Here is a 71,904-nt window from a genome sequence, read left to right as displayed (position 1 = left end):
GAGGGGCAGGGAGCATTGCGTGGAAAAGACACTTATTCTTGATGGGCAGCAGCAGCAGAATGAGGTCTGGATTTTCCCTGATCATTTTGGATTTCCAAAGAGCCTGAAAGTTGGACTTCCCTGGTGGTCCAATGGTTAAGACTCTGTGCCTCCAATGCAGGGGGCACAGGTTCTATCCCTGGTCAGGGAACTAAGATTCCACATGCCATCTGGTGTGGTCAAAAAAGAAAAACATTTAAAAAGTCAATTTAAAAAAAGAGATCCTGAAAGTTCCTGTGGACCCATTCCAAATGTCATGGATAGGTTTTGGTTCATCTGGCTGGCTGGCTGGGCTCATTGGTTTGGGGGGTTAATTAACCAGTGAGCAAACATTATTGAGAGCTTGCTTACTGGGGGACCCCAGAACAAGCCTAGGAGAAGATACCCTGTGGATTCTACGTAGAGACCTCAAGGTTAACGAACCCCTGCAACAATTAGAGGGTGATGTGACCATAATGATCTGTGCAGCTCAGACTGCCACACCTTCCCAGCACCATCTGCCTCCAGATTCCATTCAGAGGTTTCACCACCCCTGCTGCTGGGGTGGATGCCACCCAGCAGAAGAGGATGAGGGGCTTCTCCTGGTTACAGGGTTGTAAGGGGAGAAACAGGGAGCAGCAAGACCATGTTCCAGTCTTAGTGGGCAGCCGCTTGAAGAAGAAACAAATCTAAAGAGAAAAACACACCAGGGAGCGCCAGGCAGGGAGAGATGGACCGATGCAGTCTAAGTCCCTTGTTGACCAGGGTGCCCTAGGGCTACTGGCTCTAGCTTGAAACTTTCATCTTTAGTTATGATGGGGTTCAGGACACGCTACCCCAAACTATGGCATCTTGAATATTTTAAGCTGAAGAAGTCTGAGAAAACAGCAGAGCACAAAGGCTACTCTGACCCCATCCCTACTCCTTCTTCCCAGAAACAAGTCATAAAATCCTCATGTCAGAGGCGCCCTCTGACTACCTGGAGGAAAGGAGCATCCTTATCTCCAAAGACAAAGGGACACCAAGAAACATCCTAATAAACAGGCCTTGCTTAGTTTCCTCTTTTTTGCTACGTTGTCTCATACTCCTTAACCTGTCCTCTTCCTCAATGACTGCCCACTTTTCATCATAACTAGCATAAAATACTCAGGTCTGACTATTTCTTCGGGTATTCATTTTATGAAAGCTCCCACGTCATGTAAAATTTCTATTAAACAAATCTGTACGGGGATTTGTCTTGTGGTCCAGTGGCTGAGTCCACCTTGCAATACAGGGGATATGGGTTCGATCCCTGGTCAGGGAAGAATATGCATGCCTGAGGCACAGCAAAGCCCACGTGCTGCAACTAGTGAGTCCATGAACCGCAAGGTCCCACATGACTCAAGGAAGATCCCGCGTGACTCAAGGAAGATCCCGCGTGACTCAAGGAAGATCCCGCGTGTGGCAACCAAGACCTGATGCAGCCAAAGAAATTAAAACAACGACAAACCTGTGTTCTTTTCTGCTGTTACTCTGTCTCTGTCGGTTTAATTTGCAGACCCATCCTGGGACCTAAGGGGGACCCCTCCTGTAGAGCCTACAGTCTCATGAGCCAAAACACCCCCCAGCTCTTTTCCCTTTAAGCCAATGCAGGGGCCAGGCCCCCACCCTGTGCGGTCAAAGGAGCCCCAGGAATGAATGAACATCCAGCACTTGTGTAGTGAGGGCTGGAGTGATTCCAGGCTGCAGCCCTGAAGGATGGGGAGGAGGTAGGCATGAGCAGGGACAGTGGCCAGAAAGGCAGGAGGAGGGATCTCTCCGAGGGTGACTGTGGATCACCCAGCTGGGCAGAGCGTGTGAGTGAACCCTCGCTGGGCCCAGCTGGGCAGAGCGTGTGAGTGAACCCTCGCTCCAGGGGTCCCTGAGAGGGGAGCCTGGGTTTCTGCTGGTGGATGCGGGACCCCAACTGGCCAGCCTGGCCTCAGAGCCCGGCAGGAGGCCAGCAGCTGTCTGACTGGCCTCCGGCACACTTCCTCCACATGGTAATCCCTTCCCATTTTACAATGTGGAGCTGGGGCTACACACTCAGATTATACCATGACTAACCAGCAGTGTCATCTTAGAGCTGGCTTCATTTCACATTCAGAGTTTGCCTCTTCCCCTCCAACCCTTCCATTCTTTCTACTTCCTTCTAACCCTCAGCTTTTCTTATTTCCCATTTTTTAAATGTCTGAAAACGTGCTTACCATTGACTCCTTTGCCCTGAGGAAGGGGTTGGGTGATAGGGAAAGAACCCTAAATCATGACTTTTTAGAATAAGTTTTGGACACCCCAGCCAGCAGCTTCCGAATTTCAAACCAGGCAAAGGCAAGGTTCTGGATAGTCTCATGGTAACCCTGATTTACATCCCAGAAGGAGCTTTCTGGATCACCAACTGGATTCTGGGTGGTGTTCATGGAGCAATGTTTGCATCAAAGACCTGTTTGCCAGCCACCTCTGGGATCTGCTGGGGCCTGAGATGGCCCTCCACCTCCTCCCTGCCCCACCCAACCTCTGACTCTTCCTGACCTTGCTCCTTCCTGCTGCACCAAGGTGGGGCCCTGCCACCTCCCCATTGCAGCCCTCTGTGACTCAGTGGAAGCCGGTGACCACTTCCCCCCACTCCACCCACACTCACATTCCAATGGCCAGCTCACTCACTTCTTGGCATCCGACCGACACGCACAGGCCTCTGCCTAGAGTAAATAGTCCTCTCTATGGGATGATTTACGACCAGGGCCTTGCCTGTATGGGAAGGGATCATGTGTATCTTAGCCTCCAAGTGCATGCCTTTCTCTGTGCAGCTAATAGCTGGCCTCTGTGAATCTTCCTTTTGACTCCTGACTGACCTGGAGTATTTTGTTTAAGGGAACTACAGACATTTTTCAGTGCTGTACCTAGTGCAATGCTGGCTCAACACATGTTTAAAGAAAAGAGTCTTTAAAAAGAGAAATTAATAAATGGAGAGTAATTTAGGGGGCCCTTAGTCTTCCCCAGAACCTGACAGATCCCACCACCTCCATAAGGACTTATTCTGGCCACGTTAAAGGTAAAGATGGAGATACCTGGGCTGACACCCCAGCTTTGCCACTCTGGGATCTCAGGCACATTCTAAGACCCACCTAAGCCTCATTCCTCACCTGGCTACTGGAGGTGATAGTTCCATATTTCATCAGTTCCAAGAAGTGTTGTTTCTCACCTTTAAGACTCTGAAGCCAGGACATGTCTTCCAATTCACACAATATAGGAAATTGCATCGCTTTTGCTGCAATGCCCCTTCCTACAGGAGGAACCCAGGGGTGGTCCTGTGACTTGTTCTGGCCAATGGAGTGTGAAAGGTGGTGATATGTGTCACTTATGGGCTGAAGCTTTAAAAGGTTCACCTCAACAGCTAGCAAAGTCCCAGATGGAGACTATTCTGTGGGCCTAGATCTCACAGTGAAGGTGATGTGGAGCTAAGCTGTAGTTGATGGGCATTTAAGAAGAGAGAAGCATAAATCTTTCTTCCTGAACTTTCAGATTCTGTATTTATATATATGTACGTGTATGTGCGTGTATATATATATATATATATATAACTTAAACTACTCCACAGGGCCATTTGAAATTGTCTTTAGCAACAATTTATCATGCAAAAATTAGTCACAGCACCCATAAGAACAAAATAAAGCAAGACAACTACTCAGATGGCTCAATGATTTACTATGTTGGGGGCTATTTCTAGTGTTGAGCCACCTTTAATACTAAGGATTATCAAAGTTTTTAATCATCATGTCCTGCGCCTCTGTTGGAGTCTATGTTTTGATAGCACAATCTAGCATATTCTGTGTTGTGTCTCCTAGTTAGCTGACAGGGTTTTCTTTCTTTCTTTCTTAGTGGTCCATAATGGGGCAGCCCACAGCTGATGGTGGTGTGGATTCAAGGGGACCCAGTAGTGCCTCTCACAGGCTGAGTGAGTGAATCCGTGTGAGCCACTTAGCACAAGTGGTGTCCTACACTGAGTGTTCTATTCGTGCCGATCGCCATATTTCCAGCCCTCTAGGAATACGACAGTGTGTGCTAGAAGTCTGGTAGAGTGACCTGATGACACAGAAAGCTCACAGCCCCCTCAGATCCCTTGTGGAATGAGAAAGGGTATAAATAAATTCAGGTTAACAAGAATGTGGCTTGGGTACTTGCTGGTGGGGGCTCTTTGAGGGTGTAGGTGTTTGGGTAGGTAATGAAGAATGTTAACTTTCTGCTCATGAATTAACAGTTTATTGCCTGGGATGGGAGAAGATGGGAGAAATTTTTCAAGTGTGCGAGTTTTCGGTGCAACAGAATGAAGAAACACCATATTCTTTTAGAAAATCTAAGAATCTTGACTTTTTGCAGAATTAGGAATGGCTCACAGATCCGGACTGAAGAAACCAGTAGTGTAGTGTGCCGCATTAGTCCCTCAGTCATGTCCGACTCTTTGCGACATCACTGTAGCCCACCGGGCTCCTCTATCCATGGGATTCTTCAAGCCAGAATACTGGAGTGGATTGCCATTCCCTTCTCCAGGAGATCTTCCTGACCCAGGTGTCAAACCTGGGTCTCCTGCATTGCAGGCAGATTCTTTACTGACAGTCACCAGGGAAGCCCCAAAGAAACCAGACTGCCAGCTAATTTTGCGTTTCATAATATACCCAGATGATTTGGAATAGCTCTCTCCAGGAATTTTATAGCCAGCCCCTGCAGACCCAAAGCTGCGAGAGTGTTCCACGTGCTGGGCTGGGCTGAAGTGCAGTTGTAAGGGCTACTAGCTCTGTCTCTGATGTGTCATAGCCTCTGTCCTGCTGTCAGCATTCCCCCAACACTGCTGCAGCTCATGTTACTGGCCTGCCACCTCCTTCACTCAGAAGGATGATGAAAGGCATTTATCCTGAAGTATTAGTGATGTAAGCATTACTTCCTCAGGAGCATTTGTACTTTAAAAGCGAACCTAGAAAAAGTGGAAAAGAAAACTACAGGACTAGTATGTAAGGCTGTGTTAGGGGTCTGTTAATTCCCAGAAATAGAAACTCAGTAAAGTTGGCTTAAGTTAAAAAAGAAAAGGACTTACTGGAAAACTGGAATTCATATGAAACCTGGTTGCAGGTAGTCTAGTGTGACCTTAAGGAACGGAAAGTTCTCAGGCAACTCTTCCCTCCAGCTTTTTCAAAATTACATCCCCCAACTCTTCTTCACTCTTCAGGGTGTCCTGGTTTCTCATCTCTCCTGACCACGTCTATCTCAGTCTTTTCTCTCAGCAGGGAGCTCAGTCATCAGCTTGCTCATGGCCCTACCTTCAGTTCAGTTCAGTCGCTCAGTTGTGTCCAACTCATTGCAACCCCATGAATTGCAGCATGCCAGGCCTCCCTGTCCATCACCAACTCCCAGAGTTCACTCAGACTCACGTCCATCGAGTCAGTGATGCCATCCAGCCATCTCATCCTCAGTCGTCCCCTTCCCCTCCTGCCCCCAATCCCTCCCAGCATCAGAGTCTTTTCCAATGAGTCAACTCTTCACATGAGGTGGCCAAAGTTTCAGCTTGAGTTTCAGCTTTAGCATCATTCCTTCCAAAGTAAATCCCAGGGCTGATCTCCTTCAGAATGGACTGGTTGGATCTCCTTGCAGTCCAAGGGACTCTCTAGAGTCTTCTCCAACACCACAGTTCAAAAGCATCAATTCTTCGTCGCTCAGCCTTCTTCACAGTCCAATTCTCACATCCACACATGACCACTGGAAAAACCATAGCATTGACTAGATGGACCTTAGTCAGCAAAGTAATATCTCTGCTTTTGAATATGCTATCTAGGTTGGTCATAACTTTTCTTCCAACCTTGGCTGCCCTGAAATGACGGCTTCAGTGAGATTTTCTTTTTCGCTTTGTTTTGTTTACTTTAAAAATTTTTGGTCACACCACACAGCTTGCAGGATTTTAGTTCCCCAACCAGGGATTGAAACTGGGCCCTTAGCAGTGAAAGTATGGAGTCCTAACCACCATAGAGTTTGCAGAGAGGTGGTATCTTAGAAGTGGTAGTAGAGACATTGCCAGAGGCACTTGTCATCCTTGTCATCCCACATGAGCATGTGGGAGGCCTATTCAGTTAATGTGTTTTGTAGGTGTGGATGTCCATTCCCTCATACACTTGAAGCCAGAGTTGGTCTACATATCTGTCTGCCCCTTCTCTCCTTCACTTCATGATGTCTCCCACGGTGCTGAAGTGTGTTCTCTTTTTTCCCACCACAATCACTCCTTATGTGTAATAAGTTTCACACCTGAGAACCTTTTCTAAAATGCAAAGCAAGCCCACCTCTTTGCTGTGTAAATCCTTTCCAGGCTTTCTGACCCAGGCAGGGAGACTCCCTCCCCCTGGCACCATGTCCTTATTTTCAGTTTTGCCTTTTGCTGCCTCCCTTGCTCCAGATCTAACCTCCAAGAAGCTTCTGCTCCCTGATATGCCCTGTCCACTCTTTGCCTACTTAGAAAACTTCTACTTTCCCTCCAAAGCCACCTCCTCTGTGAAGCCTTCCTTGATTATCAACAGGCACGGGCCTTTTTTCTTTCATTTATGTTGCTGTGATGCTTTGTTTACCCATCTCTGCCAGCAGGTCTGTCTATCAGAGTTGGAACTCTTTCAAGACACGGACTGGGCTTTATTCTTGTCTGTGCAAAGCCCAGAGTCTGGCATCAACTAGATTTTCAGTGTAAGGTATTTGCAAGGCAGTGAAGCATAATGGTTCACTAGTGCTATCCTACCTGGGTTCAAAGCCAGGTTCTACTATCTACTATGAGTTAGCAACTTCATGCCTTAGTTTCCCTACCTGTAAAAAGGGACTAATGATACTTCCAATTTTATACATGTGTGCTGAAATTTAAATGAGGGAACATATGCAGAGTGTTTGTTACTTACTATATGTGAGTTATTATTATCTTCATTATTTCTGAATAAGGTGTTCAGCAGGAGAGAGTTCACAGATCCTTGCACCAGCTCAAGATTTTGATTAGTAAAGACTATCACCTGGAGACATGCAAGTCAATTTACTTAAAAATATTCTGTGACAATGGCACATAGGCATGTCATCTTCCTAGTTACAAAATGCCATCTATTTCCTTGAAGGATCTTGCCTATTTCCTCAACTCTTGTCCTTTTGTAGGGAGCACATTTAGTAACCTAAACAGAGTGATGGAAGAAGCATGGCTGGAAAGGGTTAATCCCAGAGCCTTGGAAGGAACTGTGCTCTGGGGAAAGAGAGGTTTCTAAGGATAGTAGAGAATAATGCTTTCCTGCAACCATCTGAGACACTGGGAGGCATCTCCGTGGTGATGTAGAGTGTAGGTCCAGTTTGCATTTATGTGGGGCTTTGTATTTCTTCAGTTCTGGTGAGGTTCAGTTGAGCTATATTGTGGAGAAAAGAGGCACAGAGAAGGGTTAATGCTTTGGTCAGCCGGGGTGGTATGGCCAGTTATTGGAAAGGTGGGGACTAGACCCCTGATTCATTCAATAGCAAGTATCTGTGAAGCCCGCTCTGTGCCAGGCCCAATTTTAGGTGTGGAGGACTCAGCAGAAAGCAAGGCAAACTGGGTCTCTGACGATTCTGCCTACATCAGTAAAGCATTTATTTGGCTGCAAACAAGAGAAAATCCAGCCAATAGTGACTTACGCTAAAGTGCATAATTCCAGTCTGATGGGCTTGCTTTTCCATATATCTTTTCACCCTAGCTTGTCAACTAATATGCTAAGTTGCTTCAGTCCTGTCTAACTCTTGGCAATCCTATGAACTGTAGCCTGCCAGGCTCATCTCTCCGAGGGATTCTCCAGGCAAGAATATTGGAGTGGGTTGCCATGCCCTCCTCCAGGTATCTTCCTGACCCAGGGATAGAACCGTGTTTCATGTCTCCTGCATTGGCAAGCGCATTCTTTACCACTGGCGCCATCTGGGAAGCCCTTGTCAACTAACACAGTCATATAATTCCTCTTGGAAATGCTTGAAAATTATACGCACTCACAGAGTTTATTGCTACCTACAGCAGCAGATTGCAAAAATGGCCACGACTGTTCTCTCCTCCCTATGCTTACTGCTTTGCAAGCAGGCTTTGCAGCCTCTCCCAGAAAGAGCTGCAGGCTGTTTCTCCACTCCTTGAATTCACGCTGCCCCAGTGACTTGCTTGACCCAGAAGAATGCGGTGGGTGTTATTTGTACAGTTCTGAGCCTAGGCCATGAAAGAGCGTGCCTGCTTCTTCTCTCTGTGGAACTCAAGTGAATGGGCCAGGCTAGACTGCCAGAGAATGATAGTCCACGTGGAGCAGAGAGGGCTGCCCCAGCTGAGGCCACTGCGGACCAGTGGGCCCCCAGCCAATGGGGCAGCAGACAGCAGAGCATGAGTGAGCACAGCCTAAGATGCCCAAATGCAGAGCCATGCGCTAAATAACTCCTGTTGTTTTAAGTCATCAGTTAAATAGAAAGAGCTAACTGATAGGCTTACTGTGTGCCAGACACTGGCTGTGTACTTTATGTAATTATCCTATTTCTTTAAACTTTATCCATACCTATCAGCGTGTAGAATACATGTTCTGGGAAGAAATAGCCCCCAGCCAGCCCCTCAGTTTGCTTCTGTCTGAAATTCGGATTGAATTTTGGTGTAGTCGTTGGCTCCAAGGAGCTCTCAGGCTCTGACAAGAAGATCAGAGTATTCTGTGACACTGCTTAGTCTCCTGTGTGGGGGGTTACAGAAGTGGCACTCCAGTTGGCATCCACTCACCTTCTCATTCTGCCAGCAGCTCCGTGGAGGCTTCTGTCTGTTTTCAAGCATATGTAGTTCCTAGATGTCGGGGACCAAGAGAGGATCAGACAGTCCTAGGGAAACCAAAGGGAGAAAGCAAGCTACTCAGTTCTTTCTATTCAGAGAGAAGTGGGAGTCGATGGATGGTGGTAGCTTAAAGCTCTTGGCAGGATGACAGTCACCAAAGCAGTGGCCACGGTAAGTGCCAATGTAGGGCACAGCCTCAGGCCAAGAAGCAGGGTGTGGTCTGAGGCTGGTAAATGTTCCTGCTGGGGTGGCCCCACTCCGGTGCGCAAAACCTCACTCTGGATATTACTGTGGGATTCAAGGCACGACTTATCACAGTCCTTTGGGGTGACAGACATTTATTTAAAGTCAAGGTGTCTGCCAAAAGATAATAGCTTTAAATGTAAAATTACAAATCATTATGGGTAATGCGATGCAAATTGCTCGAGAAGCATTGGCAGTGTTTTACTTTCATTTTTGCTTTTCTTTCATTGCCAGCCTTGTCTAAGGTTGCTGCTAGGGATATTCACACACAGTTTATCCTTCAGCTATGGCCTGATAGTGTCCTCTGGAGGAGATGTGCATGGAGGCCAAGGGGACCATGAAACAGTCCCTTTGCTCACGCAAACGGATTATTTCTAAGAAGCCCAGACTTGACTTTTCCAACATTGGTTTCTTCATTTACCCTCTAGGCAGTGCCTGGACATGTTTAGTTTCCACTGGGAATTGGAGGTCAATTTTAATAGTTAATCCAAAAGGCATCCTTCATTAAATGCTGTGACGGCTTTTAAATAACCAGTTGCTAGATTTGTTTCTTCTTTACCACCTCTGGTCTCTGCTGGAGGAAGACTTATAAGCACTCTGGTCCTTAAAAGGTTCAGACTTGAGTTTTGTACACTTGTTTTCCCAAGTGATGTGGATAAATTGAAAAGCGGGCATTTCTCATCTGCTTTTCTTTTTGGCTAGGGGAGGGCGAGATGGCTGGATTTAAGGCCTGTCTCTAAGCCATAAAACCAGGAAAGAAAGGAAGAAGCAACAGAAAAATTAGTAACTGTTAAAACATGTTTTATAGCAAAATATCTTTCAAGGAAAGGGGTTCAAATGGGCTGACGGTTTGGTCGCTGACAGAAGCCTTACCAAACATATTTCCCCAAACAGTAGATGTCTCCAAGGGGCAACTGCCGAGAGGGTTTTCGACCAAGGTTTCCAGGGTCTTAGGCTGAGAACAATCTCCTTGCAAGGCTGTGTGGGGCTTGCTTCATCTTCCTCTTTTCTTCAGCTCCCCTGTGGCCACCTGTTTCCGAGGAGCTCGGTTCTCATAATGACAAGGAAACCTACAGGCTGAAAATAGAGCGGATTTCCCAGAATCTCAGGTACCAAGAGCGGAGAGGCGTGGGGACTTCTTGGACATTAGCTCACATCAGCTGATGAAATGCCGCTGTCATGCCTTCAGCTCCAGCCAGCTCCCGGTGACAGGGAAGGAAGCCAGTTTCACTGGGAAATACTGCAGAGATTTTCACCATGTTTTCAAGGGAAGAGACGAGCTTCTGCACACTGGAAATAGGGGCCAGACTCAAATGAACCTGTGGCTGGGATGGCTTTTTCTAATGGAAGCGCTCAATCAGTTCCTAACTCTGGGAACTGTATTAGATCCCTAGCCCCATAACTCTCAGGTGGATGCCTGTGACCCCAGCACTTGTCATCTGTGAACAAAGTCTGTCAGCCAGGCATCTCCTCCCTGAGACCACAGGCTTCTCTGAGTTAGTAAGAAACTTATCATTTCAAAACTGAACATGTCTGGATGGTCCTTAGCCTATTTCCTTATGCACAGCCTACAGGCAAAGTGTCCTCAGTTAACACTGCTCACAGCAATCTGTGTTAGAGCATTCCCCAGCCTCTTTTCTCAGAGTTCTGACCCCAAAAAATAATATAATAACAAACACAAGACTTCCCTGGTGGTCCAGTGGTTAAGAATCTGCCCGCCAATGCAGGGGACATTGGTTTGATTCCTGGTCCAGGAAGATCCCACATGCTATGGGGCAACTAAACCCTTGCGCTATCTAGAGCCTGAGCTTTGGAACAAAGAGTAGCCCCCACTCTCTGCAACTAGAGAAAGCCTGTGTACAGCAACGAAGACCCAGGGCAACTGAGTTTTAAAAAAAGGCAAACATGTATTTGTTCTCTGTTGCCATGTAATGAATTACCTCCAAACTTAACTGCTTCAAACAATAACCATTTATTGCCTCACAGTTTCTTTGGGTCAGAAATTCTCTTTAACTTGGCAGTTCCAGTTCAAGGTCTCTTACAGTAGGGTTTTAGTCACAATGTCAGCAGAGGATCCTGTCATCTGAAGGCGTGACTGCGGCTGGACGATCCACTTCCAGGCCAGCTAGCTTCCTTACCTGCCTGGCAACTTGGTGCTGCTGTTGGCAGGATGGCTCAACTCCTAAACTACGTGAAGGCATTACTCTGATTAAATTTTTAAAATACATAGTAAACTGAGTAAATAGATATTCATTAGGAGGGACCTAAGGGGCTTCCCTGGTAGCTCAGACAGTAAAGAGTCCGCCTCCAGTGCAGGAGACCTGGGTTCCATCCCTGAGTCGGTGCCTACTGCTGTGATTATGCCTGCTCTGCTTTATGCTGCCCCTGGTCTCTCCTACTAAGCTGCGTGTGCCTCGGGATCAGGAACCTGGGTATCAGTATCTCCAGTGCCCCTTCCCCTGACCCCAGGTCGCTGCCCTGCTCTTCTTGCTCTGCTACCCAGGAGTTTACCCACCATGACCCACACAGAGGGTGTTCAACACAAAGAAAGTCAATCGAATGGGAAGACACTGACTCAGAGGAGACTCTCAACCCATGTTCAATGAGAATGAGCAGAAACACAGATCTCCATCATCCCAATTTGATCCTCCAAAGGAACTGGGGCGCCGAGAGTGGTGGGTGGGAATGAGGGAACAGGAGCAGAGACCTCAATGATTTCTTTTCTAAGCTGAATCAGGGGTTTCACTCTGCCTGGAGTCTCAGGCAAGAGTGAGCAGGTTTGAAGGTGGCTGGCCACCCTCAAACATGGTCCTGAGGCCTGACTGATGGCCCAGCACAATAGAGAAATTGATCCCTGCCAGGGCTGCAGGAGGCACAGGGTGAAATAAAGCTTTCTCCTTTAAGAAGGAAAATGTGTTTTCCCACTCGGGCTACTCCCTGGTGGTGCATCCTGCTCAGGCGTTGACAGGAAGGGGGGAGGAAGGAAAAGAGGAAGGAGGGCATTTCCTCTCCTAGGCTGGGTTGCCAAAGCAACTGGTCTAAGATTCCTCTTCTCTGTGGGTCTCCCAGACAGTGTGGCCCTGCTACTAGTCCAGAAGGCTAGCAGCACTTTCTCGTGTGGCACTCCCACTCGAGAATGTACTTCCTCCAGGGTCTGTTTCCATGTCTCCACCACTGCTTGCCCACTTGCTCCAGGACAAACCCTCTCCTCCCTGCTCCCCACTCCAGCCAGGCTGGTTTGTCTTTCAAGACCTGAGTAAGTCAGGATTCCTTTGACTGCCCAGGAAGGCAACCCACTTCACACTGGCTTAAACTAGAAAAAGAATGTAGAACGTCTGGGCTTAGAATTACCATATGACCCATCCAATTCCACTCTTATGTCATGTATATATTCCCAAAGACTTGAAAACAGGCATGCAAACAAATACTTACACATGAATGTCCACAGCACCATTATTCTACTCGAAGGTAGAGGCAACTCAAATGTCCACCAGAATAGACAAAATGTGGTATATTCCTTACAGTGGAATACTATTCGGCCTGAAAAATAAATGAAGTATTTAAACATTCTACAATATGGGTAAAGCTTGAAAACATCATACTAAGTGAAAGAAACCGGACGCAAGAGGTCACATGTTGTGTGATTGTACTTATCTGAAACTTCTTGAGAGAAAGAAGGAATAGGAAGTGATGGCTAGATGGGGACAGGGTTTCCTTTTGTGATGATGTAAATGTCTTCGAAACTGGATAGAGGCAATGGTTGCCCAACATGGTGAACATACACAATGCCACTGAAGCACACACTTTAGTATAGTTAATGGTTAATTTTATGTTATGTGAAATTTACCTGAATTAAAAAAATGAAATCTAATGACAATTTGAGCGGGAGTTGGGACTTCTTTGTTGTAAACAGAATGCCCAAGATGGACCCTGATGGCTTCAGACATGTCTAGGTTTCGGGGCTCTGCAAAGCTATCAGGGTTTTGTCTCCATCTCTCAGCTCCGCATTCATCTGGGCAGCCCTCACAGGATGGGAGGAGAGGACCACTGCCAGCTCTGGTGTCACGTGGTGTTCAGTGAGCAAGAAAGACTTCTTCCTGGCTGGAACCATCATTCTCACCAGGGTATGAAGACCTCTGACTAATCTGGCTCCAGTCATCTGGTCACCCCTGTGGCCAACCCAGGATGGGGGTCTTGGAGAAGGCAGAGGTCGGCGCCACCCAAAGCTCATCCATAGGCTGAATGGGCTACTGTGGAGAAGGTGATTTCCCCAGGGAAAGGATGCTGAGTAGCAAAAGTAATTTTTATAGAGCCTTCACTGGCTCTCTTACCATCTTCCCTGGAAGACCCTTCCTCACCGACCCCCGCACCACCCCCCCTAACCCTGTGCCACGGCTCAGCTCCTTCCCAAAGCCTCTCTGTCTGCTTGACCCACTGGGACCTCCCTTGCCAGCAGTACTACACTCAAGAGCAGAATCCAGCCCTGTAGGTGGTGGTTTTAATTTGTTCAGTCTTTACAGAGAGCAACATGGCACTGTGCACTAAAATTTGAATGTCCTTTTCTTTTGATCCTGCAGTCATACAGGAATACATCCTAAGGAAAATTTCAGCTAGAGTGCAAAGATGTATATGCATATGGATAGCCTCTGGGTAATTATTGACAATAGTGAACCTAGAATAACATAAACGATCATCAACGGGAGATGGATTAAGTAAATTATGGTGAAGATGAATGGATAGCCATGCAGCTGTTTAAAGGATAAAGAAAAAAATCTCCATGTATTGACTTGACCATGAAATTTAATTTTTTAAAGCAGTGTTATTTATTTATTCAGTTTTGGCTGGGCTGAGTCCTTGTTGCTGCTTGGGCTTTTCTCTAGTTGCGCCAAGCAGGGGCTATTCTTTAATTGCGGTGTGCAGGCTTTCATTGCAGTGGCTTCTCTTGTTGAAGCTCCCAGGCGCTAGAGTACAGGCTTAATAGTTGTGGATGCACAGGCTTAGGTGCTCCTCGGCATGTGGGATCTTCCCAGATCAGGAATTGAACCCACATCTCCTGCATCAGCAGGCAGATTCTTTACCACTGAGCCAATAGGGAAGCCCTGAAATTTAATTTTTAAAAAAGGATATAAAAAGGAAATATACTGAGACTCCATGTTTTAAAAACATAACCCTTGTAAATGAGCAGGGAGACCATAATTTCAGTCTCTGTATGGACTTAATGGCCCAAATTAATAAAAAATAAATTCCATTATTTAATTACATCTCTAGAAGAACATTAAAGGAGTTCCAGAAAAACAACCACATCAGTCCATCTCTGCAGCCCCGTCTTCCAAGCCCAATTCTCTACACCCCGTCGCTTCTCCTGAGCTTCTAACGTGCTACAAACTGAACTCTCTACTGAACTCTAGTTCAGAAGGCTTTTCCCTACCCTGGACCTCATCCCATCTCACTGCATTCCTTTATTATGTAGATCAGTTTAGCTTTTCTCAGCAAGTGATCATTCTTCCTCTCTGTGGAAGAGTGAAGTGAAGAGAAACCAAACAGGCAAGTTTAGAATTTTCTTCAGCGGGCAGGGGTAAGAAGAAGACGACACTCTGATGTTAATAATTATATCTCATGTGAAAACATGGATCTGCATGCACAGAAAATAGTGTGGGAAAAATACACAATAATGATATCAGGGCTATCAGTGGGTAGTGGGATTAATAGGTGATTTTCTGCTGTTTATACTTTTTGTCTGAATTTCTTTTTATAGAGCATGCTCTAGTTTTAAATTCAGAAAGCTTTTTTTTTTTTTTAAAGGAGCCTTGTGCCGTGGCATGTGTCTTTCTATTCTTTTTTTTTTTCAAGATCCAGCAAAGGATAAAGAAAATTAAGACCCCCCCCAATCCATCCTCAACAAATGATAACGTCTCTTTTTCTGTTTAATTTTGGAACTTTTAAAAAGTAACCCTCCTTTCACATATCAGGAGAAATATGAGTAAAAGAACATTCCTTAGTAGGTTTATAAACGTTATCCATAACATGCTAGCGTGCAGATGCATTTAAAATAAAGCAGCCTGGGGACTTCTCTGGCTGTCCAAAGGTTAAGACACCACCTTCTGATGCAGAGGGTGCAAGTTTGATCCCTGTTTGAAAAGCTAAGATCCCACAAGCCTCCTGGCCAAAAGACCAAAACGTAAAACAGAAGCAACATTATAACAAATTCAATAAAGATTTTAATAATGGTCCACGTGAAAAAACAAAATCTTGGGAAAAAAAAATTTAAAGCAGGCTGATGGGAATTCCCTTGCAGTACAGTGGTTAGAACTTGGTGCTTTCACTGCCACGGGCCCAGGTTCAATCCCCGGTCTGGGAACTAAGATCCGGCAAGCTGCACAGCGTGGCAAATAAATAAAACAAGAAGAGCCTGCCTTGGAAGGACTGAGGTAGTCTGAGAGTGAAGGTCAAGCTTGTCACAGCCTGGGGTTGGGGGCGGGGTGCCGGCCTCCCTCAGCAGCTGCCCCTACCACCTACCCTTCTTCAAACAGAAAGTAACCCCTGTGGCCTAGCCACCGTGTAGGTCCCAGAGCCCCTTGTGAGAGGCTCCAGAGGGCCTGAGTGACCTTGGCCTTTTGTCAAGCCAAGCAGGAACTCTCCCCTTTGCAGACTTGCTGTGTGAGAGCTCTGCTCTCTGAGCAGGATAAAAACGACCTTACTGCCAGCTTCCCTTTTCCTGCTGGGTCCCTCCCTGGCTCCTCTGCCACCTCCCCTGGGTCCCCTCTGGCCAGCTCAATTTTTGTGTCTGGGCCAGGTAGGGAAAAAGCATTTGGCTCAGCCTGTTGTTTGTCAGGAGTCCAACATTACCAGGGGTCTTGCCTGGTTTCAAGTATTTCCCAGTGCCTTGCATTGCTCTGTAGTCAAGTTTCTGGCCAGGATTTTTTGGCTCTGGGAAAGACTGAGTGCCTGTCGGAGCCTTCCTAGGCCTGTGTTTCATTTGCAGCTGCCTGGCTTTGACTGGGTGACGGTTTGGCCCTCCCCAGTCAGCCCATCCCCTTCTGCTTGGTCTGCAGAGGAGGCCCTTTGTGTCGTCATCCTGGGGCTTAGGAGGGAGGAGACTCCTAGTTTCTGTCCCCAGCCTGGTGTCCGGGGTTTACAGCGGCTCTGGCCCAGGCTTGGGGGTGGCATGCCTTTCAAGAGCAAGCAGTTCCTGCCTGTCTGGCAAAGGGAAGAATGCCAACCCCAAACAGCCCCGGCCCCCTCACTGTTTCTAAGTCAGACTGGGACCTATTCAGCACCTGGCACTCTCCCGCTAGAAATTTCCAGCTGTTCTGATCTTTCACACAGAACTTGGCAAGGCTGAAGAGGTCTACAAGCAAATGAATTTCAGGAAGCCTGCAGAACACTAGGCCTGGGCTGGGGGGCACTCTCCCCCTCCCTGCTTTTGGACTCCCTCTCAGGCTCCCTGAAATGCCACATCCTGCCTTTGGATTCACCTGGAGCAGAGGCCCTGATGGGGTGTCAGACCCTGGAGTCCAACTGCCAGGGAAGAGAGAGCCGAGCCGTGTACCATGTGACACTGTGCCCCAGGCAAGGTGCCTGAAGGTTGCCAGTCCAGTGCAGGGGAAAGGGTGTGAGTCAAGGTTGCAGGTTCCAGAACCTATTTGGGAGCCTGTTGGGACCTGGACACAGACATGAAGATTCAAGGGACCCAGATGTATTCTCATCACCATATGCGACCTAGGCCCTGCTCCAGTGTAGGAAAGCTGTGAATGTTAAAATTATGCATCCTTGACAAAGATCTCTTCTCTTCTGTTTCTTTCAGATTACAATGTATTTCCTGAGCTCTCCTTTGCTTTTCTTAAGGTAAGGGGATCAAAGCTAGTGTATCTAGATAAATACTCAAGTATTTGTAGCCTACGGTGGCAAACTGTGGGGAGTGTGTAGTTGTAACCACTGAAGGAGGAAAAAGGTATTGTTGGTCAGAGTTTCTTCTTTATACTCTTTCCACTCTAGTACCCTGGAGATAAACTAGGTAATTGGAAAGGTGCCCTGCCTGTGCTCACCCTTCTAGCCCAGCATATATTTCCTGCTCCCTTCCTCGGGGAGGGGGGGGCGGGCGTTGCTAACCCCATCAGCCCACCTCTGCCTTGGGATTGAGGAGCTGCCAGAAATGCCCAGACTGAGGTGTTTAGGAAAGTTGTGTCAGGCTCTTCCCCTTGAACCTAGGGAATTCCCAGGATGGTGGGGAGGAGACGCTGTAGACAGGGCCGGTGATGACAGGTCCCAGTGACTTGGGTTTGGCCTGGCCTCTGGCTAATGCCAGGCAGCACAGGGGTAAAGAATCCGCCTTCCAATGTGGGAGAGTTAAGAGATGTGGGTTTGATCCCTGGGTAGGGAAGATCCCCTGAAGAAGGAAATGGCAACCCACTCCAGTATTCTTGCCTGGGAAATTCCATGGACAGAGGATCCTGGCGAGCTACAGTCCATGGGGTCGCAGAGTAGGCTTGACAGCGCGACTGAGCACACGCACACAGCGGCTAATTCAGGAGGACTTGCACACCCTTTGCCGTCTTGGGCCCTCACAAGCCCCGCTCGAGATGGACAGGGACTGGTCTCAACCACAGACGATTCCGCGACTGTCCAAGGTCTCTCAGCCTGTCAAACGCCCCAGAACTCAAGTGTCCTGGCTCCCCGGGCTGGGGATGGTTCCCGCCTTGGCCCTCTCGGGGCCTGGTCTGCGCCCATCGCCCAGTCCCCTGGCACAGCCTCGGGGCAGGGAGCAGGCGTGTCTGGGCTGGGCCTGGCCGACGACAGCGCACGCAGGGCACGGAGAGCAGGAGCAGGAGCTGGAGGCCGGCTCTTAACCGGTGCCCCAGCCCGGCCGGGTGGCGCCTGGAGGGCCCCCGCGGCTCCCAGCGGAGGCTCGGGCCACGGCCATTGGCCGCCGAGCCCTGGGTCGGGCGGGGGAGCGGGCCCAGGCGTCGGGTTACTCAGACCTGGCGGCTGCGGGGTAGGGGGGGGAGGGGCGGCCGCAGCAGCTGGCCCGGAGGGGGTGGGGGCGGGGGCCTCGGGCAGAAGGACGCCCCCCTCCCTCCAACCCCCCGGAACGGGCCCCTTTCTTGGCCTTAAAGGGAAACTATTACCGTATTTGCATCCAACTCCAGCAGCAAACAGTTGTGAAGGGCCATTGCGTGTCAGGTGCTGTGCTGGACTGGAGCGCGCGTGCAAAATGGCCTAGACGGGGTTCTGCCCAAACTTGCCTCTAATTGAGGAAATAAGAAATCCACACGGAAGAAGAACGCTGAGGACACCAGGAAGCAGGGGACCAGCCCCAACTGAGAAACGCGAGAAACCAGAGTTATAGGGGTTCCTGGAAAAGGAAGCCTCCCCTCCAGGCCAGGGTAACCTGGGAAGCTTTCCTCTAGGGGCCTGGTGAGGCTGCCCTTATCCGCCACGCGCCGGGGTGGGGCGCAGCAGACACTGATGAATGCCCCCTCCCCCTGTAACCCTCACCCAGCCCTCTCTGCCTTCTCATGCAATCTCCTGCAAGCCTGGGACCCTCTCTTCCTTCCTCCTGAAGACTGTCTGACCTCTGAGGACCCTGCTGCTCCACAGCCTTGTCCGAGGCTTCTTTCTCCTTAGGCCACGCTTCTGGGCCTGGAGATGTCTCCTCACTCACCACTGAAGCTTCCCAATCCGGTTCTTATTCTTCCTTCAAACACCCGTCTCCTTTGGAATACATGTCAACATATCCACCACGTCTAGTTAGTGTCACCTTATTATCCTTCTGGCCACTTCCTCCATTCCTTGACGATTTCAGCACTGGGCTCTTTCTCCTTCACTGTCACCATTCTTGGTGATCTCAACATCAAAGCTGATGACCCGCCCCACAACCTTAGCCCCTAACTCTCCTGACTACCTTAGTCCTAGTGATACATCTCCTGCCCCACCCTGGTCTCCTGGTCATACCCTAGACCTGGGAACCATGAATGTCTACGTGCATATGTGTTCGGTCGTGTCTATTTGCAACCCCATGGACTGTAGCCCACCAGACTCCTCTGTCCATGGGATTCTCCAGGCATGGATACTGCCGTGGGCTGCCCTTCTCCAGGGGATCTTCCTGACCCAGAAACTGAACCCAGGTCTCCTGCGTGGCAGGATTCTTTACCGCTGAGCCACTGGGGACCATCTCTTAAATCTCAAAGATCCCACTACCTGCCAGCCTGCCAGCTCTTTCACTCCGGTCCTTCCACTCCACCATCTTTCCCACCTGAGACCTCCAGTCCATCGCTGTACTGTTTTTTCACTATTTATCTTCCCTCAGGTCTTATCAGCCAGCTGAGGTTCTATGATCTGGCCTGGGAAATCTTCCTTGCAAACACTCTGAACTTCTTACAGCAGTCTCTCTCCATTGCCTTCACCTGGTGAAAACCCAGCTGTGGTTAAATCAAACTGCTTACTTCATACCTGCAACAGAGAAGTTGCACACTGCTGAAGAAACTACCCAGCTACTCTGAACGGGCTCACATCAAACTTATGGCCATAAATTTCTGATGGGTATTTGACAATCCTACTGCCTTTTCTTAGAAAAATTCCTTTTCCCTCTCCTTGATGCAACAATTTCACACTTTCTCCTCTTCTGAATACTGTCAACACCCCTTCCTCTTTCACTCTCAATCTGGCCTCTGACTATCCTTCATAGAGAAAATAGGTACAAACAGACCAACCGCCTGCACTTCCTCCCACCAAAGCCACCAGAATGTCCCCAGCTCTGGGTTCCCTCCGCCCATCTGTGGCCAACCCCTCCATCTGTGCCCTGGGCCCCTTCCCCTTTCACCAGCGCACATCTCCCCTTCCTTTCAGCTATAGGGTTAACCAAAAAGTTCCTTTGGATTTTTCCGCAAGATGGTATGGAAAAACCCAAAGGAACTTTTTGGTCAACCCAGTATTTCTTCCTCTCTACTCTAATCTCCCCATTGCAGTTGAATAGGACTTAATATCCCCCAATTTAAAAATATATTAGTCTTAGCCCAATTTCCTGCTGCACCATTTTCCTGCTCCTCTGCAGAGCAAATATTCCTGGGAGAGTTGTCTACACACTCACACTTCTCTTCCTTGCCTCCCTCTCACCTCCATCCATCCCAGTCAGGCCTTTCCCTTGCCATTCCCTTGTCATAGCTCTTATGAGGACACCAGTGACTGACATCTTGGCTAGATTAATGGCCAGTTCACATCCCCGTTTCATCTGGTCTCCCAGTGGTAATGAACATCTTCGACTACTCTGTGGTAGATTGAATTCTTGGTCCTAATTCCTGTCCCTCCTCCTTGTGTTCTTATCCTATGTGACTTCGCTGCCCCTTTTTGCACTAGAGGTGGAATGTATGTTCTTGCCCCTTGACTTTTGAACATTGCTACATGACCCATTTTGGCTAACAGAATGAAAGAGGAAGTGACATGGTGCAATTCCAAGCCTAGGCCTTAGGAGTCATTTCCACCTGCCTATCTGTGCCAATGTCATCACCAGGGGATAACCTGCCATATCTGCCCTGCCTGTACAAGGATGATGAGGGACATGTATCCAGAGCAGACTTAGACCCAGCCAAGGTCAGCCTCACCTGGCTGACCCCCAGCTGACTCCAGATGTATGCATAAAATAGCACATGGCTCAGTGGTAAAGAATCCACCTGCCAGTGCAGGAGACATGGGTTCGATCCGTGGCCTGGAAAGATCCCACATGCTGTGGAGCAACTAAGCCCATGTGCCACAACTACTGAGCCCGTGCTCTAGAGCCTGGGAGCCGCACCACTGCAGCGCATGTGCCCTGGAGCCCATGCTTCACAAGAGAACCCCGCGCACTGCAATGAGAGAAAAGCCCGTGAAGCACCGAAGACCCAGCGCAGCCAGAATAAGTAAATAAAATTATTAAAAATATTTACTGTTATATGCCATAGAGATTTTTGTGATTGTTACTATTGTTTGTTGTTACAACAGCTGACCGATATATCCCTCTTCTTGAAATACTTCCTTTGCTCAGCTTCCTTAGAATCACCATCTTCTGGTTTTCTTCCAACTTCACAGGTCATTTGTCTCAGTCTCGCTTGCTTGCTCTTCCTCTGGGAAGTGAAGTCGCTCAGTCGTGTCCGACTCTTTGTGATCCCATGGGCTGTAGCCTACCAGGCTCCTCTGTCCATGGGATTTTCCAGGCAATAGTCCTGGAATGGATTGCCATTTCCTTCTCCAGGGGATCTTCCCAACCCAGGGATCGAACCCAGATCTCTAAGTGTTGGAGTGGCTTCAGTCTCATTCCTCTCACTTCCAGCTTTACATTTTCTCTAAACGGAATGATCCAAACCCACGGTTTTGAATACTATCCATATGCTAGATGTCAAATTTAAACCTGAAGGAGAGATGCCCCCGAATTCCAGACTCAAACCTGTCTACACATATCCACCTGACATCTGATAGGTACTGGCATGGCCAAAACGGAACTGCTGATCTTCCCCTCCCCTCAACATGGGCAATCTGTCCATCCAGTTATCCTAAAAACGAAAGAGTCATCCTTGTGATAGCTCCAGAGACCTCACCATCTCCATAGCCACAAACCTGCCGTTACCTACTCTTGCCAGGACATCTGCAACCGCATCTTTACTGTTCTCTTCTGCTTCTAGTCCCTGCTCTGCCAAGCAGCCAGAGCCATCTTTCTAAAGAGTAAGTGGAATCTTTTCTCCTGGCTTAAAATCCTACAGAGGTTTCCCACTGCAACCAAAATAAAATCCACACCCCTTATTTTGACCCATGACGACATGATGGTCTAGTCTTTGCCTATATTTCAAGAGCCCTGGAAATCTCCTTGTTCACATTGCTCCAGTGACAATGGCCTTCAAAGGTACCTCCTGAGCTTAAGTGCATTCCTGCCTCAGGGCTTTTGCATCACTATCCCTTCTGCTTGGAGCTCTTCTTCCTGCTCAGAAGGTCTTAAAGAGGCCTTTCCTGGCTAAATAAGGCAGCACTAACTAACCCCACCCCCATCCCTACTCTATTCCATTGATTAGCTACTTATCAACATGTGAAACTGTCTGGCTTTATTCTCTTCCATTAAGGCAAAAAATCTTTAAGGGCAGGCATCTGTCTTGGTCTCTGATATATTTCCAGGGCCAGAACACGCCTTGCACATGGTGAGGTGGGGGTGGGGGCGGGCGGCTCTCTGTAAATGTATATTGACTGACTGCAGCCAGAACTGAATGGAGAAGGAAGTGACCAGCTAGATGGCCAGGAAGGCAACTGCAAGGCCAGAGATAGGGAGGCTGAGAAGCCAAGATATATCAAGGGGCAGTGAGAGGCCAGGCTGGCTACAGGGGAGGAAGCAGGTGGGGAGTGGGAGGAGAAAAGTCAGCATGGTGAGAGGCCTTGAATGCCTCCCTCCAAGTCCTTTGAGTTAGTGGGTGCTGCCGATGATTATGACTCAAGGACATGATAGGTTCAAAGCAATGGTTTCAAATGATTAATATGCTTGAAGGGTTTATGTGTCTGAGTGTCCTTTACTAAGCACTGTCCCATGGGAGGACAGTTTTAGAAGCCAAAACATCTAGAAGAATCTGGGAGCCCAGGGGAGTGGGAGATCTGTCCCCTTGGATTGAGATGCAAGAAAAACCCATTATCAAGCCTTTCAGGGACCAAAATTGAGTTTCTAGTTTTGGAAGATCTTCCTGAGTAATTAAAGGTTTGCTGAGCTACACAGCAGGCACTCAACCACATGTGTTAACGAGCTGGTGCCCCGTGCCTTAGGCTTCCTTACACCTTCGCCGAAAACGCACACACATACGACCAAATTGCCTTTTTTCACCCTGTGATTGAACACAGCTTCACCAGACCCTCCACCCCACGGATACACCCTAGATCCAGCCCCTTGCCTTCCCAGCCCCCTCCACCCAATTCCATTGTCAGAGCGGAACAAAAGGCCCAAGGCATCCTGGGTTAAAGGATTTTAACTCTGCCAGCCCCAGGAGGCTCCAACAAGAAGCAGTTTCCTGCAGGAGGAAAGTGACTGAGAAATCTCCCCAGGGGACAGGGGATTTTTTTTTTTCTTTTTTCTTTTTTTTTTCTGGTCTGAAAAACAGAATCTAGCTGTCAATCAGACACCTTCCCCGCTCGCCGCCGCCGCCCCGGCCCCCACTCCAGGATTAGGAGCTTTCTCTTCTAGACACCTTCCCTCAACCAAACGCATCTTCAAGTCTCTTGCCTAGGACTTGTATTTGTGGCGGTCAGGCTCCCACCCAAACCGGCGGGGCCATCCCCGCCACCCCCATCAGACTGGACTCTCTCTCTGCGCCCCTCCTCGTCTTCCTACCGCTGCTTCCCCGCCTTCACCCTGTGCGGGTACAGCTGCCCCGCGCGCCATGGTCGTCCATACCCCCGTGCCCCCGGCCCATCCCCATCCCCGCCTGCGAGCCTCCGCTCCCGGGGCGCCGCCGGGCGGGAAGCCGGGGCTCGCCGCCTGCTCCGGACCCCGGCTGGCTCCTCCGTGGTCCCGCGCGGCACCCTCTTCGGCCACCAGCTTCTGAACTTGGCCGGAGACGAACCGGTGCTCTGGAGCGGAAAGCTGCGGGCTGGTGGGTTGCTGGCGAGAGCATTTACAGGGCCGAGGTTCGGTGGGTTTGTGTCCACGTGCCTCTGCCCTAACCGGCGAGCAGCGTCCGGAGAGCCCCTGCTGGCTGCTCTGCCCTGGTCCCAGAGGCTTCTGGAACAAAACTGCATTTCGTGTAAAACCCCTTTTGCTTATTCTGGAACTAAAGTATGCATTTTTGTTGTTGTTGTTCTTGAGTTTTTCACGTAGAAGAGATACCGGGTAAATTGGAAACATGTTGGGAAAGGAGTGAGCAATCAATGCTGGCATTTAAACAACACAAAATTGCCCTCGCCAGGCCACACGCCCAGGCGGCCGCGGCGCTCCCGGCGACAGAGCAGCGCCCTCTGGTGGCCGTGCGGTGTGTGTGTGTGGGGGGATCGGTCGCCCCCACCCCCAGGCTCCGAGGCCGGGCGGTCTCGAGAGCGGCTTCCCCAAGTCTGGGAAACACTGGGGCAACTTGGCAGGAAGGGAATTCAAGGTGAGCGTCGCCAGGGTGCTGGGAAATGCTTTTTGTGGTTTCAGGCTTGGGCCCAGGCCCAGAGCCCCGGGAAGGGTCTAACTTAAAAGAAAAACTCTTGTCCCATTCTCAAAGGCTGCTTGAAATTGTATGGATACAGCACCATCCCTTACCTGAAAGATTTGATTCTTTTTAAAATCCTCAAAGCGTTCGAGAAGGGTGATTTTTAAAACGTGGGCAAGTGAAATCACCACTATCATCACCAAAAAGCGTGATTACACCATAATATGTAGATTTTACATGCTGGTGACATTTACCAAGTATCATTAAATCCTTTTTCCCCTGCTTTAATCCCAGGGGCATCCTTTTGTAGTCTGAACAGCAGTGTTCTTTTAGCCCCCGCCTCCTCTCAGTGGCCATTCCCTCTATTGCAGTTTGCCCCAAGTTTTCTTGTTCCTTGTATGAATACATCCTAAAGGTTTTTCCCCTTTTCTTGCTTTTCCTTATTCTTGTATCTGCTGCTTGTGGTTAGGCTCACACAGTTTATTGTCTGGATCAGAGCTACTTTCACGGGAACAGCCGGAGCTTGGCGTCGGTGGTGCCCAGAATACCAGGTTCACAGACTGCCTTGGGTTCTCTCTGCCCTACAGCAACACCAGCATGTCTGCCAAGAGGTGGCCGCCTCACGCTGACTGCAGACATGCCCACCCCCTTCACCCCCGCACACATACACACACAGGAGCAGACCACTGCTTCAGCTTCCTGTCTCTCTGGAGTTTCTCTCCGGAGAGTTTGGCCCCTCCCCTGCCTGGGGGAAGCCAGAAGAGGTGAGGGTGCTGGGTTTCTGAGGAGCCAGGCAGGTGCTCCCCTGCCCCGCTCCCTTTCCTCCGAATCTCTTTTCCCTGCCTGAGGGGTTTCCACTTACCTATACTATCTGGTGGGAATTCCTCCAACTTCATACCTTCCTTCTCTTTGGGGTATTTTCTGCTGTATCTATTGCTACACACAAGCCACCCAGTGGCTGAAAACAAGAAACGTGTACTTATTAGCTCCTGCCTCTGTGGGTCAGTGGGGGCAGTGTCCAGCCTGGCTCTGCTGGGCCTGGGCCTGTGTCTGTGGTGAGCCGGCAGGTCGCTGGATGGCGTAGGACAGCCTCATCCGCTCATCAGGTGGTTAGCAGGCTGTCAGCTGTGGTGAAAGGGTGACAGGGTGACGGGCCAAGTACCTCTCACCCAGCAGGGGAGCCTGCCCCAGACTTCTTGCTGTAGTGGCGAGGTTCCACGGACAGGGAGAGCAGAAGCCACAAGGCTTCTGGAGGCCTGGGCTGGGAACCAGCCCGTCTCCTGTGGCCACATTCTCTTGGTCAAAGTGAGTCAGGAGGCCAGCCCTAACTTGAGAAGTGGGGAACGGACTTCAGCTCCTGGTGGAGGGAGTGCAAAGTATTGTCGTCATTTTTGCACACACTGGCCCTCTTCTTCCCTGGGCACACTACCCGTAAGTAAACACGTCAAGATACTAAATCCCTTCTCCGCCCCCAGGACATTCAACAGAGCACAGCTGAAGCACACAAGCCAGCCGTCAACGTGCCTGGGTTCAGATCTTGGCTCCACATTTATCAGAGGCTGACCCGAGAAAGTTGCCTTACCTCGGTTTCCTAATCCGTAAAAGTGGGAGTTGTTGTAAATATTAAATAAGTTAATCCACGTTAAGTACTTACACGGTGTCTGGCACACGGTAAGTGTCCAATAAATATCAGTTATCGTGCCATGAGGGGACGGCTGGCTGCCCACCAGGACTGCTGAGGCCACCAGCGCCGTCTTCCACAGCTGCCCCAAAGCCCCTCCCAACACGACTGACCCCAGGGGGGGCCCCAGCTGCCAGCTCTGCTGACGACACCTGGTGTTTTCAGGGCTCCACTGAGGTGCCAGGGAAACGGCCCTGTCCGTTTTTACCAGCCCCTTCAGTGAAGCCTGTCTCTGTAGAGCTGTTACAAAAAGGGCTCTGAAGTCAGACAGAGCTGCGGTTTGCTTCCAGCGTCTCTTCCTGAGGCATTTAGCAAGCTGATTCATCTCTCTGAGTTTCAGTTTCTTCGTCTGTAAAATGGAGACAACAGCACTGCCTCCTACAGAGCACGCGGAGCATAATATGAAGAACGGAAGAGCCTACGCTCACAAAGATGCTGGCACTCCAGGACACAGAAGCGTGCTGTCCTTGAAACTGCCCCTCCTGTAGGTGCTGAGAAGTTGCCACGGGTGAATCCTTTTTCCCAGAAATATCCTTAGTCACTCCTTGCACCCTCCCCCACTCAGTGCATGGAGATGGGCCAGGATCCTGGGGAGCAGGCCGAGCTCTCCCCAAAGCTGTTGGTTTAGCATTGTCTCTCCTCTCCACTCCCTGAGGCCTGACCCATGTTCCACTTTCAGCTTAGTATCTCTAACACCTAGCAGACAACTCGGAGTGGTCTGATGAAAGAAAGGGGCTTCCCTGACAGCTCAGATGGTAAAGAATCTGCCTGCAAAGCACAAGACCTGGGTTCGATCCCTGGGTCAGAAAGATCCCCTGGAGCAGGGAATGACTACCCACCCCAGTATTCTTGCCTAGAGAATTCCATGGACAGAGGAGCCTGGCGGGCTATAGTCCATGCAGTCTCAAAGAAAAGAAAGACGACATGGAGGAGGGTGTAGGAAAGGAAAGACTTTTTCCTCTGTTCTCCTAGGTTCCACAGCTGGGTCTATGAGATCAATTTACAACAAGCAGATTAACAAGAGGAAGTGAAAGTTGCTCAGTCCTGTCTGACTTTTTGTGACCCCAAGGACTATAGCCTGCCAGGCTCCTCTGTCCATGGAATTCTCCAGGCCAGAAGACTGGAGTGGGTAGGCATTCCCTTCTCCAGGGGGATCATCCCAAGCTGGGGATCGAACCCAGGTCTCCCGCATTGCAGATGAATTCTTGCAATCAGTTGCAGGGAAGCCCAACAAGAGGAACGGTATACACATTTCTTGACTTTTAACATGACATCAACAGGGATATCACAGGAAAAAAGAAAACCTAGAAAAGAGATAGATTTGAGAGTTTATCTACCTTCTTAATAGGGAAGGGGCAATTGAGGAGAAAGGTGGATGGGCCTTTGAAGAACAGATGGGAGATGTGATAGTTTCTGACGTTTGTCTCAGTGTGGGGTGGACTTCCAGTGTCCTCTGCTGTGACCATCTTCCCTGTTGGTGAAACTCCCCGGGAAGGGATTTATGACAGTTAAGTTCCTTCTGGAGGGTCTGTCTTAGGCAGATAAAGAGGAGTTTGGAGAAAGCTTCTCCCTGCCTTTGCTGTTTTTTAAGTGCCTTCAGCTCAAGATAATCAAAATAACAAAGTGGCATCTTTGAATTTCACTTTGAGGGCTTTTGACAGTTTTTCTTTTCCTTGGATGAAACCAAGGTGTTCAACATGCTGATTTGATACTTACATATTACAAAACCATTGCCATCACAGCATTAGTTAATATTTCCATCATATCTCATAATTAACATTTCTTTTTTTGTGTGGTGATGGGACTAAAATATCCTCTACAGAGCTGGAGAAGGTGGGAGTGGGGCCCCTGGTATGAAGAAAGCTGAGTTCATAAATCTGTCCCCCTATTTTTCCTGCCTGTTGCACCTTTAGCCTGGTTCTTTGGAAAGATGGATGTGTATACATATAGACATAGGTGCAGAGTAGACGGATGGTTGTCCAGTGTGGTGAAGGGAGCCAGTGGCACTTGAGAAGGGAGCGGTTGGAGTTTGAGAAGACTAGGATCTTCTTGGAATTCACCTTTCTGGGATTGGGGGGCGGGGAGACTGTCACCTTCAAATCAAATGATTTATAAACTCTGGATTATAAATTTCCATTCCCAAGAAGGGATCTGATTGTTCAAAGGATAAGGGAAGTAAGGCAAAGGTTGTGCTGATTCTGAGTTGGGCCCTAAAATCTCTTTCTGACACTCAGACTAAGCCCTCGAGACAAAGGCTGGTCCGGGGCCACTTACAGCAGTGTGAACTGAGTTGCTTGTTCAGAACTTGTTCCGGGCCCATCCCAGGTCTACCCCATCTCCAGTTACTGGACTCTCTAGGGATCGAGCTGGGGAGCTCCCTTGTGGTCCAGTGACTAAGACTCTGCCCCACTGCCAATGCAGGGCGCCCAGGTTCAATCCCTGGTCAGGGAACTGGATCCCACATGCTGCAACTAAGACCCAGCAGAGCTAAAAGTGAAGTTGCTCAGTTGTGTTCGATTCTTTGCGACCCCATGGACTGTAGGATATGAGGTTCCTAAATAAATGAATAAATGCCCCAAGTGATCCCAAGCTGCCTAAGGACGGAGGGCCTCTGTAGGATAGGTAGATGGCGATAGAGGAGGCAGCGGCTCCTAAACCTGGCAGCTCAAGAGTGCACCTGGAGCTTTAAGAGCTAGCCTCCACCCCAATGATGTGAGGTGGGCCCAGGAATCAGTATTCCTTTGCCATTTCTCCAGTGATTATGGTTGTCACCCTGGTTAGACGTCCCTGGAGGGAACTAACTGAAAGGAGCTTTCCTCATCTGTTACTTGATTCTGAAAGTCTCCCCACATAGCTTCTTCACTGAGACTGGGGCATTCCACACCGACCCCAGGGCAGGCCTAGGGCACGGAGATGTTGGGGCTGCTGTGGTGGTGTTCCCCCCTCCCCCAGCTTTATCGAGATAGAATGACATATAACATTGTGGAAGTTAAAGGTATTCAACATGCTGATTTGATATTTACATATTACAAAACCATTACCATCAGAGCATTAGTTAATATTTCCATCATATCTCATAATTAGCATTTCTTTTTTTGTGGTGAGAACGTTTAGGATCTACTCTCTTAGCAACTTTCAAGTATACAATATGGTATTATTAACTGTAGTCTATACATAAGATTATTGCTATACATTAGATTCCCCAGAACTTATTCATCTTATAACTGGAAGTTTGTCCCCTTGGATCAACATCACCCCATCTCCCCCCACCTTCCAACCGCAGCCCCTGGAAATACCATTTTACCCTCTGTTTCTAGACATTTGGCTTTTTTAGATTCCACATATTTAAGTGATAACATCTGGTATCTGTCTCTCTGTCTGATGCCCTCAAGGCCCATCCCTGTTGTTGCAAATGGCTGCATAGTAGTCCATTGTCTATATGCGCCACATTATTCGCTCGTCTGTTGACAAACACATGGGCTGTTTCCGTATCATGGCTGTTGTGACCAAGGCTAATGAACACGGGAATGCAGGCATTTCTTCAAGATCCTCTTTTCATATTCTCTGGATATATACTCAGAAGTAGGATTGTTGGATCATACGGTAGTTTTATTTTTAATTTTTTGAGGAGCATCCATACTGTCTTCCATAGTGGCTACACCAATCTGCATTCCCACTCACAATGCACAAGGGTTTCCTTTTTTATTTAAATACTTACACAAAATATTCTAGATACTGAGTTTTCATTCTCATCTTCCTCCTCATCTTCATCTAGAGTAATCTGGAAGTAACACAAATCGTAACTTTCTTTGCTGTTAGCAACTCTGTGTAACCAATCACTTAGATTATTCTTCAAATATTTTTTGCTAAAGAATTCCATGGACAGAAGAGCCTGGCGGATGCAAAGAATCAGACAGGACTGACAGACCAACACTTTCACTTTTAAGATATTTCAAATACCTTTTGGAAAAAGGCACAGCATAAGTCACAGTGATCTTGCTTTTGCTTCTTTCGACTGATATGATTGCTGCCCAGACTGCCAGCTTTTCCATTCACTTTGATTCTCTCCTGAAGAAACTGCTCAAAATTGGTGGCATCTATGATTCCATCTTCTGCAGGAAGGGTACAGTTCAGACTAAACTGCAGGACCTGCTGTTTTTTTTTGCACCCCCCCCCCCACCCCCAACAAACTTTTTTACAGGCACCATGATGGCAGCGGAGGCAGAAGGGGAGGTGGGTGAACTAGGCAGGCGCAGAAAGCCGCAGCCATCTCTTATCTTTTTGACTATAGAGGTTCTAACAAGTGTGAGGTGAGTGGGACCAAAAATATTTGAAATATTTTTGGATTGATAAGAACCCCCAAATGGGTTCAGAGTTAGCAGAGTATCTGAATCAGGAAAACGATCAATTTTCTCATATGCTTTTGACCTCACAGAGGGGGTCTGGCCACCCCCTGCAGTTGAGAACAGCAGACAGTGAATAGCCAGCTGCAACAGAGTTCTGACTCTCGCATGACACACTAGCGTCTACACCGACTAAGACTCTGCTTTCTGGTACCACAGGCCGCATCTTTCCAGTGGGTGAACTTTAAGGCAAGCTGGCCGTTAGCCGTCAGCCTGCACCTAAGACAACCTTTCTTTTACAAAAAGCCTCCCAATTCTTATTCAAAAATTACACTGTAGTTAATTTATACTTAATATCAAAACGGGAGGTCTGCAAAATGAAAACTTTTCACAGCAAGATGTTATTTGCCCTTTTCACTCTCATTTTCTCATGAATGTATAAAGCTATGTGCTTTGGGAAAACTCAGTCTGCTAGTGAGTCCAGAAGCAGATAAGAGACACCATCTGTCTTTTATTAAGCTAAACATTTTAAAAAATTGCAGGAATGTAAAATGGTGCCATACTTCTCACTTTTTTGTGTGTGAAAATACAGGTGTTTCTTAAAAATATATGGTAAGGTAGTGGATTTATTATTGCAATTTAAAGTAAATACTTTAAAATTTTCAGTTTAATTTCTAATATGGTATACAGAACACTCTTTGAGGCTCTCAGTAATGTTAAGAGCATAAAGGGGTCCTGAGATTGAGAAGTTTGAGACCCAGTCTTCTTTCTTGCCCAAATCGTAGATTGTCTACCCCAAAGTTTTCAAGTGTACAAGCTCCGCCTGCGGTTAGGTTCCACCGCGGTGAAGATCTGACATCTCATCCAGGGGGCTCAAATCTCCCCACAGCCTGAGCACCCCCACGCCTCATGCCCCCTTCCAGGGTGGGACGAGGGAACTCACGTGCAGTTGGGGGAGTAAGGGCGAAAACACAGTCACCGCCTTCACGGGACTTCTGATTTTGTGGAAGATACAGACGGATAAGCAGCTGCCCGGGAGATACCTGCCACTGCTGTTCACCAGTAACTTCCTGGGGGGAAAGCAGGTAGGTACTGCGCCAACCCTCCCTCCGGCCGCTTTGCGTCTCCCAGCCCCAGATTCGATTCCAAGATCCCAGGACCGGCGCGCCCCCTGGTGGCCGTGCCTCGTCTGCTCAGCCTTTTCCCTCTGGAGTTGCAGGAGCCCACTTCGGGTAAGACCTGAAGTTTGGGGATAGCCCCGCGGGGGCCCCATCATCGAGGTTCTGCCTGGGTCCTCCGCAGCCTCTTGTCTGTCTCTCTGCGCACTTTCACCTCCTCGGTGACTAATTCCAGGCCGCTTCTGCCTCTGTGCTAGCCATTTATGGGTGCTAGGCATCTTATGGATCCCCCCACTACAGTGCCATTGGTGGACAACAGAATATCTCATGGCAGAAATAATGTGTGGTGCAGATTGGATCCAAGTCCAAAGATTCCGATGCCAAAGTTCCACTTATTGATATGCCTAAGGGCAAATTACCTGATGTCTAAAGCAGCTCTGGATATTGACAGTTGAAGAATATTCTACACTGGGGTCAAGTTCTTTCAGGAGGGGGAAAATGAGTCTGGATCCTCTGAATCTCATTGGCTTAGGCTGGATTCCTTGCTCCTCCGGAGCTCATGGTTGTACTTTCTGCATTCTACAGTGAGCATCAAAACCCCCAAGACCTCCACCTTCTAGGACTTTTTTCTAGGAACACAGGGGCTCTGCTGTAGAAAACAGGACTCGAGTGGTTTGCTGTAAAATCCTGGAACACCTCAAAGTGGGTACGCAAGTGAGCACTTTGACCCTGGTTTGCTCAGTACAAAACAAAGCTCTAAAATCAAGGAAGGAAGCACCAAAGTTAGTCACTCAGTTGTGTCCAACTCTTTTTGACCCCTTGGACTGTAGCCCCCTACGCTCCTCTGTCCATGGGATTCTCCAGGCAAGAATACTGGAGTGGGTGGCTGTACCCTCCTCCAGGGGATCTCCTCAACACAGGGATCGAACCGGGGTTTCCTGTATTGCAGGTGGATTCTTAACTATCAGAGTCACCAGGGAAGACCACTTTTCTTTTCATCGAACCCTAGAAATTCAGAATGAGAATATCCTCAAATTGAACAGTGCTGGGGGTTGGGAGAGAGTTTTAGAGACCGCAGTGTATCCTTGGGGACCAGCCTAAGGGCTCTCCTACAGTTCTGACTCGGAGCCCATTAGCAAGAACCTACTGCCCCATTAGCAAACTCAACTGTCGTAACCTAGTGGTTTCCATGGTAACCATCAAAGAATGATCCCCTTTTCTTTTCTACAGATATTTCTCCCACCCCTCCGTGCAATATTCACTTTCAGCTATGACCTAAAACTGGATTCCATACAGATACTGTTTGCAAAGGTGTGATTTCCCCCTTTCAATCCATGTTTTAAGAAAGCGAAAGCTGTTTAATTTACACAGAAATGCCCTTCAGGTACACGGGAGTTTTTTTTTAAATTATTATTATTTGTGTACTCATTCATTTTAAATTAAAATTCTAAAAACTATTTTCCTGAAAAATTTTCAAACAAAAAAGAAACCTTCAAAATATTCTTCTTTCAATAGGTTTGAGGAAAATCTGGTCTTTGTGAAGAGTGACAAAAGGTTATGAAATAAATAACATTCTCTACAAAAGGAACTCAGGTTGTAAGCCTCAATCCTTGTTAAGGGTGTGGTGAAGATGGCATAGCCTCAGATTTTAGCCTTAAAGCACAAGAAGAATATAAACAAACTTTTAAAGTATGATAAGAAAATATAGACAGATGGAGGAAATTTTTAAAAATCAATTAATCACAATGTCCTTCCACAGTGTCTACCCATCAGCCTCCTGATCCTTCACAACCTTTCAAACGTCCACAAAGAGAAACCCAGCCAGTGAGAACACCTGCTGTTCTTGTCCTAGACAAAGGTTGGATAGACTATGGTCCTTGGGCCAGTTCTAGCCCAGGGCCTGTTTTTGTACAGCCAGTCAGCTAAGAACAGTTTTTACAGTCTTAAAGGGCTGTAAAACAAGCAAACACACCAAGAAGAGTATGCGACAGAAACTGGATGTCCACCCTCTGGCCATGTCTAATCTGTGAACCATCTCTTCTCCTGTTGGCTGCCGGAACCCTGGTGAAAGGTGGCTTTTCTTCCATCCAGGCAGCAGTAACAAGAGGTATAGCCGAAGTTGCCATGCCGACAGGGAATTCAGTTCTTAAAATAGTCAACTGTGTTCAGGCATTTTCGGGGTGGGTAGATTTGGAGGGAGGGGGTTAGGCAGAGATGATAAATGAATGAGTCAGACCCAACTGGTGACAGCTGTTCCGTCATCCCTCCCTGTAATATGGTGGGAGGGGACTCTAAAAGGTCTAAAAGACACATTTTCCATTCAAAGAGTAGGGTAGCTATGTTTCCTCGTGCTGTCTTCCTGCCTGACAGGAGGAGATTGCCCTCACCACCTCTGCTCCCTCCCGCCACCTTGTGCCCTCTTCCCTGCAGAAAACTGAAGTGGAAAACATGCCTGCTCACAAAGAGCCTGCACTGGTCCAGAGGGAGTGGGGGTGCCGGGAATTAGTTGCTCAGGCGTGGCAGGAGCCCGCAGTCATGGGGCTGCCTCAGGGCTTCCTCCGCGGGAGGCCCCAGTCCCATCATCATCTTTGTCATCATAGTCATCATCATGGGACCAAAATGAAAGTGTATCACTAAACATGTGTTTTATCCAGATAGAACAATCTGCCAACAATTGTTCTTTGAGAATCTCCTGTCACCCCTTTGTTATGTTTCCAGTGCCTGGAAAGATGAACTAAGTCTGTGTGTGTGTGTGTGTGTGTGTGTGGTTAAATAAATACAACATAAAATTGACCATTTTAACCAATTTGTAACTTACACCTCAGTAGCATTAAATATATTCACTTTGTACAACTACCACCATCTTTTCATCTTCCTATATTCTGAAACTCCACACATAATACTTCCTTCTGTATGCATCCCCACCTGCCCCCAGCCCCTGGCAACTACTTTTCTACTTCCTGTCTCTGTGAATTTGGCTATCCTAGAAGTCTTATATAAATGGAATCGCATAGTATTCGTTCTATTGTATTTAGCTTGTTTCACTTAGCGTATCTTTAAAGTGCATCCATGTATCAGAATTGCATTTCTTTTAAAGGCTGAATAATATTCTATTGGGTGTATGTATACATTTTGTGTATCCATTCATCCATCAATGGACTTGGTTTGTTTCCATCTCTTGGCTACTGTGAATAATGTTGCTATGAATTTCACTGTATGTACAGATAGCTGGTTTGAGTCCCTAATCTCAATTCTTTTGTTGACTAAGTTTATTTTCAGAAAGAAAAAAATAAGCTGGTTGGGATCCCACCCAGGATGCAAAAGATGCTTCAGCAGTATTTTAGTATCTTTTCCATCCCTTCCATTTAGAATCCATCTCTTATGAGGCCAGCAGTCCCTGGTCCCCTGTTGTCCTCCGTTTTCCAGGTTCCAGCCCTTTGCCCTTACTGCTCACTACCCCAAGGATGGTGGAGAACTTTAAGGTTGATTGTTCTTTCATGCCGGGGTCCAGCCCCGGTGGATCCAGGGTGATTTGAAGGTAGGGACGGAGTCGGGGTCCTTGGAAAAATATATATTTATCACAGATATATAGAGAGATTAGAAACGGATAGTGTAGTAGGAGATAGTGTAGAAAAAAAGGCTGAATAACTTGGTCTACGTGGAATAGCATCCATGCTCCAGATGGGAATTTAGCCAGAAAAACAGGAGCAAGAAAGAAGCGACATGGGGGAATCAGTCTTTCCGGAAACTGATCCGATTTCTTTATTTTTGGGTTTGCTGATATACCTTTTGTTACACATAGGGATGAGTACAGAGTCATGTGGGGGTCAGCAGTCCTGACCTTTATCAAAATCAGGTGCTTCACATAAATGTATAAAAAAAAGGTCTTAGGGATATTACATCATCTTCTGGCCATGAGTGAGACCTGCTGACATTTTATGATCCTTTCTTTCTGATAACCAAAAAACTTATTTTTTCCAAGGGTGTTTTTTCTTAACCCAGGCACCACCCTCCAAATAAAGTTACATTCCTATAGGGTGAGGGTGTAGTGAGTTACAATCAAGAAAGGAATCTATTTAACCCAAGGTTAACATGATTAATCTTAAAGGTTAATACTTATTTCTCCTATATGCTTAAAGGTTAATGCTTATTTCTCCTATATGCTAGTTATATTCGTTATAAAGGCAGGGAACATGGAGATTTAGCAGCAAACATCAGCCCAACAAATGAAAATCCTTTCACCAATGTTCCCCTTAAGATCTAGTCTTAAGATAGTGATAAAGTTACATTTTTACATAGCAAGGACACAGTGATTTATAACAAAGTACAGTGATCTATTACAAAAGAGAAAATGCATTAACTCAAAAAGTTTAGTATTGCTAACCTTAAAAACTACTATATTTCCTTTTCTATAGTCCAAATAGATTGATTAATATATTCCCAGGTGCCTAAGGATATAGAGGCCTGGCGGCAATCATTGACTCAACAAGAAGAAAAAGCCCTATGCTAATTAAGACTCTCAAAATACTCCAAAACTCTCTGTGCTGTTTATGGTTAAGAGGTAGTAAACAATCATGTGGCAGGAGTATGGATAATGCTGTCACACAAGCTAGTCTGTCAGCAGAGAGGTTTGACCTGAGACATCCTTGTCCCACCCAGAGCAGGGAATTAGCAGCAATTATTGACACAACAAATGAAAAACCCTTCACCAATATAATTCCTAACCAACCCACTATACTAATAATTTCCAACTCCCCAAAAGAATTTGCCTTTAGTAAGTCTAAAACGTCTCATGCCTCTCAGATTGGAAGGCTGTAAACAATCACATGTGGCCGGACGAACCTATACAGGCGGGCTAGATAACCTTCAGGGCAGTCCGTAAGCTGAAACACTCTTGGCACGCCCAGGAATTTTTATTGCCTTGGAGCTGCACGTTTACTCCTTCTCCGAGAGAAACGGCTATGGGGGAGAGCATAAAACAGACTCTGGTTTTGGGGTAGATGCTCGGGAACAGGGGGTTTCCTGAGGCTTGATCACGTCTTTGCGAATGCCAAGCCTCCTTCCTCATGATCTTTGCCATGGGCGGAGTTCCTCACGCTGGCCCCCGGCACTTTCATATTTTTATAGGTGAGCATCAATGAAGTAAAACTTCTTAGCTTTAATACCCATTTTGTCTTTTAGCTTTGCTTCAATGTGTTTTTGTACTGCTGCTGCTGTTGCTGCTAAGTCGCTTCAGTCGTGTCCGACTCTATGCGACCCCATAGACGGGAGCCCACCAGGCTCCTCCGTCCCTGGGATTCTCCAGGCAAGAATACTGGAGTGGGGTGCCATTTCCTTCTCCAATGCATGAAAGTGAAAGTGAAGTCGCTCAGTCTTGTCCGACTCCTAGGGACCCCATGGACTGCAGCCTACCAAGGACCTATTTCCCACCAGGAGCAGGATAGGCATACCACTAGAAATTTTTTTGGCTGGGAATGGGCACATGGCCTCAGTTGGCTCATTTGGCTGAAGAGAAGGAATTTTATTTCATGGCTGGGCAAGATGTTCTTTTTTTGTTGTTTTTTGTTTTTTTTCTGAGGGTGCTTATTGAAAGGAAGCTGGATATGGATAAAGCTGACACCTAAGGAGAAGGCAGAGCTAAGAGACTAGCAGAGTATGGTACTAGAGTCTTGATCATGCAATGCCTGAAGCTTATTCTACTCCAGCTACCTGTTAGGAAGCTAATAAATTGCCTTGTATTTCAAGCTTATTTTGGTAGGGTTTTCTGACCCTCAGGACCAAACACATCCTGTTTCTTTACCTCAAGAACAGTGTAAAGTCATTACAAGGTATAAGCAGGGAGAGTCCAGCGAGAGGGTGATAAGGCCATGTCTGATCACAAGATCACCTTGAACTCTGGCTGCGGGGTGGAAATGGGTTTGTGGGGAGCTGAGGTGGTTACAGTTATAGAGGTGCTCCTGCACTAGTTCTGTTGAGGCGTTTGAGGAGACCTGGGAACAGATCTGGGAGATTTTAAAGAAGTTAGGTAAGTTTGGAGGAAGTAAGTTTTCTATATGAACTCACATTGACTCCCCCCTGCCTCCACACACACACACACACACAGACACCAAACACATCACACACACACACACACATGGATTCCAACGCCACTGACTATCCAACCCCTGCTCCACTTCTACTGATTGAGGGAAGCAAGGAAGAGGTTTTCATTTCTCATGAACACTTCTGCCTCGTGGGCTTCCACTTCCAGGAGCAGTTTTGCTGTTTTGTCAAGTCATGGCTGGTGTGAACCTCAGTCCTTCGCTGGTTTCTACAGCCCCTCATGTAGATGGTCCTGCTGAAGCAGGCTTCTGTTACTTTGTCTCATTGCTTTCCTTTTCCTCCTCCCAAATCTACTTGATCCCTTCCCTCATGGGTTCCTTGGGGAGCTCCAATTTCTCTTCCTTTCAGTTCAGTTCAGTTCAGTCGCTCAGTCGTTTCTGACTCTTTGCGACCCCATGAACCGCAGCATGCCAGGCCTCCGTGTTCATCACCATCTCCCGGAGTTCACTCAGACTCACGTCCATCGAGTCAGTGATGCCATCCAGCCATCTCATCCTCAGTCGTCCCCTTCTTCTCCTGCCGCCAATCCCTCCCAGCATCAGGGTCTTTTCCAATGAGTCAACTCTTCCCATGAGGTGGCCAAAATACTGGAGTTTCAGCTTTAGCATCATTCCTTCCAAAGAAATCCCAGGGCCGATCTCCTTCAGAATGGACTGGTTGGATCTCCTTGCAATCCAAGGGACTCTCAAGAGTCTTCTCCAACACCACAGTTCAAAAGCATCAATTCTTCAGCGTTCAGCTTTCTTCACAGTTCAACTCTCACATCCATGCATGACCACTGGAAAAACCATAGCGTTGACTAGATGGACCTTAGTTGGCAAAGTAATGTCTCTGCTTTTGAATATACTATCTAGGTTGATCATAACTTTTCTTCCAAGGAGTAAGCGTCTTTTAATTTCATGGCTGCAATCACCATCTGCAGTGATTTTGGAGCCCCCCAAAATACAGTCTGACACTGTTTCCACTGTTTCCCCATCTATTTCCCATGAAGTGATGGGACCGATGCCATGGTCTTCGTTTTCTGAATGTTGAGCTTTAAACCAACTTTTTCACTCTCCTCTTTCAGTTCCATCAAGAGGCTTTTTAGCTCCCCTTCACTTTCTGCCATAAGGGTGGTATCATCTGCATATCTGAGGTTATTGATATTTCTCCCAGCAATCTTGATTCCAGCTTGTGTTTCTTCCAGTCCAGCGTTTCTTATGATGTACTCTGCATAGAAGTTAAATAAGCAGGGTGACAATATACAGCCTTGACATACTCCTTTTCCTATTTGGAACCAGTCTGTTGTTCCATGTCCAGTTCTAACTGTTGCTTCCTGACCTGCATACAGATTTCTCAAGAGGCAGGTTAGGTGGTCTGGTATTCCTGTTTCTTTCAGAATTTTCCATAGTTTCTTGTGATCCACACAGTCAAAGGCTTTGGCATAGTCAATAAAGCAGAAATAGATGTTTTTCTGGAACTCTCTTGCTTTTTCCATGATCCAGCAGATGTTGGCAATTTGATCTCTGGTTCCTCTGCTTTTTCTAAAACCAGCTTGAACATCTGGAAGTTCACGGTTCACGTATTGCTGAAGCCTGGCTTGGAGAATTTTGAGCATTACTTTACTAGCGTGTGAGATGAGTGTAATTGTGCGGTAGTTTGAGCATTCTTTGGCATTGCCTTTCTTTGGGATTGGAATGAAAACTGACCTTTTCCAGTCCTGTGGCCATGGCTGAGTTTTCCAAACTTGCTGGCATATTGAGTGCAGCACTTTCACAGCATCATCTTTCAGGATTTGAAATAGCTCAACTGGAATTCCATCACCTCCACTAGCTTTGTTCATAGTGACGCTTTCTAAGGCCCATTTGACTTCACTTTCCAAGATGTCTGGCTCTAGATTAGTGATCACATCATCATGATTATCTTGGTCATGAAGATCTTTTTTGTACAGTTCTTCCGTGTATTCTTGCCACCTCTTCTTAATATCTTCTGCTTCTGTGAGGTCCATACCATTTCTGTCCTTTATCGAGCCCATCTTTGCATGAAATGTTCCCTTGGTATCTCTAATTTTCTTGAAGAGATCTCTAGTCTTTCCCATTCTGTTGTTTTCCTCTATTTCTTTGCATTGATCACTGAAGAAGGCTTTCTTATCTCTTCTTGCTATTCTTTGGAACTCTGCATTCAGATGCTTATATCTTTCCTTTTCTCCTTTGCTTTTCGCCTTTCTTCTTTTCACAGCTATTTGTAAGGCCTCCCCAGACAGCCATTTTGCTTTTTGCATTTCTTTTCATGGGGATGGTCTTGATCCCTGTCTCCTGTACAATGTCATGAACCTCATTCCGTAGTTCATCAGGCACTCCATCTATCAGACCTAGTCCCTTAAATCTATTTCTCGCTTCCACTGTATAATCATAAGGGTCATACCTGAATGGTCTAGTGGTTTTCCCTACTTTCTTCAATTCAAGTCTGAATTTGGCAATAAGGAGTTCATGATCTGAGCCACAGTCAGCTCCTGGTCTTGTTTTTGTTGACTGTATAGAGCTTCTCCATCTTTGGCTGCATAGAATATAATCAATCTGATTTCGGTGTTGACCATCTGGTGATGTCCATGTGTAGAGTCTTCTCTTGTGTTGTTGGAAGAAGGTGTTTGCTATGACCAGTGCATTGTTTTGGCAAAACTCTATTAGTCTTTCCCCTGCTTCATTCCATATTCCAAGACCAAATTTGCCTGTTACTCCAGGTGTTTCTTGACTTCCTACTTTTGCATTCCAGTCCCCTATAATGAAAAGGACATCTTTTTTGGGCGTTAGTTCTAAAAGGTCTTGTAGGTCTTCATAAAACAGTTCAACTTCAGCTTCTTCAGCATTACTGGTTGGGGCATAGACTTGGATAACTATGATATTGAATGGTTTGCCTTGGAGACGAACAGAGGTCATTCTGTCGTTTTTGAGATTGCATCCAAGTACTGCATTTTGGACTCTTTTGTTGCAAAGTGTCAGACACGACTGAGCAACTGCACTGAACTGAAGTGCATTACATTTATTCTGTGCTTTATTTCTGTTATTCGTACCTCATGTCCACCTCAGACTATCAGGCATTAGATGCTGGAGTTTGTGGCCCCTGGACTCTAGGATCTAGATGGAATGGATTCTGTCTGGGGTGGGAAGGCAGGCTGAGTGCTCAGGATGGGAAGGTGAGGCTCTGACACAGTGATGGGCATCTGAAGTGTAATGGAGAGGTGAGGAAGTGGTGGGTGTCGGCACAGGAAGTGTGCCTGGAGCTGGGCCGGAGGAGAGGAACCAGGCCAGGCATGTTTTGTCCCCTCTCGCAGGAGATGTGCTGCTCTCCCAGAGGTGATGGTAGGCACCCAGCAACGGTTTTAGCTTAATCCCTGTGTCCATTCCTCCCTCCCTCTGTGCCAGGGTAGAGCAGAGGACAACATGGGTGAAAATCTTTAAGATGTTGACTTCACCTAATAAGTCCCTAGGCCACTGACTGTTGGGACCTCACCTGAGCCATGACAGGCTCAACAGGGCACACTAGGCCTAAGCCTCAGGTTCTTGTAAGCATGAGTCATAATTCTAGGAAGCCCCACCAAGGTCCCCAATAACACCAAGGTCCCCCCTGATGACACCAAGGTTAAGTCAATCACCACGATGACCCAAGGTTGAGTCAATCACCACACGCCAACTACACTATTGCTGAGACAAAAGACCGCCTGTATATAAGCAGCTGTGATTCAGAGCTCGGGACTCTCGTCAAGACTCCACTGTGCTGGATGAGACTTGGGCCCTAGCTTGAGCTAGCAATAAACCCCTTTATGCTTTTGCATTGCTGTGGACGTCTTATTCTCTCAGTTTTGGGGACTCGGACACTGGGCATAACACTGACATGCTGGCTTCTGAGTCTAAGAGGAAAGAAAAGAATGGATTGAAAAGTTGATAAAATACTCTGTGTGAAGGAGTAAAAAGCAGCTGCAAGCACAGCACTCCTTTGGAGATGGAATGAATAAATGAGATAAAATCCTAAATAAATATCTTGCATGGCACTAATTGCGTTTTAAAAGTTGCCACTGGAGAACAGATAAAACGATGCTGTATTTCATTAGTGGCTCCCTTAATTCCATGGTATTTGCCAGCAAGCCCTATTAAAGCACTCTGTAATTAAAGACCAGTTCTGGGTCCTGTAATTTAGAGCATTATCAAAATACGGCAAGTGACTGGAGGTAAGAAAATGGAAACAAACACCACTCGCATAAGGTCCTGGGAGATCACACAGAGTGTGAATTTTAAAAGCTCAGCCTTCGTACCGCCCCTGCCAGAGGGGTCTTGTCCACATCAGTGTTTTCCATTTGATGGGCAACCGGTTACATTTTTTACTATCTCACAGGAGCGTAGGTGGAGAAGTAAATCAGTTCTCTTATTAAAACGATTTTCATTGTGATATAATTCTCATAACATAAAATTACAACTTTACAGTGTACAATCAAGTGGCTTTTAGTATATTCGGAATGTTGTACAGGGTTTCCCCAGTGGCATTAGTAGTAAAGAACCCACCTGCCAGTGCAGGAGACATGAGAGTTACGGGTTCAATCCCTGGGTCAGGAAGATCCCCTGGAGAAGAGCACGGCAACCCCCTCCAGTATTCTTGCCTGGAGAATCCCCATGGACAGAGGAGCCTGGTCCTCTGTCACAAAGAGTCAGACGTGACAGAAGCAACTTAGCATGCATGCACATGGTAAATCTGTGTTTAGCCTTTTGCAGAGCTGCCAGGCTGTCTTCTACAACCATGGCAACCATGTTATAGTCCTAAAAGCAATGTATGAGGTCTCTAAGTTTTCCATATCCTCACCAACACTTTTTACTATCCCTTAGTTTTTTTTTTTTTAAATTAGTTTATTTTTCACTATATTGCTGCACACAGGCTTCCTCTAGTTGCAGCGAGTGTGGGCTTCTCATTGCAACGGCTTCTCCTGTTGTGGAGCATGGGCTCGAGAGTTTGGGCTCAGTAGCCGTGGCCCATGGGTTTAGTTGCTCTGAGGCGTGTGGGGTCCTCATGGACCAGAGATCGAACCTGTGTGATTCTTAATCACTGAACCATCGAGGAACTCCCTATCAGCTTTTTTTTTTTTCCCACTGCTCTCCTTAAGATGAGAAGAAGTATTTTGTTCTGGGTCATCTATCCTTTAACCATGAAGGTAGCCATCCTGTGCCTTTGCTCTTTGTGGTGAACCACATAGATTCTCCCTGCGTTAGGCTGACAGGAGGTGGTCTGTGGTCCTGTTTTCCTGTTCCCTCCATCAAGAGCTGGCCTGGAGACACTCACAACCCAGGACACTGTGGTGGCGAGTAGGAGCCAGCTGGATAGAGTTCCAATCCCGGTTCTGCCATGTCTTACCTAGAGTGACTGTGGGCTAGTTAGTAAACTTTCCTGCACCTTACCTCTAAGGTGGGACTCATTTAAATGGAATTGGTCCTTTTTGAGGACTCCAAGAAACACGTCTTTCATATCTTCCCATCTCTGAAATCAGGACATGTCTTAACCTGTATATCAGGCAGGCTGTAGCCGGGATATAATTGTCACTGCCTGGACATCAAAACTTGCTGACCGGGGGACATTTCTAGTAGTCTAGTGGCTAAGACTCCACGGTCCCAATGCAGCGGACCCAGGTTCAATTCCTGGTCTGGGAACCAGATTCCACATGCTGCAATTAAGACACAGTGCAGTCAAATAAATAAATATTAAAAACAAAATCTTGCTGACCAGATGTCAGCTGCCAGGGCAAAAACCCCAGAGACAGCAGTGGAGCCTTGTTTTAGTGGTGCTACATCCCCAGGCTCTTGGTACCCAGGACAACAGTGTGGGGGGCGGGCTACCATGATTCTGAGTCAAAGGATAATGAGAAGAGTGGACCCCGAATGTGAGGAAGTTTGACCATACCGTAACCAATTTATTTCACTTGTATTTTGCTTTTTCTCTATGCACTGGAATGATGTAGGGCAAACATCTTTAAGTAAACCTGAAAGAGCTCTTTCAGTAAGTCCAAAATGGACTATAAGGAGGGCTGAGCGCCAAAGAATTGATGCTTTTGAGCTGTGGTGTTGGAGAAGACTCTTGAGAGTCCCTTGGCCTGCAAAGAGATCCTAAAGGAAATCAGTCCTGAGTATTCACTGGAAGGGCTGATGCTGAAGCTGAAACTCCAGTACTTTAGCCACCTGATGCTAAGAACTGACTCGTTTGAAAAGACTCTGATGCCGGAAAAGATTGAAGGCAGGAGGAGAAGGGCACGACAGAGGATGAGATGGTTGGATGGCATCACCGACTCAATGGACATGAGTTTGAGTAAACTCTGGAGTTGGTGATGGACAGAGAAGCCTGGCATGCTGCCATCCATGGGGTCGCAAAGAGTCAGACATGACTGAACGACTGAACTGAACTGAAGAAACCTTTGTGTCAACTAATTGGCGCTTTTTTTTTCTGTTTTAGGCAAGCATAAAATTATGACACAGGTCACAAGTGCTGATGAAATACAGATACCTACTTCCCATGGTAAGAAGCTGTTGAGAAAACCTGATGGGATACCATGAGTGCAACATTTACCACAAAGCTTGACAGTGAGCAGTCCTGTGATCAATATTTATGGTTAAGAGTGTTCTTAATAACAAGGTGCCTATTTAACTTGTGTTAAGACACATGTAGTGTTTGCCTGGCATTCAACGACTGACCCCTCTTCTGATCCTTCACTGAATGACTAATCCTGGAGGAGGGAAAAAACATAATTAATGCTAATTTCTTTTATAGATCTCAGGAAAAAAATCAATAACATTAGGTGGCCCAATGAATACAACATTTAAAAAATGTTAGTCGAAGACTCTTAAGGAAGAGTCTTGCTGTGTGCTGTTTGCCACACTGGAAGGTGATGCAAAGCTGTTGGCTTCCTCCTAGAGGACACTCACCGGGCACCTTTCAGGTCATTTCTGCCCTGATTTATGGGCCCTAAGGGTGCACGTGGTTCAGCCACTCCTCTGTGAAGCCCACTAACCCTGCCCACTTTGTTGTGTGGATCTCTGCCCAATGCTGGGTTCTGTAATTTCACATTGGCAGCTTGAAATTGACTGACGTATGTTGGCTTAGATGGTAAATAGTCAGCCTGCAATCCAGGAGACCCGAGTTCCATCCTGGGTCCAGAAGATGGCCTGGAGAAGGGAGTAGAAATCCACTCCAATATTCTTTCCTGGAGAATTCCGTGGATAGAGGAGCCTGGCAAGCTATAGTCCATGGGGTCACAAAGAGTTGGACACAACTGAGCAAATAATACTTCCACGCTTTGGGTGTTTACACAGTGGGAATTGGCAAACACCATAAATCAGGACTTTTTAAAAAAGTTAACTTACTATAGCTTATCACTGCATCACAGATTCTGAGTTCCTGGGGTAGAGGTGGTGCCTGTAAACTCAGCCCCAGGACACAAGCCCAGGGCCACTCCCTGGAAGGTTTGGGAACCGTGTCGTTTGCCCTACTTCCCTGGATGCATATTCTTGCAACATCGTTCATTTCCACGTCTGTCCTTGAGGTGTGGGTAACCTACTAGAAGGTTCTTCTTGCTCCTATTTGTGAAATGAAAGTCAACATGGAGTCAGCATTGCTAACAGCGTCTTTTAAAATGGAGCTGGGAGGCAGAGGAGGAAGTGTGACCTACACATGCCTTGGCCTGGAGGAAATCTGGACTCTGACCTCTTACTGTCTTAGCTCAGGCATCCAGAAACTCAAGATACTTATCCGACCCTTAGCCTAAAATAACCCATGACAGCCGATCCCTTAAGGACAAATATTTCCTTTCTTGTCTCACGGTCAATCCTAGTTCTTGACAGAGAACTTGACAACCTTGTGGCTTTTACCTTTATAAGCCCCCGACTCTTTCTCTTCCCTGGAACACTCTTGGTTTTCCTGAACCAATGTCGCCTTAGTTACCATTCCTAAGATCCCTAAGAAACCCTCTTCCACTTCGCAGCCTTCTGCATTTCTTGGTCAACAAATTTCAGCTGCAAGGCATCTTCCAGACACTAGACAACCCTCTCCATGGTCTCTCTGTGGTTTCTGCATGGCCGGAGTTACACCAAGAGTTCACCCTTCTGAGGACTGAGTCAGGATAAGAGTGGAACAGAGACAACAGCACAAAAGCCAGAACCAGTGCCGATTTGACTACTGGAAAGAGGATGAGCCAGGCTTTCTCCTAATTCCTTTAGTAGAAGAGGACCCAACTGAGATGATTAGCGTGGTTGGATGCACTGACTTCCTGCCCTTCCAGCTCCTCAGTGAGAGTTCAATAAATGTTAGCTCAGTTTCTCTACTCCTTCCCTCAGCTCTCCTTAGGAGGCTTAGAAGATATAGTAATAAAGACCAAAGACAAGTGAATGGGAAGAGGAGAATGGAAAGCCATCCTGCCTGGGGGAGGAAGGCAGTGTGAAGAGGGAGGCGCTGGGGCAGCTGTGGGGGAGGAGGGGCACAGATGGGGTGGGGAGGCAGAAAGTGAAGGGAAAGTTGCTCAGTCGTGTCCTACTATGTGACCCCATGGACTATACAGTCTGTGGAATTCTCCAGGCCAGAATACTGGAGTGGTAGCCTTTCCCCTCTCCAGGGGATCTTCCCAACCCAGGGATCAAGCCCAGGTCTCCCACACTGCAGGTGGACCCTTCACCAGCTGAGCCACAAGAAAAGCCCAAAAATACTGGAGTGGGTAGCCTATCCCTTCTCCAACGGATCTTCCTGACCCAGGAAACAAACCAGGGTCTCCTGCATTGCAGGTGGATGCCTTACCAACTGTGCTATCAGGGAAGCCCAGAAAAACAGGGGGTCTCGTGACTATTTGATTGTGTAACTGAAAGGTTGTTGTTGAATCACGAAGCCGGGATTCTTGGCCCCTGGAGGAGAAGAATTCAATCTGGGGCCAGAGACAGGCTTGATCGCTCAGAGCTTTTGTGTAATAAAGTTTTACTAAAATATAAAGGAGATAGAGAAAGCTTCTGACGTAGGCATCAGAAGGGGGCAGAAAGAGTACCCGCTTGTTAGTGTTAGCAATGGAGTTATATACTCTCCAGTAAATCCAAAGAATGTCTGGAGGTTGTAAAGACCTCACCAGACCTTCTCCCATAATTTACATTGTAAAATAACAGAATTAGCCAGAAGGTTTAATCCAGAGACTGTCCTCAGGCAGAATACATTATTGTTATATAATCCTAAGGAATGTAGAGAAGAGAAAAAGTTTGTCCTTTCTTTCTCCTTGAGAATTCCAGACCCCTCTCTCCTTGGGGACCCCTAGACTTCTTATCAACCTGCCTAGGAAATGACTCTCTCATAACTAGGTAATAGACACACAGCCAGCCAGTGATGCTCAGTCACATCCCACTCTCTTCGACCCCATGGACTGTAGCCCCCGCCAGGCTCCTCTGTCCATGGGATTTTCCAGGCAAAAATACTGGAGTGGATTGCCATTTCCTGTTCCAGGGGATCTACCTGGCCCAGGGATCACACCCTCATCTCTTGCATCTCCTGCACTGGCAGGCAGGTTCTTTACCAACTGTACCACCCGGGAACCCCACAGAAGCACAAGGGGCACAGTTAAAAATCTCCCTCATCCCCTCCTCTGGTCTCTAGCACCCATTGTTTTTCGTAAGACATAATCCCTCTTATTAGTTCTTGGCATATCCTTCCAGAAATTTTCCAGGGCAAAAGTTCTCAGATTTCCCTGTGGAGGAGAATCACCTGGGAAGTGTGTTAAAACGAAGAACGCTAACTGACCCCTGAGTTTCCTTTCTGACTCACGTGCTCTGAGGAGGGTCTGAGATTTGGCATTTCTAACAAATTCTCTATTTCTGCTTTATTGACTATGCCAAAGCCTTTGACTGTGTGGATCACAAGAAACTGTGGAAAATTCTGAGAGAAATGGGAGTACCAGACCACCTGACCTGCCTCTTGAGAAATCTGTATGCAGATCAGGAAGCAACAGTTAGAACTGGACATGGAACAACAGACTGGTTCCAAATAGGAAAAGGAGTATGTCAAGGCTGTATATTGTCATCCTGCTTATTTAACTTCTATGCAGAGTACATCATGAGAAACGCTGGACTGGAAGAAACACAAGCTGGAATCAAGATTGCTGGGAGAAATATCAATAACCTCAGATATGCAGATGATACCACCCTTATGGCAGAAAGTGAAGAGGAACTAAAAAGCCTCTTGATGAAAGTGAAAGAGGAGAGTCAAAAAGTTGGCTTAAAGCTCAACATTCAGAAAACGAAGATCACGGCATCTGGTCCCATCACTTCATGGGGAATAGATGGGGAAACAGTGGAAACGGTATCAGACTTTATTTCGGGGGGCTCCCAAATCACTGCAGATGGTGACTGCAGCCATGAAATTAAAAGACGCTTACTCCTTGGAAGAAAAGTTATAACCAACCTAGATAGCATATTGAAAAGCAGAGACGTTACTCCGCTAACAAAGGTCCATCTAGTCACTGCTATGGTTTTTCCAGTGGTCATGTATGGATGTGACAGTTGGACTGTGAAGAAAGCTGAGCATCAAAGAATTGATGCTTTTGAACTGTGGTGTTGGAGAAGACTCTTGAGAGTCCCTTGGACTGCAAGGAGATCCAACCAGTCCATTCTGAAGGAGATCGGCCCTGGGATTTCTTTGGAAGGAATGATGCTAAAGCTGAAACTCCAGTACTTTGGCCACCTCATGTGAAGAGTTGACTCATTGGAAAAGACTCTGATGCTGGGAGGGATTGGGGGCAGGAGGAGAAGGGGACGACAGAGGATGAGATGGCTGGATGGCATCACTGACTCAATGGATGTGAGTCTGAGTGAACTCTGGGAGTTGGTGATGGACAGGGAGGCCTGGCGTGCTGCGATTCATGGGGTCGCAAAGAGTCGGACACAACTGAGTGACTGAACTGAACTGAACTGACTTGCTATATACATGGAGAGGGAAAAGTGAGATCAAATAGTGTTATTTCTTTCCTTTTACGTCCAGAGAGATTAAACTTTGATGGCTGCTTGAGAGCTTGACGTGAGGTCTCTGCAGTTGGGCTCTTTGTAGTCCAGGGCCAGATTCATGTCTGCCTGAGAGAACTGAAGCAGCCTGGGGCCAGGCAGAGGTGGAGGGAACTGCCCTTCTCCCAGGGCACAGAAAGGGGAGTGTAGCTTTCCTTATGGACCAAGGAAAGTCTCCAAGGAAGCCACTGTGGGAACATCTTAAATCCCATCCAATATGGTTAGGATGGTATAGGGTAGCCAGAAGAAAGTGGAAACCTCCAGAGTCCATGTTCTGTAGTGACAGAGTTCTGGAAACTCTGGGGAAACCCCTGGTTTGGGGGTTCTTGAGGAATTCCCAGAGTACACATGAGCTCAAGAGTTACCCTGCCCCACCTGCCATTCAGAGGGGCCTGGTGTCTGGAGCCAAGGGCACCATCTTGGATTCTGCCCTTTCTGCCAGTGGGCAGGGACCCTGTCGGTCTGCTGGTAGGAAAGGAGACGGGGGAAGGAGAAAAGCCACCCCACTTCCCTTCCCAGGTCATCAGGGAGATGGAAGGACATGTAAGGCCAAATCAAGTTCAGAGTATGACTGCATAGGATGAACATTCTACCCACGGGTGACTGTGGTTGTCCCTTAAAGGGGCTGAGGCTGTAACACCACTAAATCCTTGCTGGAGTTTTCATCGGGGCTGGCAAAATTGTCCTTTTGATGCTGCCATCTATGGGGTCGCACAGAGTTGGACACGACTGAAGTGACTTAGCAGCAGCAGCAGCAGCACTGTGTTTGTTTAAAATACTGGACACACACACATCCTACACAATCCTTTTATTGCTTTATGCTATAAACTCCTTTATGGTTTATAATACCTTTGTGGCCCTTTGGTACCTAGCTCCGTAACTGGCACCCCCCAGGCACACAAGGAATACCTGCCCATTTACTCCTCTATTTTTTTATTCAACATTTATTGGGAACCCATACTTGGCGCTGGGGCTCCCCAGGTGACACAGTGGTAAGACTCTGCCTGCCAATGCAGAAGACACAAGAGATGCAGGTTCGATCCCTGGGTGAGGAAGACCCCCTGGAGTAGGAAATGGCAACCCACTCCGGTATTCTTGCCTGAAAAATTCCATGGACAGAGGAACCCAGTGGGCTACAGTCCATGGGGTTGCAAAGAATCGGACATGACTGAGCAAGTGAGCACATACACGCTCATTGCTATGGATAGAGTAGAGAGTGAGATAAGTGAGATGTGCGTGACTCTTGTCTTCCAGGCTTAAGAGAAGCTTGTGTACAGCTGATACCACTCGGGGGAGAGCAAATGCAAACCACCACGGCAGCCAGGCAGGTCTGTGTACCTGGGCAAGGATAAAACAATAGGGGTGTCGGCAGCTTTGGCAGAACGGGACCCCCACTGCACCCCCTGGAAGGATAGCTGCTCTTTATTGCTTTCTGAGAATTCAAGCCCACTTGATCAAAAGGAGTAGGAAATCTGAATTTTCGTGTGAAATGAAAGTGAAAATCACTCAGTCATGTCTGACTATTTGTAACCCCATGGACTGTAGTCCATGGAATTCTCCAGGCCAGAATACTGGAGTGGGTAGCCTTTCCCTTCTGCAGGGGATCTTCCCAACCCAGGGATCGAACCCAGGTCTCCCACATCGCAGGAGGATTCTTTACCAACTGAGCTATCACTATATATCCTTAACAAAACACATCTGTGGACCAGTTCAGTGCAAGGGTCACCATTTGGGGCCCCTATGGTGTTGTTGGCACTCTCCCTGGTATTCTCCTGTAGAAAGAGGGGCTGTCAGTAATCAGGGGCCACAAGCTGCTTTTTAGGAATTAATGAGTCAGGGCTTGGAGAAGCTTTATGCAAAGAACTTAGGTTTATTAAAATGCTCCTTTGGCTCAGGGAATAAATATTTTAAAAAATCCCAACCCGAAGTGCTTAGTCTGCCTAAAATGTACAACAAATAAAATGAACACTCTAAAAAGAACTTGCTTCCTGTTTCAGAAGAGGCCCCATGGCTCTACAATCTGATTACAGAGACATGGCCTTTCCTGCCAGGGGTATAAGAAGAAGCCACAAACGGGCTGAGCCATACAGTATTAGAGGAACTAGCCAGCAAGTTGCATTAACTGCAATTTCATTACCCTGAGAAGGATTCCATCAGTTGGAGACTTAGTGTCAGCTTCCGGAGCCATCCTCTGCTCCCTGCCCAGTCACTGCTGGGATCAGAAGGTCCAGGAACAGGCTTCCCTGGTGGTCCAGTGGCTAAGACTCCTTATGCCCTATGCAGGGAGCCCAGGTTTGATCCCTGGTGGGGGAACTAGATCTCACATGCTGCACCTAGAAGATCTCACTTGCTGTAACTGAGACCCAGCCAAGCCAAAATAGACAAATAACAATAAATAATAATAAAAGGGAGGTCCAGGAGCCAGGCTGTAATTGGAGCTGGAGAAGTTCTGGGAGACAGCACACAGCAAAGCAGGCAGCCCAGGAGAGAAGCCAGCTGAAACCCTTCTCTCCAAGTTCTGTGTCCTGTCCTGGGGACGATTCAAGGTGACATTCTACACAAGGATGATTTATGTCTCATTGGGGGTACATATACAGTCACATTTCTTATCTTTACTGTTAATAACTCCTATCTACCTTTATTAGCAGACCGTCCTTCCTTTAAACTTTCCAAGAATCCTATAATTTTAGTACAAAGAGGTCAGTTGTTGTTGTTTTTGTTCAGTCACCCCATCGTGTCTGACTCTTTGTGACCCCATGGACTGCAGCATGCCAGGCCTACCTGTCCCTCATCATTTCCCAGAGTTTGCCCAAGTTCATGTTCATCGGTGATGCTGTCCAGCCATCTCATCCTCTGACACCCTCTTCTCCTTCTGCTCTCAATCTTTCCCAGCATCAGGGACTTTTCCAGTGAGTTTTCTTTCGCATCATATGACCAAAACACTGGAACTTCAGCCTCAGCATCAGTCCTTCCAATGAATATTCAGAGTTGATATCCCTTATGATTGATTGCCTAATTTGATCTCCTTGCAGTCCAAGGGACTCTCAGGAGTCTTCTCCAGCACCACAGTTCAAAGGCATCAATTCTTTGGCGTTCTGCCTTCTTTACAGTCCACCTTTCACAACCGTACGTGACCACTGGAAAGACCATAGTCTTGACTATACGGACCTTTGTCGGAAGAGTGATATCTCTGCTTTTCAACACACTGTCTAGGTCTGTCATCTCCAACCAGTTCACCTGCCCTGTTGTTCCAGTCGCAGCCACATGGTGTCGCTGTTGAAGACTGATTTTATGCAGGCCAGCAAGCAGTACTCACAGGCTCCTCACTTAGGCGATGCCCTTGCCAGCCCAGATCCGTGCCAGCCCAAGATAGTGCCACATGATAGATTTTAAGGTGGCAATACTTTTATTAATACACATGGTGGTTTAGTCGCTAGTCGCTAAGTTGTGTCCAACTCTTGCGACCCCATGGACTGTAGCCTACCAGGCTCCTCTATCCATGGGATTCTCCAGGCAAGAATACCGGAGTGGGTTGCCATTTCCTTCTCCAGAGGATCTTCCTGACCCAGGAATTGAACTCAGGTCTCCTGCCTTGCAGGAAGATTCTTTACCAACTGAGCTACAAGTCTGCTCTTATTAATGCATATAGGTATTCCCAAAGCCTGACACTGCACCAGGAGAGCTGCCTCTGGGTCACCTTCATGTACTTGTTTGGAGGTCACCACCCAGGAATTCTGTGTATGTGCTGGGTGTGCTTCAGTCATGTCTGACTCTTGGCGACCCCATGAACTGCAACCCACCGGACTCCTCTGTTCGTGGGATTCTCCAGTCAAGAATACCAGAGTGGTTTGCCATTTTCTTCTTCAGAGGATCTTCCCAACCCAGGCATTGAACCTGTGTCTTCCACATTGCAGGCAGATTCTTTACCACTGAGTCACCGGGCAACCCCAAAGAATCCCCATAACCTCCAGCAGACATCCCCTTTGTGGCCCTGGGTGTCCTTTCCTGCAGTTAGATTTTAGTCAATGATGTCCCAATGGGCTTTTGTAAGTTTAAATTTCACAGTGCTTGGGTTAAAGGTCTCTTAGTTCCTTTCCTCCCTCAAGACTTTGAGATGATTCTGCAAATGTGTCCCTCCCTTTTCAGAACTCTGCCTAACAGGGGGTCTTACTGAAGGGCTGCCTTGCTAAATCAAGCAAAAAGTCCTGTTATTCTTTATTTAGTTAGTTAGTTTTGGTTGCACCGAGTCTTTGGTGCTGAGCATTGGTTTTCTCTAGTTGCAGCAAGTGGCAGCTACTCCTTGTGGTTCAAGGGCTTCTTACTGCGGTGGATTCCTTGTTGCATGCAGGCTCAGTAGTTGTGGCACACAGGCTTAGCTTGTCCCAAGCATGTGGGATTTTCCTGGACCAGGGATCAAACCTGTGCCCCCTGCATTGGCAAGCAGATTCCTATCCACTGCACCAGCAGGGAAATCCATGTTCCTGCTTTTAAAAAAATCTTATACCCAGGGCAGTATGGCATTATTTACAAAAATAATAATAATGATTTTTTTTAACTAAAAGATGCAAATAGCAGCTCCTTTCACAACAAAAAAAGGCTTGATCCAACATGATTCTCTCCTTCTAACTATTCTCTCCTTCTCTAACTAACAGAGAAGGAATCAGTAACTTCTTAAAAATTAATTCAGACCTCCCCTCACTATGCTCCCTATACCAGGTTGTTGAAATTAAAAAGAGACCATTGAGACTCATGGAAGACTGAAAAAAAAAAAAACAAAAAACACCTGCCCAAGATCACACAGAGGGTGGGAGAAGAGCCACGACGAGACTCTAAAGTCTGGGCATTTCCAGCTGCTCTGCTTCCTTCCCCAGTAGGTTCTGTAGAAGGAGAAAGGAAGGTCATCAGAAGTCAGGGTGGTCAGGAAAGAAACAGGGGCAGAAATAGGGACCGGGATTCTCCCAGGGAACTAGAGTGGGGAGTCCTTGCATGACTCCTATTTAGGAGATAGGAGCAAACCAGACAGCTGAAGAGGGTTCCCAAGGAAACGCCTTGTGATGGGGCAGCTCTGGAAGCTCCGGAGGTTGTTGCCGCCAATCCCTATATTCGTCCTACCCAGTTCCTTAGTTAAAGGCTTCCCAGAATAACACTTACTTGTCCCAGTCTCCCTTTCAGCTATGTGCTTTCCTGTAGCCAATGAAATATAAGCAGAAACGTTTTGCATAAACTTCTGGGCAAAACTTCTTAAAATAGAAAAAGTTCCCTTTTAGTTCTTCTTCCTCCCTTCCTCCATCTTAATGTCTGAAAGATGCATGTGAAGGCTGATCCACCATCTGAGACAATGAATACAAGAGCCGCGCATGAGAAACGATGTAGTGATGAAGCTGTGGCCTTGTGGCTGGGGTGTGGAGGGTGTGAGGGTGTGGGACTGCCACACCCTCCCCGGACTGCCGGTCGGGTGACTTTCACTTTGGTACTAGGGAGAAACTTCTGTCTTGTTTACATCGTGGTTATTTGGGGTTTCCTATCACACACAGCTGAATTTGTTCCTAACTGCAGTAGCCTGCCTAGGTTATTGGAGAAGGCAGGGGATAACTGAGTGCCAGGCCAAGGAGTCTGGACTTTATCCTGTGGGTCAATGGGGAGCCGGAGAGTGGCAGGACAGAAGATGTGACTTGTTAATGTTCATTTGGCCACAGGTATGACATCCACTAGCATAAAGAAAGTGCAGGGGGTACTTCCCTGGTGGTCTAATGGGTAAGAATCCACTTTGCAATGCAAGGGATGTGGGTTTGCTCCCCAATTGGGGAACTAACATCTCACCTGCCATGGAGCAACTTAGCCCATGAGCCGTAACAACTGAGCCTAGGCCCTACAGCTAGAGAGTCTGTGGGCCACAACGAAAAGATCCCATATAATGCCACAAAGATGGAGCATGCTTCAACTAAGACCCGGTGGAACCAAATGAATAAATAAATATTAAAAAATAAAAAAAGAAAGGGCAGGGCTACAGACCGTCTAGATGACCTTTGCTGCAGCACAACTGTTGGGCTGGGGAGGGAGTGGAGGGTGTGTCTAATCTGATTTTTTAGCTGGCCACTCTGACCAGGCTGACCTCGAGGAGTTCTGTTTCCATAACTTTCTAGAAGGACAGCAAAACCTGGGGCTGACAGGTCATGGCACACTCCTCCTGGGCCAAGAGAAGGCAGTGGGCAGTGGTTAAGAGCAGAATTTTGGAGTTGGCTCTCCCTTGGTTCAAATTCTGGCCTCCTCTTTTGGTAGCTATGTGATTTAGGGCAGTTATTTAATCATTCCTGGCTTCAGTTTTCTCATCTATAAAACGAGGACAAAAATACTTGTTTCACAGGATGGAGAGCTAAGCCATGTGAGAAGCTTAGCGTGGTGTCTGGCCATGTCTGACTCACAGCTGAAGTGGCCACACTTATGTGTTTTATTTGGGTCTCAGCTATCCTGATATTTTTATCAGAAGGATCTATTTTCATTTGATGACTGCAGATAATGAATACACTTTGGCTTGAAACTTTTGGATAAACTGGATCCTTTGGATTGGCTGCCAACCTGTTCTATAGTCTTGTTTTTAATGCTCGAACCATAGAAAAAAAAACATTTTATTCTCCAGTCCTATTCAGGGATGGCCTTGAACAGTACTTGATAGTGAGTTAAATTGTCTATGTCTGGGTTTTAGTTCTTATGTTTTTAGACAATACAACACAACCCACTCTCCCACTCTGAACACTTACATAATCTGTCCTGGTTTGATTTTCTCACTTCTCTCTGCAGAGAGGACCTCCCCTCATGCTTCCCTGAGAAAACAGAAACCCTTAGGAAGAGACTGCCTCAACTTCCTGCTCCCAGATCTCAAGTCTCCTGTGCCCAGATCTCCCATCGGCCATCCCCTTGTCTGAGTGGAGTGGTGTCCCTCCCACGGTCAGGGCCAGCCCCTCCAGCTGGGCCCTGCACCCTCTTCACACCTGCCTTCTCGGGACCCTTGCACTTAACCGTCATCCTGGATCACTCTTTGCTTTCAATCTCTCCTTCTCCTGGTTTCCTCCGATTGACCTTGGAACATGTTCAAAATTCTTTAAACACAAAAAGTGGAGACCCCTCTTCCCCCATTATTATTAGAAAATAGGCTTGACTGCTAGGAAGTTACCAAATTATGGAAGCTTATAAGATGAGCATTTACTCAACTGTCCTATCAATGTCCAGGCCTTAGCAGCCCAGGGCTGGTGGGGCAACCTCACCCAGAGAGGTGTCAGGACCTCAGCCTCTCCAGTCTCCCTGCTCCATTGTCCCCAGGGTGTGGTCCCTGTCTGCAAAGTCCTGCTGGCAGACTGGGGAAAGAAGGTCAGAGAACACAGAAAGCTTTTCCTTTAAAAGTATAAACCTTTACTCACATCCCAACAGCCTAGAGCTAGCAACATGGCAACACTTAGCTGCAAGGAAGGCTGGGAGATGGAGTCATTGTTCTGGTACCACGTTCAACACAGAGGCTCTATGACTATAGAAAAGGAGGTTCAGTTCAGTTCAGTTCAGTCGTTCAGTCGTGTCCGACTCTTTGCGACCCCATGAACTGCAGCACGCCAGGCCTCCCTGTCCATCACCAACTCCCAGAGTCCACCCAAACCCATGTCCATTGAGTCGGTGATGCCATCCGACCATCTCATCCTCTGTCTTCCTCTTCTCCTCCTGCCCTCCATCTTTCCCAGGATCAGGGTCTTTTCAAATGAGTCAGCTCTTCGCATCAGGTGGCCAAAGTATTGGAGTTTCAGCTTCAATATCAGTCCTACCAATGTTACTGAGTTGGTATAAAGGTGACTGCTTTAATATTATATATTAAAACATTTTGTCCAACTTGAAAACTCACTGTTTTCCTCCTAATTTAAGAAAATAAATGAAATTTCTCCTCTGGTTCAAATTGCTTCAGGAATCTTCGGCTTCTGGTGCAGACATGGCTGAGGCCAGGACCCACATCATGTACCAACCAGATGGCACAGATGGCATCAGGTAACCCTGGTCACAAAGATGTGAATCTCTTAAGGGGGTGGACACAATTTCCTGAGAATACATGCTTTGCCAAGAAGCACAACGAGAAAGCTCAGAAGAAGATGTAGGTCAGCACCACCAAGGCCTTGGGTGTGGTGCCCAGGTTATCAAGGCCCTTGTAAAGTCCGAGGGCAGAATGGGAAAACAGAATTCTACCAGGACCACACATTTCACAGGCAACAAGGAGGCCTGGCAGAGTTGTTCTCAAAATAATTAGCTGGACTCACCCAAAGGTGGAAAAGAGAGTATTCTGTACGATGTCCCTGTCACTGAGTGAGAAGCGGGTAAGAACCCTGAAATGGACTGGCTCGTCTGCATCGCCGCCCCTCCTGTTTTAATATTAAGCCTCTGTAACCTTGAGTAGGTTCATCCCTTAAAAAAAATTAACCAGTTAGGGTATGCTGTGGTAAGAAATAATGTCCAGATCTCAGTGCTCAGAACATCAAAGATTTGCGGGTTTTCATTTCTGTTTTTTTTTTTTTTTTAATTGGAGGATAACTGCTTTACTGTGGTCTCTGCCGTACATCAACATGAATCAGTCATTTATATATATGGATATCCTCTCTCTCGAGCCTCTCCCCCCACCCCCCCACCACCATTCCACCCCTCCAGGTGGTCCCAGGGCGCCACCCTGTGCTCTCTGTGTTATACAGCAGCTTCCTGCCAGTTAATCTATTTTACACATGAGAATATATATATATGTGTGTGTGTGTCAACACTACTTTCTCAATTCCTCCTAGCCTCTCCTTGCCCCACTGTGTCCGCAAGTCCATCCTGTTTGTCTGTATCTCCATTTCTTCTCTGTAAATAGGTTCATCAGTGCTATTTTCCTAGACTCCATGCTACTGCTGCTGCTAAGTCGCTTCAGTCGTGTCCGACTCTGTGCGACCCCACAGACGGCAGCCCACCAAGCTCCCCCGTCCCTGGGGTTCTCTAGGCAAGAATACTGGAGTGAGTTGCCATTTCCTTCTCCAACGCATGCATGCATGCTAAGTCGCTTCAGTCGTGTCTGACTCTGTGCGACCCCACAGACAGCAGCCTACCAGGCTCCCCCATCCTTGGGGTTCTTCAGTCAAGAATACTGGAGTGGGGTGCCATTTCCTTCTCCAATCCTAGATTCCATAAATATGCTTTAATATACAATATTTGTTTTTCTCTTTCTGACTTACTTATAACCGCCTCTAGGTTCATCCACCTCACTACAACTGACAAAGTTATTTTTTTTTAATTCATTCCAATCGCCCATCTTAGGGTGGCTGCCTGCCTCCTCCGTGGGCCTTATGCAGGGACCGGGGCTGATGGACTAGCCACCGTGTGGAGCGGTGACGGCAGTGGTAGCAAGAAGAAGGAAAATGTGATAAGTTATGGATTGGCTCATAGGGTCTCCACCTGATAGTGACCCATGTCACTTTCACCCACCTTCGTTTGACTCCCAAATCTCACTGAGAGACCTCACTGAGAGGGCGGGGAAGTGCAGTTCCACCACGTTTCCAGCAGGGGGAGAATGAGAACCTGGGTATCAGCCTTTTTTTTTTTTTTTCCCATTGAATTCATATTAAACCTGTAATGGTAACTAATTGCTCCATTTCAGGGTTGAGGAAACATCCTGGATCGCTGCCATTCCTGAGGACAGGAAATGCATCCACCTGCCAAGCTGATGGTGATATCTTGTGGTAGCCAAGAAGCAGCTACCTCTTTCCGGGGCAGGAACAGGTGTCCTTGCCTCCAGGGACTGGTCCCGCCTGCTGGGCAAGAGGCACAGCGTTGAGGGGTTGAAAGTATAATAGATTAAAATAGGGCCAAGGGCTCCTGGGGAGAGGAGAGGGCTTCCCCGATAGATTCCCTGGGGCATGGGGTCTTAAGACGAGCGAAAGGAATGTGGCCTTGCGCCTTGCAAGTGAAGCAGAACGAGCAGAGATGTGTGGCCCTCTCCACAGGAACTTTGTGGACGTTTTGGGAGTGTCAATGATGTTATTGAATCATGTTCATAATATAAACCAAGTGAAAAGCAGGATACAGAGGTATGACTAGTCTACTTTTTAAAATTTTACTTATTAAATTTTTATCTGGCGGCACTGGGTCTCAGATGTGGCACAAGGGATCTTAAATCTTTGTTGCGGCATGCAGGATCTTTACTTGCAGCATGTGGCATCTAGTCCCCCTGACCAGGGATCACACCCGGCCACCCTGTGAGGGGAGCTCCAAGTTTTAGCCACTGGACCACCAGGGAAGTGCCCTAGACTACAGTTTGAAAAGTGTGTAGCAGGTGTGAATCTCAGCCTGCAAGCTATATGAACAAGAAATATTTAAGTACTCTTTTTTTTTTTTTTTAACTCAACTTGATTCTACCTCCAAACCCACGCTCCTCCTGGTGGGAATTTACCCTCAGAGATTCTCAGGTCTCCCCTTTACCACAGTTGTGCTGGGGTCCCCTGGACCGTAGCAGCAAAACACCAGCTCCCATGACCTGTGACCACATGGGGCACCCAGGTGGCGCAGTGATAAAGAACTTGCTTCCCAGTGCAGGAGATGCAAGAGATGCGGGTTCAATTCCTGGGTTGGGAAGACCGCCTGGAGGAGAAGATGACAACCCACCCCAGTATTCTTGCCTGGAAAATCCCACAGACAGAGGAGCCTTGTTGGCTACCAAGTGGGGTCAAAAAGAGTCGGACAGGACTGAGCACATATTCACCTCCCCTCATTAGCACACCCACCAGGGCAGCCTTCCTCTCCCCTGTGTGCCCAGTCCCTGTGGGCTTTTTTCTTTTTTTTAAGTGTTTAAAAATATTTATTTATTTGGCTGCTTCGGGCCTTTGTTGTGGCGTGCAGGATCGTGCAGGGACACGAGGACTCTTTAGTTCTGGTGTACCAGCTTAGCTGCCCCTCGGCACCTGGGATCTTTAAGGGGACTCTAACCCACATCCCCTGCATTGGCAGGTGGATTCTTAACCACTGGACCACCAGGAAAGTCTCCCTGTGAGCCTTAGGGCCCAGCCTGGATGCAAGAATCTTGGAGAGCCTGGAGACTCGCTTCCTCAGTCCCACCCTCTGAAGCATCACTGCTGAGATCTTGCCACTTCTTTCCTCACATCCCTCCCTTTCCTTTCTCCCTTCATCTCTAACTCCTTGCCACCTCAAGACCTCTCTCCCATCTTCCTTTTTTGGGACACATAACCTCATCAATGGGTTTAAATGTTTCAAAAGGAAGAAGTATATTAGCCCTGCTACAAAACTTGAGTATAGGGATTACCAGCAACATAGGAATTACATGATTTGAAAATCCTCTAACTACAAACTCCTAGAAATGCTGAGCTTTCAAGAACAAAAAGAAAAAATCCTTCAGGTACCAAGTCTAGAGCGAAGATTTTATCTTGCTCTGGGATACAAGAAGCATCCATGAGTAAAGAAACAGGTAAACCAGGGGATAAATCTAAAAATAATACTTTATAAAGCTAACTTAGGATATGCAAAAATGAGACAGGACTAAAACACTAGAAAATAGTCAGATATAAAATGGAAGTGTAATGATCTGGTTTAATGTTTCAGTGTCACTGAATTGTTTAGGAGGAGAATAAAGAAATTGATTCACTTTGTATTTTGTGGCATCAAAGAAGCATGTTCAAAATTTAGGGTATTCAGTAAAATGATAAAAATTGAGTGCATATCTTCCATGCAGGAAGGAGGTTAAACAAAGCCTGGATTTACAGCTGAAAGGAAGCTGGAGGGAAAATACAGAAACTAACATATATGTTAAGAGTCATAAAAAAATTCTGCCATATATATATGTACAGGAATTACCTCCCGGTGCAACAGTGACCGTTTATGGAGAGTGAGAGTTCAGGTGAATTTTATCTTCTTTTTTCCTCTTTGGATGGGCAGTCTCCAAAATGACCCCCAATGGCCTTCACCTGGTTCTCACACCTGGGCAATTCTCATGCTGCAACAGGGTTACTCTGTGACCAAAAGACCGCAGCAGAATGGATGGTCCAGCACATTGTGCTGAGGTTACAAACGTTTGCAATTTCCATCTTGGGCTCTCTCTTTTCTGTTCTCTCATTTGCTTTTGAGGGTAGCCTTGTCATGTGCAGCACTATGGAGAGGCCCACCGTGGCCTCTTGCCAACAGTCATGTGTGTGACTTTGGAAGCAAATCCTCCAGCCTCAGTCAGGCCCTCAGCCACCTCCCTAGAGTCCCTGCATCAGGACCACCCAGCTAGGCCGCATCTGGCAGCTGTGAGATGACACGTGCTTGTTGGTTTAAGCTGATTAGGTTTTGGAAATAATTATATATAGATAGATGGATATAGATAACTTATCTGTATGCAGCAATAGGTAAGTTGTACAATACTTTTGGTGCAAGTTTTAAACTGTACATAATGGACATATATTCCTTTTCAAGCAGAAAAGACGATTTTTTTTGAGTGAACAATCAATTAAATCATTCATTCCAGTGTGATAAAAGACAACCTGTTTAGTCATCTTGTCACCCAGGTGGTGCCTGGCACACTTGTACCAACTGAAACAGCCACATCACCTGTGCAAAGACACTGGCTACACCAGGGCATCTGAACAGGGCTATCCTTAATTTTGACTTGGCCAAGGACCCTGGCCTTGCAAAATATCCCATAAAAGGGGATGATTCTTTTTGTGTGATCCAGGTCTTATAAATATAACCAAAAGTCAGTTAATTTACTTGCAAAGTTGGATAACTTTTAAACTTGGTTAACTGATTCATAGTGAAGTGAAGTCACTCAGTCGTGTACGACTCTTTGCGACCCCACGGACTGTGGCCTACCAGGCTCCCCTCTCCATGGGATTTTCCAGGCAAGAATACTGGAGTGGGTTGCCATTTCCTTCTCCAGGAGATCTTCGTGACCCAGGGATTGAACCCAAGTCTCCCACATTGTAGGCAGACGCTTTACCGTCTGAGCCACCAAGGAAGATGTTGTGTAAAATAATAAATAACATTTGATTTCAGTATATTATTTATGTTGTTGTACCCACGGAGAAGTGTCTCAGGTTGGGACTATAGCAGTAGAAAGAATGCTGGACCAGCTCTGTGACTCTGGGGCAAGTCACTGAGTCTCTGGGCCTCCATTTCCTCACATGTAAGATGGTAATGTCGGAGTATATATATAAACATATATATTTTTTTCCCTATTTTTTTTTTTAAAGAAGTATAGTTGGTTTACAATGTTTAGTTTCAGGCATACAACCAAGTGATTCAGTTATACATACGTATGTCTCTCTTGTTCAGAATCCTTTCCCTTTTAGATTATTATAAGATATTGAGCATAGTTTGCTGTGCTATATAGAGTAGGTCTTTGTTGGTTGCCTGTTTTATATGTAGTAGTGGTATACTTTAATCCAAAAATCCTAATTGATCCCCTTTCCCCTTCGGTAGCCTTAAGCTGTTTTTTTCCTGTGAATCTATTTCTGTTTTGTCCTTAAGTTCATTTGTGCCACTTTTTAGGGCCCACATATAAGTGACAGCGTGTGACATTTGTCTTCACCTGGCTTACTTCACTTGGTATGATAATCTCTAAATCCATCCATGTTGCTGCAAATGACATTTCATTTTTTTGATCTAGTAATATTCCATTGTATGTGTGTGTACGTATATATCTTACATCTTCAAGGATTGGAGTATGTTAATCTCCCCCACTTCCCTGTGGCTAAGTGGTAAAGAGATGTGGGTTCAATCCCTGGGTCAGGAATGTCTGTTAGAGTAGGAAATGGCAACCCACTCCAGTATTCTTGTCTGGGAAATCCCATGGATAGGGGAGCCTGGCAGGCTACAGTCTGTGGGGTCACAAAAGAGTCATACATGACTTAGCGACTAAACAAAAACAATTAATCTCCCATGGCTCTAAACATCTGTTAATCAATAATACCAGGTTAACTGTGGAATTTTGGCTCTTCGATGACAAGCTATTTGAAGCCCCCTTCATGAAGGACCCTGCTCTGGCCAGTATGGAAGATGCTAGCCACAGAGGGACTATTTGAATTAGTTGAAATTAACAAAAACTTCAGTTTCTCACTTGCAGTGGCCATATTCCAAGAGCTTGATGATCACAGGTGGCTGCGGCCAGTGTGTTGGACCGTACAGAGCCAGACCTTCCTATGTTCTGCCGGGTCTTGCTCTGGGTCTTGCCTTTAGTGAGGTCCATGGCCCAGCATCAGCATTATCCGAGAGCCCTTAGAAATGCAGGATCTTGGGTGCTTACCCAGATCTGCTGAATCAGGGTGTGCATTGTAACAGGATCCCCAGGTGCTGCCTGCACAGGAGGTTGAGGAGCCAGACTATAAAGAGCGCTCCTCACCAGAATCTGAAAGAGCCTGAAAGGGCAGAGTGGTACTCAGCTGTGTGGCCTCGGTATGGACTCCGGGGACTCATCGCCAGACTCTCTTTTAGCAGCTGTGTGACCTTATCTACCGCCTAGGTAAATCTGAAGCTATAGCAAGATAAAGCAGTGATCAGTAAATGCTCTTTAAATGGGCATTTTGTTGTGTTTGGACTTGATAAGGTTTAAGGTCCCTGCCAACCCCACGCTCAACGCACAGACCGCGTGGCCGAGCGGTTTTCCCTTGCCGCCACAGGGTGGCGCTGTGCCACCAACGTCCTTTCGTCTCCAACCGGCTTCCTGCTGGCTCTGCTGCAAGAAGCCCGAACAGGGCCCTGAGACTTCCAGGTCTCTGCTTCGGATTACCAGGCACGCTCTGGCCGCCGGACACCGATCCAAGCATTCATCTGAAAGATAATGGGAAAACAGACCTCAGCTTTGTGCAGAGTTGGAATGCAAAAGCAAGGTTGGCGCAAAGAATTGAGTAAGGACTGTGCGAAAGTCGTGGCGGAAGCAAGGGGGCTCCTGTTGGAAGGCTAGAGGGAGGGACGCCTTCTGATTGTACAAGTCAGCTTCCGACTGACCCGGCTTCTCGGTCCACAGATGAACGCTCTGGCTCTTTGCCAGTCGTGTGTGTGTGTGTGTGTGTGTGTGTGTGTGTGTGAGAGAGAGAGAGAGAGAGAGAGAGAGAGAGAGAGAGCGAGCGAGCGAGCGAGAGAGGGAGGGATGAGGTGATCAGGAGTGGGCTGGTGGGCGATTTTTTTAAGGAGTCGTTTTCTAAACTTTCTCAAACTTTAGCCTACATCACCATCACCCAGAAGGCTTTTTAAAAGGCAGATGCTGGCCTCTACCTTAGAGGTCTGGGGTGGCCTGACAGTCTGCATTTCGAACAAGTTCCCAGGTGGCTGGGAGACTGCTGACCCAGAGACTGCCCTTTGAGAACCAGTCAGCCCTCAATCCCTGGGTCAGAAAGATCCTGTGGAGAAGGAAATAGCAACCCACTCCTCTATTCTTGCCTGAAGAATCCCACGGACAGAGGAGCCTGGGGGCTACAGTCCATAGGGTCACAAAGAATCTGACCCAGCTGAAGTGACTTAGCACTCAACTCAGGGACCCTAAAATCCTGAAAAGCTCACCTGCACCAAAGCATTTGAGCCCAGTTCTAGAGAAGGACTGTGACTTCAAAGGATATTAGTCCAAATCCCCACTGCCTCCCCCCGCACTCCCTCCTCCGTGGCCCCCACCTCATCCCATGATGAGGCCTCAGCTGTCGCAGTAACTTTTCAAAGTACCCTCAGGCTGTGGCAGGTACTGGCTAGTCAGAACCTGGTGTGGTCCAGGAGGCAGGCTGGGACCTGGGAGCCAGAATTCTTCACAGTTAATCGCCCCCCTCTCTCTTCTGCTACAGGCTTATAACTCATAATCCATGCTCTGTCCCAGAAGGATGATTCAGACTTTCAAAGCAAGCTTAGACCCACTTCAAGCACAAAACCTATGGAGACCACACTCCTTGCCTGGTGCCATCAAGGCAGGGTCACTTCCCCCTAGAAATAGGTGGAAATGTCAGGCGCCTGGATTTTGATGGAGGTGGTCGGATATCTCAGAGGAAGTGCAAAGAAATCCTTTGGGCCCCTGCAGTGGTTGATATAGGCTAACTGCAATTCTTGTCACTAGAGGAGGAATCATAGGAAAAAAGCCTGGGTCCCTCCTCTGAGTTCCTCAGCACCAGGGCCTCTGCAGAGGTTCATTCTCTTCCAGGAAGCCAGCCACTCTGAGTTCATTCTCTTTCTTCTTTTTTTTTTTTTTTTCCCCATTCTCTTTCAAGAGCTGGGCCAGCATTTCCCTGGAAGTCCAGTGGTTAAGAATCCTCCTGCCAGTTCAGGGAACGTGAGTTTGATCCCTGATCCAAGAGGATTCCACATGCTGTGGGGCAACTGGGCCTGTACAACCACAAGTACTGACGCCCGTGTGCCTTAGAGCCTGCACTCCACAGGAGAAGCCAGTGCAGTGAGAAGCCCGCACACCACAGCTTGAGAGTGGGCCTTGCTTGGTACAACTAGAGAGGGCCTGAATGCAGCAACACTCAGTGCTGCCAAAAATGTAGCCTTTCCCTTCTCCAGGTGATCTTCCCAACCTAGGGACCAAACCCAGGTCTCCTGCATTGCAGGCTGAGCCACAAGGGAAGCCCAAGAATACTGTACTGGGTAGCTACCCCTTCTCCAGAGGATCTTCTCAACCCAGGATCAAACTGAGGTCTCCTCCATTGCAGATGGATTCCCAACTAAGCCACCAGGGAAGCCCCAATTAAATAAATAATTTTTTAAAAAGACCTAGGCCAATCTATTTGGAGGCTTCCATGTGGGAGAGGAAGTGGAATTTTTAGACTACACCTCTTCTGATTTTCTGTCTGTGGAACCTTATCTTATTTGTTGTTTGTGTTTTTGTATCATTTTGGGATGAACCACTCTGTCTCTTGTGGGATGGGAAAATTCTACTTGCTTCATCTGGACTCACTTCCCTTTCAGGCTTTGCTTATTGCAAACCACTCTGGGTCCTTTCTCTTTCAAGAGCCAGACCACTATGGAAGCCTGTTTGTCCATAATAACTAAATAAGAGTGACCAGAGCAAAACGGTAAGGTTGCTATGTCTATGTAGATACATGTGCATACGTGCGTGCTTAGTTGCTTCAGTCATGTCTGACTCTTTGGAACTCTATGGACTATAGCCTGCCAGGCTCCTCTGTCCATGAGATTCTCCAGGCAAGAATACTAGAATGAGTTGCCATGCCCTCCTCCAGGGGATCTTCCTGACCCAGGGACTGAACCTGCATCTCCTGGATCTCCTGCATTGCAGGCAGATTCTTTACCACTGAGCCACCACGGTAGCCCCATAGATGTATGTATGCCCCTTATAAATATGAGATGCCTCTGCCTTCTAATGGCATTGTCAGAATTGGTTTGTGGATGAGCTCTGTTTAATTGGCTTAAGAGAAATTAAGTGCTTATATGAATTCTCAGGAATATAAAAGAAACTGATCAGAATGAATTTCAGGTTCAAGTGATCTGGGAAATATTCAGTACTGAGTCGATATCTGGTATTGAAGCTAGCTGAAACTTGTTGGTTTGACTAATATTGACATGTCTTTAGCATCATCAGTGTTAAGTAGTACTTCTGTTGTACCTAGGTTTGCTGAAGATCAAATAAGACCTTGTTATATTTGTTGAAACCGTCAGTGAGGAAAATAATTTGATAACTTGAAACTAAATTTTTATTATCTGATTTTAACTTTTTGAAAAAGGAATGACCTGTTGATGCATACATGGATGGATGGCAGAACAATTATGCTAAGTGAAAGAAGCCAGATTTTTAAAGTACTTACTGTATGATTCTATTTATATAAAATTCTGTAAAATGCAAACTAACTCATAATGAGCAGATTACTGGTTGCCTGGGGAGTGGGTGTTGGCAGGAAGAGGAATGGAAAAAGGATTATTAAGTGGTGTGAGGAAACTTTGGGGGGCAATGGATATGTCCATTACCTTGATTGTGGCAGTGGTTTCATGGATGTAAGCTTATGCCAAATTTATCAAGCTATCCATTTTAAACATGTACAATATATTGTACGTCTGTTAGTATCAATAAAGCTCTTAAAAATAGTAATGCAACTCAACTATGACAAAACAAACAATCCAGAAAAATGTGCAAAAGATTGAATAGACACTTAACCAAGAAAAAGAGCAAAAACATTAAGTACATGAAATAATCCTTAATACCATTACTCAGTAGGGAAATGTAAATCAAAACCACAATGAGGTTTCACCATACACCTACTGGAATGGTTACTATCAACAACACTTACCATATCAAGTTCAAGTTCTGGAGAAGATGCAGAGCTGCTAGAACTCTCGTGCATTTCTTTATCTCATCATGCAAGATAGTCAGTCAGTTCAGTTCAGCTGCTCAATCGTGTTTTGCCTCTTGGTGACCCCATGGACTGCAGCATGCCAGGCTTCCCTGTCCATCACCAATTCCCAGAGCTTGCTCAAACTCATGTCCATCGAGTCAGTGATGCCATCCAACCATCTCATCCTCTGTCATCCCCTTCTCCTTTTGCTTAAAATCTTTCTAAGCATCAGGGTCTTTTCCAGTAAGTCTTTTCTTCACATCAGGTGGCCAAAATATTGGAGCTTCAGCTTCAGCAAGGACTGATTTCCTTTAGGATTGATTGGTTTGATCTCCTTGCAGTCCAAAGTACTCTCAAGAGTCTTCTCAAACACCACAGTTCAAAAGTATCAATTCTTCAGGGTTTAGCTTTCTTTATGGTCCAGCTCTCACATCCATTCATAACTATGGAAAAACCATAGCTTTGACTCAGTTCAGTTCAGTTCAGTCGCTCAGTCGTGTCCAATTCTTTGCGACCCATGAACTGCAGCACGCCAGGCCTCCCTGTCCATCACCAACTCCCGGAGTTTACCCAAACCCATGTCCATCGAGTTGGTGATGCCATCCAACCATCTAATCCTCTGTCGTCCCCTTCTCCTCCAGCCCTCAATCTTTCCCAGGGTCTTTTCAAATGAGTCACCTCTTCGCATCAAGTGGCCAAAGTATTGGAGTTTCAGCTTCAACATCAGTCCTTCCAATGAACACCCAGGACTGATCTCCTTTAGGATGGACTGGTTGGATCTCCTTGCAGTCCAAGGGACTCTCAAGAGTCTAACACCACAGTTCAAAAATATCAATTCCTCGGCGCTCAGCTTTCTTTATAGTCCAACTCTCACATCCATACATGACCACTGGAAAAGCCATAGCCTTGACTAGATGGACCTTTGTTAGCAAACTAGTGTCTCTTTTTTAATATGCTGTCTAGGTTTGTCATAGGTTTTCTTCCAAGGATCAAGCATCTTTTAATTTCATGGCTGCAGTCACCATCTGTAGTGATTTTGGAGCCCCCAAAATAAAGTCTGTCACTGTTTCCATTGTTTCTCCGTTTGCCATGAAGTGATGGGACCAGATGCGATGATCTTATTTTTTTTTTTTTTAATTTTAGTTTTTTATTTTTTAAATTTTAAAATCTTTAATTCTTACATGCATTCCCAAACATGAACCCCCCTCCCACCTCCCTCCCCATAACATCTTTCTGGGTCATCCCCATGCACCAGCCCCAAGCATGCTGCATCCTGCGTCAGACATAGACTGGCGATTCAATTCACATGATAGTATACATGTTAGAATGTCATTCTCCCAAATCATCCCACCCTCTCCCTCTCCCTCTGAGTCCAAAAGTCCGTTATACACATCTGTGTCTCTTTCCCTGTCTTGCATACAGGGTCGTCATTGCCATCTTCCTAAATTCCATATATATGTGTTAGTATACTGTATTGGTGTTTTTCTTTCTGGCTTACTTCACTCTGTATAATCGGCTCCAGTTTCATCCATCTCATCAGAACTGATTCAAATGAATTCTTTTTAACTGCTGAGTAATACTCCATTGTGTATATGTACCACAGCTTTCTTATCCATTCATCTGCTGATGGACATCTAGGTTGTTTCCATGTCGGGCATACACACCGAGGAAACCAGAATTGAAAGAGACACATGATCTTATTTTTTTGAATGTTGAGTTTTAAGACAGCTTTTTCACTCTCCTCTTTCACTTTGATCAAAAGGCTCTTTAGTTCCTCTACATTTTCTACCATAAGGGTGGTGTCATCTGCATATCTGAGGTTATTGATATTTCTCCCAGCAATCTTGATTCCAGCTTGTGCTTTATCCAACCCGGCATTTTGCATGATATACTGGAAAAGGTCAGTTTTCATTCCAATCCCAAAGAAAGGCAATGCCAAAGAATGCTCAAACTACCACACAATTGCACTCATCTCACACGCTAGTAAAGTAATGCTCAAAATTCTCCAAGCCAGGCTTCAGCAATACTTGAACCGTGAACTTCCAGATGTTCAAGCTGGTTTTAGAAAAGGCAGAGGAACCAGAGATCAAATTGCCAACATCTGCTGGATCATGGAAAAAGCAAGAGAGTTCCAGAAAAACATCTATTTCTACTTTATTGACTATGCCAAAGCCTTTGCCTGTGTGGATCACAATAAACTATGGAAAATTCTGAAAGAGATGGGAATACCAGACCACCTGACCTGCCTCTTGAGAAATTTGTATGCACGTCAGGAAGCAACTGGTTCCATATAGGAAAAGGAGTACGTCAAGGCTGTATATTGTCACCCTGCTCATTTAACTTCTATGCAGAGTACATCATGAGAAACGCTGGGCTGGAAGAAACACAAGCTGGAATCAAGATTGCCGGGAGAAATATCAATAACCTCAGATATGCAGATGACACCACTCTTATGGCAGAAAGTGAGGAGGAGCTAAAAAGCCTCTTGATGAAAGTGAAAGTGGAGAGTGAAAAAATTGGCTTAAAGCTCAACATTCAGAAAACGAAGATCATGGCATCTGGTCCCATCACTTCATGGGAAATAGATGGGGAAACAGTTCAGTTCAGTTCAGTTGCTCAGTCGTGTCCGACTCTTTGCGACCCCATGAATCGCAGCACGCCAGGCCTCCCTGTCCATCACCAACTCCCAGAGTTCACTCAGACTCACATCATCAAGTCAGTGATGCCATCCAGCCATCTCATCCTCTGTCGTCCCCTTCTCCTCCTGCCCCCAATCTCTCCCAGCATCAGAGTCTTTTCCAATGAGTCAACTCTTCACATGAGGTGGCCAAAGTACTGGAGCTTCAGCTTTAGCATCATTCCTTCCAAAGAAATCCCAGGGCTGATCTCCTTCAGAATGGATTAGTTGGATCTCCTTGCAGTCCAAGGGACTCTCAAGAGTCTTCTCCAACACCACAGTTCAAAAGCATCAATTCTTTGGCACTCAGCTTTCTTCACAAGTCCAACTCTCACATCCGTACATGACCACTGGAAAACCATAGCCTTGACTAGACAGACCTTAATCGGCAAAGTAATGTCTCTGCTTTTGATATACTGTCTAGGTTGGTCATAACTTTTCTTCCAAGGAGTAAGCTTCTTTTAATTTCATGGCTGCAGTCACCATCTGCAGTGATTTGGGAGCCCCCCAAAATAAAGTCTGACACTGTTTCCACTGTTTCCCCATCTATTCCCCATGAAGTGATGGGACCAGATGCCATGATCTTCGTTTTCTGAATGTTGAGCTTTAAGCCAACTTTTTCACTATCCTCTTTCACTTTCATCAAGAGGCTTTTTAGCTCCCCTTCACTTTCTGCCATAAGCGTGGTGTCATCTGCATATCTGAGGTTATTGATATTTCTCCCAGCAATCTTGATTCCAGCTTGTGTTTCTTCCAGTCCAGCGTTTCTCATGATGTACTCTGCATAGAAGTTAAATAAGCAGGGTGACAATATACAGCCTTGACGTACTCCTTTTCCTATTTGGAACCAGTCTGTTGTTCCATGTCCAGTGCTAACTGTTGCTTCCTGACCTGCATACAGATTTCTCAAGAGGCAGGTTCAGTGGTCTGGTATTCCCATCTCTTTCAGAATTTTCCAGAGTTTGTTGTGATCCACACAGTCAAAAGCTTTGGCATAGTCAATAAAGTAGAAATAGATGTTTTTCTGGAACTCTCTTGCTTTTTCCATGATCCAGCAAATGTTGGCAATTTGATCTCTGGTTCCTCTGCCTTTTCTAAAACCAACTTGAACATCAGGAAGTTCACAGTTCACATATTGCTGAAGCCTGGCTTGGAGAATTTTGAGCATTATTTTACTAGCATGTGAGATGAGTGCAATTGTGCAGTAGTTTGAGCATTCTTTGGCATTGCCTTTCTTTGGGACTGGAATGAAAACTGACCTTTTCCAGTCCTGTGGCCACTGCTGAGTTTTCCAAACTTGCTGGCATATTGAGTGCAGCACTTTCACAGCATCATCTTTCAGGATTTGAAACAGCTCCATTGGAATTCTATCACCTCCACTAGCTTTGTTTGTAGTGATGTTTCTAAGGCCCACTTGACTTCACATTCCAAGATGTCTGGCTCTAGATTAGTGATCACATCATCATGATTATCTTGGTCATGAAGGTCATTTTTGTACAGTTCTTCTGTGTATTCTTGCCACCTCTTCTTAATATCTTCTGCTTCTGTGAGGTCCATACCATTTCTGTCCTTTATCGAGCCCATCTTTGCATGAAATGTTCCCTTGGTATCTCTAATTTTCTTGAAGAGATCTCTAGTCTTTCCCATTCTGTTGTTTTCCTCTATTTCTTTGCACTGATCACTGAAGAAGGCTTTTTTTTTTTTTTTATCTCTTCTTGCTATTCTTTGGAACTCTGCATTCAGATGCTTATATCTTTCCTTTTCTCCTTTGCTTTTCGCCTTTCTTCTTTTCACAGCTATTTGTAAGGCCTCCCCAGACAGCTATTTTGCTTTTTTGCATTTCTTTTCCATGGGGATGGTCTTGATCTCTGTCTCCTGTACAATATCATGAACCTCATTCCATAGTTCATCAGGCACTGTATCTATCAGATCTAGGCCCTTAAATCTATTTCTCACTTCCACTGTATAATCATAAGGGATTTGATTTAGGTCATATCTGAATGGTCTAGTGGTTTTCCCTACTTTCTTCAATTTAAGTCTGAATTTGGCAATAAGGAGTTCATGATCTGAGCCACAGTCAGGTCCCAGTCTTGTTTTTGTTGACTGTATAGAGCTTCTCCATCTTTGACTGCAAAGAATATAATCAATCTGATTTCGGTGTTGACCATCTGGTGATGTCCATGTGTAGAGTCTTCTCTTGTGTTGTTGGAAGAGGGTGTTTGCTATGACCAGTGCATTGTCTTGGCAAAACTCTATCAGTCTTTGCCCTGCTTCATTCCGCATTCCAAGGCCAAATTTGCCTGTTACTCCAGGTGTTTTTTGACTTCCTACTTTTGCATTCCAGTCCCCTATAATGAAAAGGTCATTTTTTTGGGTGTTAGTTCTAAAAGATCTGGGGAAACAGTGTCAGACTT

The 71,904-nt window shown here is 46.7% G+C and overlaps 1 long non-coding RNA gene and 1 pseudogene across 1 annotated transcript; both read right to left on the bottom strand.

Annotated features, from left to right (window-relative positions):
* Window positions 1–4,270: 4,270 nt before the first annotated feature.
* On the bottom strand, window positions 4,271–18,343 carry LOC105608151 (uncharacterized). Its single transcript, XR_001037658.5, has 4 exons — window positions 18,223–18,343; window positions 12,530–12,637; window positions 8,807–8,901; window positions 4,271–7,442 (listed from the first exon to the last, which is right to left on the bottom strand). It is a non-coding gene; the product is annotated as an uncharacterized LOC105608151 (long non-coding RNA).
* A 5,079-nt stretch (window positions 18,344–23,422) lies between these two features.
* On the bottom strand, window positions 23,423–30,114 carry LOC101118177 (large ribosomal subunit protein eL22-like; annotated as a pseudogene).
* Window positions 30,115–71,904: the final 41,790 nt, after the last annotated feature.

This window comes from Ovis aries, chromosome 3 (assembly GCF_016772045.2).
Source record: "Ovis aries strain OAR_USU_Benz2616 breed Rambouillet chromosome 3, ARS-UI_Ramb_v3.0, whole genome shotgun sequence".
NCBI lineage: Eukaryota > Metazoa > Chordata > Mammalia > Artiodactyla > Bovidae > Ovis > Ovis aries.
The sequence above is the reverse complement of the archived record's forward strand: the minus strand, read 5'-3'. Positions and strand labels throughout refer to the sequence as shown.